The sequence below is a fragment of the Gossypium hirsutum genome, chromosome D08 (assembly GCF_007990345.1).
Source record: "Gossypium hirsutum isolate 1008001.06 chromosome D08, Gossypium_hirsutum_v2.1, whole genome shotgun sequence".
Taxonomy (NCBI): domain Eukaryota; kingdom Viridiplantae; phylum Streptophyta; class Magnoliopsida; order Malvales; family Malvaceae; genus Gossypium; species Gossypium hirsutum.
In genome coordinates, this window is record NC_053444.1 from 60654911 (window position 1) to 60724304 (window position 69394).

General features: G+C 33.3%; 10 protein-coding genes, 1 long non-coding RNA gene and 1 pseudogene across 21 annotated transcripts in view; 7 read left to right on the forward strand and 5 right to left on the reverse strand.

The window, feature by feature from the left end:
- LOC107930013 (uncharacterized) overlaps positions 1 to 135 on the forward strand; it is a 17635-nt gene extending 17500 nt beyond the window's left edge. The window contains exon 6 of the mRNA XM_041100064.1: positions 1 to 135. This exon is cut by the window's left edge and continues 799 nt beyond it. The gene's annotated coding sequence lies outside the window, so the exon portion shown is untranslated.
- Positions 136 to 722: 587 nt separating this feature from the next.
- LOC107930059 (RHOMBOID-like protein 2) lies at positions 723 to 2767 on the reverse strand (annotated as a pseudogene).
- Positions 2768 to 18958: 16191 nt separating this feature from the next.
- LOC121219899 (uncharacterized) lies at positions 18959 to 20623 on the forward strand. Its single transcript, XR_005916958.1, has 3 exons — positions 18959 to 19217; positions 19334 to 19429; positions 20334 to 20623. It is a non-coding gene; the product is annotated as an uncharacterized lncRNA (long non-coding RNA).
- Positions 20624 to 25130: 4507 nt separating this feature from the next.
- Positions 25131 to 27575, forward strand: LOC107930033 (E3 ubiquitin-protein ligase At4g11680). 2 transcript variants are annotated; one of them, XM_041098634.1, is made up of 5 exons: positions 25131 to 25908; positions 26179 to 26301; positions 26407 to 26539; positions 26865 to 27029; positions 27130 to 27575. In XM_041098634.1, the coding sequence occupies exons 1-5, from the start codon at positions 25352 to 25354 to the stop codon at positions 27295 to 27297; spliced, it is 1146 nt and encodes a 381-aa protein (XP_040954568.1). In that variant the 5' UTR covers positions 25131 to 25351; the 3' UTR covers positions 27298 to 27575. The 2 variants fall into 2 exon arrangements, with proteins under 2 accessions (XP_040954568.1, XP_040954569.1); XM_041098635.1 differs by having other exon boundaries at positions 25161 to 25908; positions 26182 to 26301.
- Positions 27576 to 27719: 144 nt separating this feature from the next.
- LOC107930034 (cell division cycle protein 123 homolog) lies at positions 27720 to 29783 on the forward strand. 2 transcript variants are annotated; one of them, XM_016861588.2, is made up of 2 exons: positions 27720 to 28077; positions 28595 to 29783. In XM_016861588.2, exon 2 carries the CDS (start codon positions 28597 to 28599, stop codon positions 29599 to 29601), a length of 1005 nt encoding a protein of 334 aa, XP_016717077.2. In that variant the 5' UTR covers positions 27720 to 28077; positions 28595 to 28596; the 3' UTR covers positions 29602 to 29783. The 2 variants fall into 2 exon arrangements, with proteins under 2 accessions (XP_016717077.2, XP_040954571.1); XM_041098637.1 differs by lacking the exon at positions 27720 to 28077 and adding an exon at positions 28178 to 28258.
- A 162-nt stretch (positions 29784 to 29945) lies between these two features.
- On the reverse strand, positions 29946 to 32270 carry LOC107930035 (heat stress transcription factor B-2b-like). Of its 3 annotated transcripts, none has more exons than XM_041098112.1 (3): positions 31788 to 32270; positions 31054 to 31417; positions 29946 to 30933 (listed from the first exon to the last, which is right to left on the reverse strand). In XM_041098112.1, the coding sequence occupies exons 2-3, from the start codon at positions 31309 to 31311 to the stop codon at positions 30256 to 30258; spliced, it is 936 nt and encodes a 311-aa protein (XP_040954046.1). In that variant the 5' UTR covers positions 31312 to 31417; positions 31788 to 32270; the 3' UTR covers positions 29946 to 30255.
- Positions 32271 to 32623: 353 nt separating this feature from the next.
- LOC107930039 (protein phosphatase inhibitor 2) lies at positions 32624 to 34650 on the reverse strand. Of its 2 annotated transcripts, XM_016861595.2 has the most exons (4): positions 34516 to 34650; positions 33529 to 33641; positions 33302 to 33427; positions 32624 to 33223 (listed from the first exon to the last, which is right to left on the reverse strand). In XM_016861595.2, exons 1-4 carry the CDS (start codon positions 34557 to 34559, stop codon positions 32958 to 32960), a joined length of 549 nt encoding a protein of 182 aa, XP_016717084.1. In that variant the 5' UTR covers positions 34560 to 34650; the 3' UTR covers positions 32624 to 32957. The 2 variants fall into 2 exon arrangements, with proteins under 2 accessions (XP_016717084.1, XP_016717082.1); XM_016861593.2 differs by having other exon boundaries at positions 33529 to 34555.
- LOC107930031 (DEAD-box ATP-dependent RNA helicase 47, mitochondrial) lies at positions 34635 to 37592 on the forward strand. Its single transcript, XM_016861583.2, has 2 exons — positions 34635 to 35093; positions 35550 to 37592. Exon 2 carries the CDS (start codon positions 35665 to 35667, stop codon positions 37309 to 37311), a length of 1647 nt encoding a protein of 548 aa, XP_016717072.2. The 5' UTR covers positions 34635 to 35093; positions 35550 to 35664; the 3' UTR covers positions 37312 to 37592.
- A 128-nt stretch (positions 37593 to 37720) lies between these two features.
- On the reverse strand, positions 37721 to 39354 carry LOC107930038 (CASP-like protein 4A4). 2 transcript variants are annotated; one of them, XM_016861592.2, is made up of 3 exons: positions 38409 to 39354; positions 38121 to 38175; positions 37721 to 38047 (listed from the first exon to the last, which is right to left on the reverse strand). In XM_016861592.2, the coding sequence occupies exons 1-3, from the start codon at positions 38723 to 38725 to the stop codon at positions 37859 to 37861; spliced, it is 561 nt and encodes a 186-aa protein (XP_016717081.1). In that variant the 5' UTR covers positions 38726 to 39354; the 3' UTR covers positions 37721 to 37858. The 2 variants fall into 2 exon arrangements, with proteins under 2 accessions (XP_016717081.1, XP_016717080.1); XM_016861591.2 differs by having other exon boundaries at positions 38121 to 38256; positions 38409 to 39352.
- A 144-nt stretch (positions 39355 to 39498) lies between these two features.
- Positions 39499 to 42730, reverse strand: LOC107930032 (bifunctional UDP-glucose 4-epimerase and UDP-xylose 4-epimerase 1). 4 transcript variants are annotated; one of them, XM_041098638.1, is made up of 10 exons: positions 42428 to 42694; positions 41805 to 41984; positions 41593 to 41642; positions 41283 to 41418; positions 40802 to 40903; positions 40489 to 40716; positions 40286 to 40367; positions 40098 to 40180; positions 39925 to 40016; positions 39499 to 39753 (listed from the first exon to the last, which is right to left on the reverse strand). In XM_041098638.1, exons 1-10 carry the CDS (start codon positions 42428 to 42430, stop codon positions 39666 to 39668), a joined length of 1044 nt encoding a protein of 347 aa, XP_040954572.1. In that variant the 5' UTR covers positions 42431 to 42694; the 3' UTR covers positions 39499 to 39665. The 4 variants fall into 4 exon arrangements, with proteins under 4 accessions (XP_040954572.1, XP_040954573.1, XP_016717075.1 ...); XM_041098639.1 differs by lacking the exon at positions 39925 to 40016; XM_016861586.2 differs by having other exon boundaries at positions 41805 to 42642.
- Positions 42731 to 42779: 49 nt separating this feature from the next.
- On the forward strand, positions 42780 to 45396 carry LOC107930037 (elicitor-responsive protein 3). 2 transcript variants are annotated; one of them, XM_041098640.1, is made up of 8 exons: positions 42780 to 42917; positions 43100 to 43180; positions 43631 to 43696; positions 43785 to 43902; positions 43977 to 44091; positions 44736 to 44810; positions 44965 to 45021; positions 45173 to 45396. In XM_041098640.1, exons 2-8 carry the CDS (start codon positions 43114 to 43116, stop codon positions 45251 to 45253), a joined length of 579 nt encoding a protein of 192 aa, XP_040954574.1. In that variant the 5' UTR covers positions 42780 to 42917; positions 43100 to 43113; the 3' UTR covers positions 45254 to 45396. The 2 variants fall into 2 exon arrangements, with proteins under 2 accessions (XP_040954574.1, XP_016717079.1); XM_016861590.2 differs by lacking the exon at positions 42780 to 42917 and having other exon boundaries at positions 42956 to 43180.
- Positions 45397 to 62489: 17093 nt separating this feature from the next.
- On the forward strand, positions 62490 to 66327 carry LOC107930064 (general transcription factor IIE subunit 2). Its single transcript, XM_016861624.2, has 5 exons — positions 62490 to 62614; positions 63146 to 63473; positions 64306 to 64437; positions 64585 to 64701; positions 65506 to 66327. The coding sequence occupies exons 2-5, from the start codon at positions 63213 to 63215 to the stop codon at positions 65845 to 65847; spliced, it is 852 nt and encodes a 283-aa protein (XP_016717113.1). The 5' UTR covers positions 62490 to 62614; positions 63146 to 63212; the 3' UTR covers positions 65848 to 66327.
- Positions 66328 to 69394: the final 3067 nt, after the last annotated feature.

Here is a 69394-nt window from a genome sequence, read left to right on the forward strand (position 1 = left end):
ACTCTTGACCTAACTCTTTGTGTTATGGTGCATGTGACTTCCAATCAAGTTCCAAAGATCATGTATTCAAAATGTGCTTTACAAGGAGACGAGTAACCTTATGAAAAACAAAGATGAAATAGGGTTTAGTCATAATTGTCTCTTTGTCCCTTTTCTTTAATCCTTCTTTTGTAGATGTGATTAAAGTTATTCATTCCTGCTTGTGACCCTTTATATAAGTTTTGCATGCTGACAGAATTCTAAAGGCATGTGAACTACATTTGGCAATCTTTATTGGCAACCATTAGAAAATAATCCCAACTTTTGGTGGTATTCAGACTAGTAGGTAGGTTTTGGCATGCAGGTTAAAAGAAAAATCTATGGAATTTACGAAGCAGCCAAGAGTTTTTCTGGCTCAGGCTAGAAAAGGTTTATGTACTGAAGAATCAGGGGGCAACGAGGTGATCCGAAGTCTCAGTCAGGACAGTGAGAAGTCAAAAAAAATAGTACAAATTGCATTAAAATGTGTTTACCAAGGAGCAGAGAAGGGGGTCAATGTCCTATCACCTTGATATAAGATTCGTGCCAATGTATTTCTATAGGTGGATCAGAGCAGAGCAGTGTCATTTCTATAGGTGACTTTGGAAGAAAAAGGTCTGAAAATGCGTCGAAGATTTATCTCTCCTTTTTAAGTAAACCTGCACTCAATGACAAGATATATAATGTATAAAATGCCATCCATATAAGAACAACGAATTTACTAATATTCAAATATAATCTTAAAGCATATACATAGGCAAATATCAAGCGGAAGAAATTAATAAACGAATAAAAATTGTGAAAGAATGGAGTGTGACAAGATGAAGACTGGGGTTTATAGTAGTAATGGTAATGGTTTCATTATTATTTTCCACAGTGCCAACTTGATATAGGAACGCAGCTCAGGTAATGGCACCAGCTGCAATGGTCATTTCCATTTTCTCCTCTAAACAGCATCACCAATCCCATTGTGAATCTGCATCCCATCCATAAATTAAACAACATATCAATCTTTCCAGTCAACAGAAGGACGGCTAAATTAAAATGCAGGATTTAGATACTTACCCAATTATGACCAAGACCACTGCAATCACCTAGAAAACATACTGGTATGCCTTGTGCTTAGATTTAACAGGTGCACCAGCAGGAACATGCTGACATTGAACCCACCCGAATTGGGGACGAAGCAGTAAAACAAACCCAAGGAGAAAGCCGGTCAAGAAGCCACCGATATGTGCAAAGTTATCGACGTGAGGAAGAATCCCTACTACTAAGTTAATGGCAATAATGACCCCAAGTGTGATTAGAGCAGCAGCCTACACACATACGTCAACAAACTCAAAATTAACAATTATGCAACAAACATCAAAGCAATTACTATTTTCCAATAGAATGCAACATGTAAACATTTTTGCTTTCAAAGCGTATATATAAAAAGGCCAGATAACATACCTTATTTGTGTAGATAGTCCAGTTAGTCAGAAGCTCCGATAACATTGCTCTCAGAAGGCTGAATAAAGCACCAGAGGCACCAACAAAAATATTATCTTGAATGAAAAGAGATGATAGTATACTCCCTCCAAAGCCGGACAATAGATAGATAAGCCCAATACGCACTGTTAGGGGAAAAACACATATAAAAGCTTTAACAGCAAGATGATCAAATTCTTCATTCAGCAAGTAATGAATCAAATGATCATTAATCAAACACTAAGAAAAGGACAGAGCATAAGGAATCCAAATTGTTTTTCAAGGCGAATTCCAATAAAGACCAAGCTCAACATGTTAGCAAGCAGATGAATAACGCCAGCATGTAGCCAGATGCAAGTGATGAGCTTCCATCCTTGCTTGTCATGCACTACCTTGTCCCAATTTAGTGCTCCTAATTTGTCCAATCTGAATAAGAACAAATATTAGAAAGTTAGAAGAGCTACAATTATTGCAAATGACATGGCCTAATTAAAATCTTGTTATAGACTGAAAAAGAACATGAAAGATACACATCATATAAAAATTCAAGGAGCCTCAAAGTTCAATTCTAACCCAATTCGAAGTGGGTTTAAAACCATCAGATTTAGAGATGGGGGGTAGATGCGGCTTACGTATGAGAAGAAGGACCAAAGAGAGGATTTTCTTTCAAAGGCTGAAAAGAAAGCTTGCCAAGGAACTTAGCCACGCAGCTGCCTTCAAATCCCAGATTATTGTTAGGGCAATCATTGATATACATCACCACAAAAAAAAAAAACAGCAACATTAGCCACCACGAACATTGGAACAAGCCACGAAGTCCATTGCTTTTCAGTGTTTTCAACATAGAAAGGAGATGATGATTAGTGATAGCTATTTGCTCTGTTCTTCCCATTCCTTCCTCCTCGCTCTAGATCCCCACTTGCCATCCTCCTTCAATACAAAAAATCATTTCTTTTTCAAGTTTAATGAATAAATTTTGTACCTTTTTTTCTTCTGTGGGGTTTTCTTTTTCAATGGAAACTGGGATCAAACTCAAATTTATATCTATTTCGATTACTAGAAATGGAGAGAGATTTGGGTTGTGGGTACAGATTTAACCGTTGAGCTACAGCCTACAAGTTTTTATAGCTGTCAGTCAGTCTGTCTCTATCTTTGAGCTTTGTTTCGTGGTGGTTTGTGAGGTTGACTGTTGGGTTTGATAGAGTAAAAGCTTGTTCTTTACCTCTTCTTGTAAATGTAACATTGATGAACCCCAAAATCATTAATAAAGTGATGCATTAGTTTTTTAACCTTTTGATGAAGAATGAACGTTATGGAAAGTGAATCTAACTTTGTAATTATCCCCACCTGGAAATGATCAACATTCTACACTCTTATCACTTTAAATTCAGGATCACCATACCCTTTTTATGCCATAATAATCATGGAAAAATAAGAAAATTCTAATGTCTCATTTCTTTTAAAATATGTTATTAATTTCTATTGTTAAAAATTTGAGATTTAATCATTATACTTAAAAATTAAAGTTTTTATTTTTTTGTCTGATTTAAAAATTTTAGTCGAACTATTATTGTTGATGATAATTTCCATTAAAATTTATTAATTTAATATATTTATTTTTTGTTAATCATATCTCACATGATATGAAAATAATCTAATCAATGTGCAAAGTTAATAAATTTTGACAGAAAATACTAATAATATTACAGATTGGACTAAAATTTCTAAATAGAAGAAAAAAAATTTAATTACTAAATCTCAAGCTTAGACGAAATAGAGCATATTTTAAGCAAATAGTTAATATATCTTCAATTAGTGAATGGTAGACGGCGTCCAGCCATATGTGGCTGTCAATTTTTCATTTCACGGTCAATTAATTTAAAGGAAAGAAGGAATTGAGAGTACATCTTGTAAAAGCAGCATTTGAAACTGAGGTCTTAAAATAGAAAAATTGCTTTAAAAATTATAAATTAATTGTTAAAAATTTGCAATTCTGATTCCTCTAAAATAGTGGGTTAGATAAAGTTTGTAAAATTCTTGTGAAACAGAAGGAGTGTAATAAAATAGGAAAAGGAATTAAGAAATATAGTTTCCTATATGGATATTTAACTTACATATAATTTGTAAATTATTCTTTGGTTTGAAGAAAATTCCATAAACTCTGGCGTTAAGATTTTTGGTGTAAACCTTAATAGATATATAAATATGGATTTTAAAATTTTGCTTTATGAAATTAATGGTAAAAATGGGTATGAAAGGCTGATGCCTTCCATGTTAAGGAGCTGATCACAAACACTCAAAATGAAGAGTAAAGCCGCGTTGCTATGACTTTTATTGTTTAAATGACACGCTGAAATTGCGCGGAGTAGGATAGGAATTGCTCAGCAAATGAAGCGAAATTTTATAGGTGGAGTGAATTGGCAGCAAGCCACTACGGGTTTCAGTTGGTTGGCTGGCTGGACTAGTTCCTTTGGCTTTCAACCTACGCTCTACGCCTCCGCCATCTGCCATTTGCCTTTTCACTTTCTTTCTACTAAAGCTCCTCCATTCATATAAAATAGACACACAAATCGGACGGAGCTTATTTAAATAAATAATAATTGCTGCAACTACATGCATAAAGACGTTAGGTGAATGAAGCTAATGCATCTAATGAGACAAAATAAAAACATTTCACTGAAATCGAGACCACAGCAGCACCTACTAATGTTACGGATTTAGTTCTTTAGTTTGGTAATCCACGTGGCTTTAGGCAATTTTTTGAGTTTAAATCCTGCCTAAGTCAGCCTATTCTCGTAAAATAAGAATTATTGTAGAAATTCTCTAAGGCATTGAAGCAAAGCGAAAGCAAACTTTGAAAAGGAAGAAGCTATGAACAAACAGAGAAAGCCACAGAAAAATAGTGCACACCAAGTGTTTGAGTAAATGCTCTTAAAAGTATTCAATTACTATGAATGATTACAACTGAGTGAGTACAAATAAGGGGAAGACCTCTATTTATAGTTAAGCTCCCCAAAACCAACAGTACAAATTGAATTACATCAATGGTCAAGATTAGAGTCTATCTACAATTAAAAGTATTAAGGATTTACACTATTACACTGGTAACTCTAATTTTATTGGAGTGTTTCACTGGGTCACCAAGGCTTCAAGTAGATAGGCTTCTTCATGGGTTCCACGAGTCGGGCCAATTCATGTGGGTCAAATGAGTCCCATTTAATAAATTGTTCTCTATGGAACATTTTGTGTGCAATGGTCACAGGCTTTGATCCGTGGCCCGTGACATTCCCCCCACCCATTCTCGCGACACCCGCATTGTGTCCTTGAAATGCACTAGTTTAACTTGTCTTGGAATGGTCTCGATGCCTCGGCTAATTCCCTACTTCTCTCTCTACCGGATCATCCTGCCTCTCGAAACATTTGTCTCAGTTTATGTCTCAATCGTCGCCTAACTTGTACTATATCTCTCTTGTACATTTCGATTGTAAGAGGCCACCGCTCTTATTTGCCCCCATTATGACTTACCTTTATCAAGATCTTCTTGATTTGCACAAATAGGCTTAAGCATACCTACATTGAACACCGGGTTTACTTTGAGTCTTGCCGCTAACCCTGGTTTGTAAGCCCCTCGACTTACCCACTTCAAAACTTTGAAAGGGCCCTTCTACCTTTTTCAAACCAACGATAAGTCATAATGTAAAACACTAGTAAAGTGTTTAAAATATATCTTGCCCGTAGCATTTACTCGCTCCAACTGTCTAGTTTGCATCACCACTTTTCTCCCAAAGTTCGATGCACGACCCACCTATCTCTTAAGTAGTAGTCTCTCTAATGGCTCAACAAGCTTCATATTGGTTTTCCCCCCTTTAGCATTTCCAAAAGGGTCTTCATAGCATTCTCATATACTAAGTTAATATTCCTCCCATATAGAATATCTTTAGCTAACTGGATTGTCGACAATGCATTTGTTCCGCCCTTTATGTCTCGACTCACTAACATAACACATTGTGGTTGTTGAGTATCCAAGATGCTCATACAGTCGGAAAAAGGAACCAAAAGAGCATTAATCTTGTAAAGGAAGTTCAAGCCAAGAATAAAACCGTAATTTTCCAAGTGGATTACCTTAAAGTCTTCCTTGCCTTTCCATTGACCAATCTGTAGCTCAACCTCTTGTGCTACTCCCACAATCGGGACCTATTTGGAATTAACAGTCTTAATCTTCTTAGTTGATTTGGTAATTGAGAGACCAAGTTTACCCACGGTATTTTTTGATATAAATGGGCGTAATGCCCTCGTAACAATAAAAGCACTCTTCCTCTTTGGAATTCAAGGCTTGTTGTGCACCAGATGTCATGTTAACCATTACAAAATATAAAAAAGCATCAGATGCTTGATAAAGAAAAAAAGAAAAAAAAAGTGCAACTATAAGTCATAACAATGTCTGTAAACCCAAAATCCAAAGATGTGTCTAATGAAAATTAACAGTAACATAAATATACTAGTTAGGATGAATAATTCAAATTTTAGTAAATAAAACCAAATTTTCAAAAGAAATAAAATACATGATGAATAACATAATTTTTTACCTGTTAACTTTATCCAGGATAACAATCTTGTGCCGTCCAGGCGGTAAAGTTACTTTCTTTAGAGCAAACATCTTAATTTTGTTCTAGACAAAATTTATTCCCTTAATAAGAAAAAGAAAAGTGAAAACCCAAGTTGCCAACTTGTTATTCAAATGCTAAAGAAATTAAAATTCCATGAAACCCAAAAGTTTGCCTACCTGTCATCAGATGCATTAAGCTCCAAAACAACATCCTTATATTTTGGCCCTAAAAACTCATGCAAGAGCAAAATACTAGTTGTTTTACCAGTTCCAAGAGGACCTTGGAAACATCATGTAGAATGTTTATGCAACGAAGAGCAGTTTTTTATTTCTTGGAGTTCCCTAGTTTTCTTTCATTCATCAACTCATTAAATAGATTATGTCATTGAATAAACAACAACCATAGAAAACAAGTTTTTGCTACACCAGATCTCACTATAACCAAGGCAAAATCACCCTATATGTTCTACTGTCCTTACTAACAAAATTTCAGGGTTTTCACATTGGAATTCCCAACCTAATTGTGGAATGTTACCACATAACACTTAACCAAAATTCACAGTTAATATTCTATGAAAAAAATGAAGATTCAACAGTTAATTTTTGTTTGAAAGGGTCTCAAATTTTGAAAACTTCAAAGATTGTCCATGTCGAATACTTGTTTATTATAAAAACCTCGAAAATTTTGGACTAGCCAATCGAGCAGATCAACTTGATTTTGATTCGGGTTAATCTTGATCAAGTTAATTCAAGTTTTATAATTTTAGGTTAGTTTGGTTTGGGTTAGTTTTTGGTTTAACTCATAACGTGATGAACCTTTCAACAAGTCAGTATTGTCCTTGGTCGAGGATTTTTCTCCCGACTCTAGGGGATGGCCGAGTGCTAGATGTGGTCAGATCAACAGAGTAAGAGTGCCTTATCTGTAACACTCCTAACCCGTATCCGTCACCGAATTAAGGTTACAAGGCATTACCGAACAAAACACAACCATCTCAAAATCAGTACATATATATTATATATATTATTTAAATATAATAAACTTAGTCTAATATAAAACAAAATGCAAAATATTAAACTTCTCTTCTAACCATTTTTAATAAACAAAGACATTAAAATCTAACTAATAAAGACATTACGAACTAGCAAATCCATAAGGAAATAAACCATTTTAGTATGGCTATTATAATCATATACAATACAACAATGTACGATCTTCAAAACATTTATCTAGTCTATACATGCCATAGTTAGAATTTAAATATTTTAAATACCGAGATAATAGATAGGGTGATGAACTTGCTGACAACCCCCGAGCTTGAAGCTTGATCTTTAAGTCTATAAAATAGAAAGATATAAGTAAACAAAGTAAGCTTTTATAGCTTAGTAAGTCTATAGAATAACAACAAATATATTTATAAAAATCATAATATTTCCTGGTACACTTAATGAATTCGCAAACACTGTATATATTAACAAATACTTATAGATAAATGCATACATAATTATCAACAATTAAAACCGAATGTATATACACTTTAACGTAAATAGCTGATTGCATATATAGACATATGTTTAACAAATTTTATAACCGAATGTGTATACATCTTTATTACCTGCATACATTCGAATGCACATATGTATTTATCATGTGCATATAATTGATCATACACATATATACCAATCGCATTTTATATTCGTTTGTATATATATACTCATTATGAATTTATACCTGAATACATAGCTAATACATACATTCGAATATATATACATATTCTTCATATACATATAAATGAGTACATTTATATATATATCTCGAATGCATACATAAATAGTTATCAAACACATAGGGTCAACATATATAAATTTAACAACCGCATATCACCATATGCATTTATAAATTCAACAATCGCATATACCTAATATACATATACCTTTATTAATTGTATATACCGAATGCATACAATTATGTTTAACCAATACAAAACCCGAATGTAGGTGTATACTCACCAAGCATGTAAAAATCGAGTGTTTCTGTACTCATCGATTTCATATAATAATAATCATAGTTATATCAATTGCATATTCTCACATAATTTAAACAGATTCACCGGCACTTAGCCTGCTAGGTTTTAAATCCTGATTCGATACACCGACTTTTAGCCTGCTAGACTTATAGTCTGAAATATATCACCGGAATTAAGCCTGCTAGACGTAAAGTCTGAATTATTTTACCGGCATCAAGCCTACTAGACATAAAGTCTGTATTACATTCGATCACTTTATAATGATCCAAACTAATAATTTCATATCTTCACTTCCATTCAAGAACTTTTACATGAATATACATACATAATCGAAACTTTCACATACATATATAAATTTCATACTTAAATTCATTACAATAACATATACACATAATCTTTGCATAATCAAACCTCATATAAACTTATATAAATGTCCTACCTAAATTCAATAAAAGAACATATACATATATGTAAGCATGCTCATTCGAATACAACATATACATATAAATTATAACTCACATATATATATACCTATTCGAAACTATATATATACAATTATAAGTTACATATTTTTAATCCAATCCAAGAGTTTATACTTCTATATACTTATGTATATATATACATATATTCGAACCTAATTTATAAATGTTATACATACCTTTGATTTATACCAGGAATTTATACATATACAACATTTGTACTTTAACTAAACTCAAAAACTTATATATATACATATATATATTCGAGTATTATACATACATATATATATACATATCTTTGTCTAAATTCAAGATTTGTTCATGCATTCACATATATATATTTGATCTATCGTATGTATATATATAACTTTCTTACCTAATTTCAAGAAAATAAATTTACATATATATATTCATGCTTACTCGAACATCACCTATTCTTGATTACATTTCATATCTTCATTTCAAACCATGAATTTATACAATATCATATTTGTATATTCGAACATGTTATATATATTATCCACGCTTCAAAATTTATTCAACTAATATACTTTAAATTATAGCTCAAAATAAAATACAATTAGTATGCATGTATAAATATTAACTTAATAAATTTTAGTTGCTAATAGACTTACCTCGGACGGTAAAAAGTCGAAATCAGACGATTAATCGACAACTTTAGTTTTTCCCCAATTCAACTCTGATTTCTTCGGTTTTTGATCTAATTATATTCAAAATAAGCTAGTTTAAATATAATTACATTCAATTTAATCCAAAAAAACACATAAATGGGTAAATTACCATTTTACCCCTAACATTTACACTTTCTACAATTTAGTCCCTATTGGATAAAACACAAAATACACAAAATTTGTTCACAACATTCAAGGGCCGAATGTACCTATTGTTCATACAAGTCCTCACATTTCATTTATTTCACATTTTATTCCCTCAAAAATTTAATTTCACAATTTAACTTTAATTACTCAATTTCACAAAAATTTCCAATACAAAACATATTAATCTAAAATATATCTTTCATTATTCATCATCAAACATCAAAAAACACAAATGTTCATCAATGGCACAACTCAAAATATTCATCAAAATTAAAAATTCAAACATGGGTCGGATAGTATTCGAAACAACGATCTCAAAAACATAAAAATTATTAAAAACTGATGTAAAACATACCTTGAATTAAGCTTGATAATGACCGAATATCTCAAAGCTTTTAAACCCTATTTGATTTTCTAATTTTCAGCAATGAAGAATGAAATTAATGGCTTCAATTTGATTTATTATATCATATGTTAATTTAATTATTAGTTTACTATATTAACCTTTATTACAAAATATATAAACCTTATAATGTAAGGTCATTTTTTACCATTATCACCCATTCACATAATAATGGGCTTTTTACCTATTAAGAACTCTATATTAACAAGACATTAGCAAATTAACACTTTTCACAATAACTAGCCAATTTTTTTTTGCGCGATTAAGTCATTTTTCTTTAATTGATCACTCAAACGACAAAATTAAAACACGAAAATTTCACAAAATTAAATTCACACATAATAAACACACAAAATAATATTAAAATATTTTTGACTCGAACTTGTGGTCCCGAAACCACTATGTCCGATTAGAGTCAAAATCGAGCTGTTACAACTCTCCCCCCTTTAGGGATTTTCGTCCCCGAAAATCTTACCGGTGAATAGGTATGGGTAGTTCTTTCATTGTATCCTTTGGCTTCCAGGTTGCTTCCTCAACTCCGTGTTTATGCCACATTACTTTAACTAACGAAATTTTCTTATTTCGTAACTCTTTAACCTCACGAGCTAGAATGTAAATCGGTTCTTCTTCATATGACATATCAGATCTAATCTCAATCTCTGACGGACTAATCACATGTGTAGGATCGGATCGGTATCTATGAAGCATCAAAACATAAAATACATTGTGAATCTTTTCTAGCTCAGGTGGCAACAGCAATCTACAAGCAACCGGCCTGACACGCTCTATAATCTCATACGGTCCAATGAATCTTTGACTCAATTTGCCTTTACGACCGAATCTGAGTATTTTCTTCCACGGTGAGACTTTCAGAAAGACTTTATCTCCAATCTGAAACTCTAAATCTTTTCTCTTCAAGTTTGCATATGATTTCTGACGATCCGATGCTATTTTCAGACTATCCCGAATCACTTTTACTTTCTGCTCAGTTTCTTTAATCAAATCGACCTCGTGTATCTTATTTTCACTCAACTCGGTCCAATACAATGGTGTATGACATTTACGATCGTACAAAGCCTCGTAAGGTGCCATTTTGATACTAGATTGAAAGCTGTTATTATATGCAAATTTAATCAAAGGCAAGTATCGTTCCCATGTACCTTCAAACTCAAGAATGCAACATCTCAACATATCCTCAAGTATCTGAATGATTCGTTCGGACTGACCATCTGCTTGCGGATGGAAAGCTGTGCTAAAGTGCAGTTTCGTTCCTAAAGCATCTTACAGTTTCTGCCAAAACCGCGATGTGAACCTCGGGTCTCTGTCCAAAACAATAGAAATAGGTACACCATGCAACCTCACAATCTGAGACACATATAATTTAGCTAACTTATCAAGCGAATAATCTGTGCAAACCAGAATAAAATGTGCTGATTTAGTCAATCTATCCATAACAACCCAAATTGCATATTTCTTGCTCGGTGTCAACGGTAAACCGGATACAAAATCCATCGTAACTCTGTCCCATTTCCATTCAGGTATCATGATCGGCTGAAGCAACCCAGAAGGTACCTGATGCTCAGCTTTTACTTGCTGACAGACTAAACATTTCAAAACAAAGTAAAAAATGTCTCATTTCATACCGTGCCACAAATAGTGTTGTTTCAAGTCGTTATACATTTTCGTGCTACCCGGGTGAATAGATAATCGACTATTATGAGCCTTTCAATATCATCAGAATTAACTCTGAATTTTTTGGAACACATAATCGGTATCTAAATCTCAAACAATCCTCAGCATAAACTAGAAACTCTGTATCAACATTTAAGTCACACTGAGCTCGTTTTGCAATTAAATCATCATCGGCTTTTTGAGCTTCACAAATCTGTTGAACAAATAATGGTTTTGCTTTCAACTCAGCTACTATCACACCATCATCGGACATAGCCATATGCGCGTTCATTGTACGCAAAGTAAATAGTGATTTTCGACTTAGGGCATCAGCAACAACATTAGCCTTTCCCGGATGATAGTCAATCACAAGCTCGTAATCTTTTAGCAATTCTAGCCATCAGCACTGTCTCAAATTCAGATCTTTCTGAGTCATCAAATACTTCAAGCTTTTGTGATCGGAATAAACATGACATTTTTCGCCAAACAGATAGTGGCGCCATATTTTCAACGCAAATACAATAGCGGCCAATTCAGATCGTGCATCGGATAGTTCTTTTCGTGCGGCTTTAACTGTCTCAAGGCATAAGCTACAGCTTTGCCTTCCTGCATCAAAACATAGCCTAAACCATTTAAAGATGCATCACTATAAATAACAAACTCTTTACCCGATTCTGGCTGAACTAAGACTGGAGCTTCGATCAAAAGAACTTTCAACTGATCGAAACTTTTCTGGCACTTTTCTAACCACTCAAACTTAACATCTTTTTGTAGTAACCTTGTCATCGGGGTAGCAATCATAGAGAACCCTTTCACAAACCATCTATAATAACCAGCGAGTCCTAGAAAGCTTCGAACTTCAGAGACATTTTTCGGAGGTTTCCAATAAAGTATAGCGGAAATTTTATTCGGATCAACCCGAATACCCGATGTTGATACAACATGGCCCAGAAAACTGACTTCGCGCAACCAGAACTCACATTTACTGAACTTTGCATACAACTGTTTATCTTGCAAAGTTTGTAACATAAGTCTCAGATGTTCGACATACTTGGTTTCGTCACGAGAGTAGATCCAAATATCATCTATAAATACTACCACAAATCGGTCCAGATACTGTCTAAAGATCCGATTCATCAAATCCATGAAAACAGCAGGTGCATTAGTAAGTCCGAAAGGTATAACCAGGAACTCATAATGTCCGTACCTCATTCGGAAAGCTATCTTTGGCACATCAGAGTCTTTAACTCGCAACTGATAGTAACTCGATCTCAAATCTATCTTCGAAAACACTAAAGCCCCTTTTAATTGATCGAACAAGTTGTTAATACGTGGCAACGGATATTTATTCTTTATAGTCACTTTATTAAGCTGCCGGTAATCAATGATCATTCTCATCGTTCCATCTTTCTTTTTCACAAATAGAACTAGTGCACCCCAGGGAGAAAAACTCAGTCGTGTGAAACCTCTATCTGTCAACTCTTGCAGCTGTGCTTTCAACTCTTTTAATTCAGTCGGTGCCATACGGTACGGAGCTATCGAAATCGGAGTCATTCCCGGTACTAACTCAATACCAAACTCTACCTCTCGAATAGGTGGCAAACCCAACAATTCTTCGAGAAATACATCCGAATACTTACACACCACTGGTACGGATTCAATCTTCTTTTTAGCCACTTTACTATCAAGAACATATGCAAAGTAAGCTTCACAACATTTTCTTACATATTTTTGAGCCAACATCGAGGATATCACTGCCGATAAACCATTCAGATCATTAGATTCAATCCAAATAATCTCGTCATTCTAGCATCTTATATCAATAGTTTTTCTTTTGCAGTTAACCACAGCACCGTGTAAAGTCAACCAGTCCATACCCAAAATTATATCGAACTCGTCAAATGGCAACAACATTAAATCATCCGAAAAACACAAATCTCGAATCATCAATGGATAATTCTTACATACTTTGTCAACCAAAACACACCGGCCCATGGGGTTTGATACTCTAATCACAAACTCAATAGACTCAACAGACAAAGTCTTACTGGATACTAAAGTCTCACACACATATGAATGAGTCGAACTAGGATCAATCAATGCAATAACATTAGTATCATAGAGAGTGAAAGTACCAGTAATAACATCTGGAGAAGAAGCCTTCTCTCAAGCACGGATGGCATATGCTCTGGCAGGTGCACGAGCCTCAAATTGAACTGCTGTGTCCTTTATCCCTCTCTGACTACCACTTACATTACCCTTATACCTGGGTGGTCTACCTCGTACTGACACATTACTCGGTCTGGTACTCTGTATAGTATTTTGCTCAGCCACCATCGGACATTCTCGAATAAAATGATCCTTTGATCCACACTTAAAGCAAGACCGATCATGTAATCTGCAATCTCCTGGTTGCCATTTATCGCAATGCTTGCACTCTGATCTATTTTGTCGAACATTACCCACACTAGCAACCGAAGTAGCTCGTGAACTCATAAGGGGTCGATCTCGATCATGTTTAGGAAACCCTGTAGTAGCTTTAGATCGGCTATGATCCTCTATGAATTTCCTTGAGGCCGATTGGAACGATTTAATAAATGATCTTTTACGAGAATCTCGAGCTTCATAGTCAGCTTTTCTCTTCTCTTTCATGAGCTCCTCAGCTTTACAAGCTCGTTCAACAAGTACTACGAACTCCTTTATCTCAAGTATGCCAACTAACAGTTTAATATCTTCATTTAGCCCATCTTCAAATCTTTTACACATAATAGCTTCAGTCAAAACACACTCTCGAGCATATCTACTAAGTCTCACAAATTTTCACTCATATTCTGTCACTGTCATCCGACCCTGTTTCAATTCAAAAAATTCCTTGCATTTCTGATCAATGAATCTCTAGCTGATGTATTTCTTACGAAACTCAGTCTGAAAGAATTCCCAAGTCACTCGCTCTTTCGGAACCACCGATACTAGTGTATTCCACTAGTGATATGCAGTGTCCCGTAGCAAAGATATGACACATTTCAAGCACTCATCAAGGGTGCAAGATAACTCATCAAACACTCGAATAGTATTATCGAGCCAGAATTCAACTCGCTTAGCATCATCATCATCAGTGGCTCTGAACTCGTCGACCCCGTGTTTTCAAATTTTATCAACAGGAGGCTTAAGTAATCTCATCGGATCACTCATTTGAGGTATAACAGGAACTAAAGATGGATTAATCGGGGGTGGAGGTTGTTGTGTAGCCGGATTAGTCCGGATATATTGAGTAAACCAGTCGTTCATCATCTGGTAAAAGGCTTGTTTAGCCTCTCCCTCCTGGTTACTCGAGGTCGGTCTAGAATCTACCGGCTCTGTCCCTTGCACGGGAGCAGGCGCTATACTCTCAACATCATCAGCTACAGCTCGATTGGGATCCATTACTATACGAAAACACATTTTTAGATGTCAGAAATCATCACACTATCTCAGTATAATTTATGGCATGTATAGCTAGACTCATACGCGCTATGTTAGTCCTAGAATCGACTAAACCGTAGCTCTGATACCAAATAAAATGTAACACTCCTAACCCGTATCTGTCGCTGAATTAAGGTTACAAGGTATTACCGAACAAAACACAACCATCTCAAAATCAATACATATATATTTTATATATTATTTAAATATAATAAACTTAGTCTAATATAAAACAAAATGCAAAATATTAAACTTCTCTTCTAACCATTTTTAATAAACAAAGACATTAAAATCTAACTAATAAAGACATTACGAACTAGCAAATCCATAAGGAAATAAACCATTTTAGTATGGCTATTATAATCATATACAATACAACAAAGTACGATCTTCAAAACATTTATCTAGTCTATACATGCCATAGTTAGAATTTAAATATTTTAAATACCGAGATAATAGATAGGGTGATGAACTTGATGACAATCCCCGAGATTGAAGCTTGATCTTTAAGCCTATAAAATAGAAAGACATAAGTAAACAAAGTAAGCTTTTATATCTTAGTAAGTCTATAGCATAACAACAAATATATTTACAAAAATCATAATATTTCCTGGTACACTTAATGAATTCGCAAACACTGTATATATTAACAAATACTTATAGATAAATGCATACATAATTATCAACAATTAAAACCGAATGTATATACACTTTAACGTAAATAGCTGATTACATATATATACATATGTTTAACAAATTTTATAACCGAATGTGTATACATCTTTATTACCTGTATTCATCCAAATGCACATATGTACTTATCATGTGCATATAATTGATCATACACATATATAAAAATCGCATTTTATATTCGTTTGTATATATATACTCATTATGAATTTATACCTGAATACATAGCTAATACATACATTCGAATATATATACATATTCTTCATATACATATAAATGAGTATATTTATATATATCTCGAATGCATACATAAATAATTATCAAACACATAGGCTCAACATATATATATTTAACAACCGCATATCACCATATGCATTTATAAATTCAACAATCGCATATACCTAATGTACATATGCCTTTATTAATTGTATATACCGAATGCATACAATTATGTTTAACCAATGCAAAACTCGAATGTTTATGTACTCATCGATTTCATATAATAATAATCATAGTTATATCAATTGCATATTCTCACATAATTTAAACAGATTCACCGGCACTTAGCCTGCTAGGTTTTAAATCCTGATTTGGTACACCGGCTTTTAGCCTGCTAGACCTACAGTCTGAAATATATCACTGGCATTAAGCCTGCTAGACGTAAAGTCTGAATTATTTCACCGGCATCAATCCTGCTAGAAATAAAGTCTGTATTACATTCGATCACTTTATAATGATCCAAACTAATAATTTCATATCTTCACTTCCATTCAAGAACTTTTACATGAATATACATACATAATCGAAACTTTCACATACATATATAAATTTCATACTTAAATTCATTACAATAACATATACACATAATCTTGCATAATCAAACCTCATATAAACTTATATAAATGTCCTACCTAAATTCAATAAAAGAACATATACATATATGTAAGCATGCTCATTCGAATACAGCATATACATATAAATTATAACTCACATATATATACCTATTCGAAACTATATATATACAATTATAAGTTACATATTTTTAATCCAATCCAAGAGTTTATACTTCTATATACTTATGTATATATATACATATATTCGAACCTAATTTATAAATGTTATACATACCTTTGATTTATACCAGGAATTTATACATATACAACATTTGTACTTTAACAAAACTCAAAAACTTATATATATACATATATATATTCGAGTATTATACATACATATATATATACATATCTTTGTCTAAATTCAAGACTTGTTCATGTATTCACATATATATATTTGATCTATCGTATGTATATATATAACTTTCTTACCTAATTTCAAGAAAAGAAATTTACATATATATATATATATATTCATGCTTACTCAAACATCACCTATTCTTGATTACATTTCATATCTTCATTTCAAACCATGAATTTATACAATATCATATTTGTATATTCGAACATGTTATATATATTATCCACACTTCAAAATTTATTCAACTAATATACTTTAAATTATAGCTCAACATAAAATAAAATTAGTATGCATGTATAAATATTAACTTAATAAATTTTAGTTGCTAATAGACTTACCTCGGACGGTAAAAAGTCGAAACCAAACGATTAATCGACAACTTTAGTTTTTTTCCCCGATCCAACTCTGATTTCTTCAGTTCTCGATCTAATTATATTCAAAATAAGCTAGTTTAAATATAAATATATTCAATTTAATCCAAAAAAACACATAAATGGGTAAATTACCATTTTACCCCTAATATTTACACTTTTTACAAATTAGTCCCTATTGGATAAAACACAAAATACACAAAATTTGTTCACAACATTCAAGGGCCGAATGTACCTATTGTTCATACAAGTCCTCACATTTCATTTGTTTCACATTTTAGTCCCTCAAAAATTTAATTTCACAATTTAACTCTAATTACTCAATTTCACAAAAATTTCCAATACAAAACATATTAATCTAAAATATATCTTTCATTATTCATCATCAAACATCAAAAAACACAAATGTTCATCAATGGCACAACTCAAAATATTCATCAAAATTAAAAATTCAAACATGGGTCGGATAGTATTCGAAACAACGATCTCAAAAACGTAAAAATTATTAAAAACTGAAGTACATACCTTGAATTAAGCTTGATAATGACCGAATATCTCAAAGCTTTTAAACCCTATTTGATTTTCTAATTTTCAGCAATGAAGAATGAAATTAATGGCTTCAATTTGATTTATTATATCATATGTTAATTTAATTATTAGTTTACTATATTAACCTTTATTACAAAATATATAAAACTTATAATATAAGGTCATTTTTGACCATTATCACCCACTCACATAATAATGGGCTTTTTACCTATTAAGAACTCCATATTAACAAGACATTAGCAAATTAACACTTTTCATAATAACTAGCCAATTTTTCATTTTACGCGATTAAGTCATTTTTCTTTAATTGATCACTCAAACGACAAAATTAAAACACGAAAATTTCACACAATTAAATTCACACATAATAAACACACAAAATAATATTAAAATATTTTTTTGACTCGGACTTGTGGTCCCGAAACCACTATGTCCGATTAGAGTCGAAATCGGGCTATTACATTATCAGTAAGACTATGTGTGGCGCATGGTCACCTACCAAGGAAATGTGATCATTTGAGCTTAGTAGGGTTTAAGCATATGCCCTATAGCATATATGACACTTATGAGCAACTAAGCTACCACTTAAGCTAGCACATTTTTTGTTAAAGGACTTTTGACTCTATTGGGAGATGTAACAACCATATTTTGACCTAGATTTAGGTACGGTGATGGATCGGGTCAGGAAATAGTAGAGAAATTTTGAAATTTACTAAATAGGGATTTTTAGTATTAAATTAAGAAGTATTTAGACCCGATAGGAGATTAGAAAATATTTCTGAGATAGAAAAGATTTAAATAGAAGCTTAGACTAAACTGAAATAGTATAAGAATTGTCGTGGTGGAAGTAGGAATTTAGAAAGTTAGGAGATACATAGTGGTAGTAAAAAGGAAGGAAGGATTAAAAAGAGATTTAACCAAAGTGAAGTATGAATCATCCTAAGAATTATAAAAGATAAGTTGGGATAAAATCGTAAATAGTCAAGTAGATATTTTAAGGTGTAATGATGATGGGTAAAAGTGTAAAGATGGATGGCTTGATGACTTATTAGCAAATTGACCATTTAATAAAAAAAAGTGAGATATTTTTAGTGGAAATGTGTAGAAAAGTGGAGAAAAGATGAAAGATATCATCTTTTCCCAACACACCAACCGTCACTCACCTTCCCCCCAAATCCATCCAACTTTTCTTTTATTTCCTTCCATGTCCTTTCTCCATTGTTGAACCATCCAAGCTCCAAACCTTCATTTTCTTTGAAATTTTTTTAGTAAAAGCTAAAAAGAAGACTAGTGAGCAACTTTATTTCATGAGGAAACTTACATAGATGGGTTAAAAGAGAGAAATATATGAGTTAAGGTTTTGGGTTTTCAAAAATTTAAGGTAAGGATAATGGAAATTCTCATAACATACATGTTTATTTTCATAATCTAGCATAGAAAAGTTATTTGATTTTTAGTTTTAACTTATAAATGTTATATGTTGTTATGAAATTGAAGAAAAAGAGAAGAAGTTTAAGGACAAAAGTGAAGGGAAAGAAAAAGAAGTGGCCAAGGAGTAGAAGAGAAGAAAAACTCATCATCCAAATTTTAGTTGTAAGTACTTCAAGTAGTAATTTTGTTTAAGTTATGTTAATTAAGTATGTTAATTAATTAGTTTAATTACTAAATTAATGATATCATAATAAGTATTTAGTTGGGGTAAATAATGCAAATGTTATGAATTTTGACTTTAGTGTACCATTATATGATGTATTGTGGTGATAATGAAAAAAGACTAAATTGAAAGAAATTAAAATATGTTATGATATTATGAATATATGGAAAAGTGAGTTTAAATGAAGTGATGTAAAAATTATAGTGTTGTATGTGGTAAAAATGAAGAGAATTTACAAGTTTTAGTGTTATTATTGTGATAAGGACTAAATTGTGAAAAATGCAGTTATATTATTTTCTGTCAAGTGAATGAATAAAAAGATTCAATAAAAAAAAATCCCATGTAGACGAGTCCCGAACAATTGAGATATTGATGGCATGCCATTAAGGAAAATTAACGCGCTTATTGTAATTATTTCACACTTCGGTGCTTATCATTGTAAAATATGCACTTTGGTGCTTATTGTAATTATTTTGCACTTCGGTGCTTATCGTTATTTGCATTTTATGCTTAATGATATATGATATGAATTAACAATGCATTATCGATTTATTTCTGTATATTCGAAGTGTTCAACTAGTCTACGTTGGGCTATAATGTCGTACTTTGGCTATTATTAATTAATGGGTTACAGTAAGTAATGGTAAGTGTGATTTTTAAGAAAAATATATTAAACTTTAGGGACTAATTTGATGAGAATTATATGCCCATAAAATGGATAAAATTTTATTTTATATTATTAATAACAGTAGATTTTAAAAATCTTGAAGTACTTACTAAGTCTTCACAGACTTACTTCGACTATTATCAATTAATGGGTTACGTTAATTCTCTAATGCGTAGGTGAAGTAGATCCGTTTAGGCTAACATCGAGGTCGTGTGCATCCCATCTCATCACCATTCCAAGAGGCAAGATTGTATGTATAAATTTTAGGGTTAGTATGGCATGTACATAGGTTCTTGGTATAGGTGAATGTTAAATGGACTAAAATGCAAACTTTGTAAACCTTTTTATTTTGGTGATCTACTGGTATATTTTGTTAGCTTTTGAAAGTAATTTATAATAGCTTAACATATGCATGAATATATGATGTTATTATATAGATTTTGTGGTGAATTTTAATGAGTTTGAGGGTAATTGAATTGGTCTGGAAGTGTTTGAATGCTTTGAAGTAGTGTAGGGGGATTTTTAGCAATTTTTCCAAATTATTTTTTTGTGTCACCATAACCTAAGGTATCGATACCTGAGGAAAAGGTATTAATACATTGATCTAAAAATCAATTTTTTTTGATAAATAGAGAGCAGTTATGGTATTGTTTTTGTTTAGCGGTATAGATATTTTGCCACTATTTTGAGTAAAAACAATTTTTAAATCATTTCCAAACGCAAATAAACATCCATTAATAACCTCAGATATTTATATTAATAATTTTTTTAGTTAAATAAGTTAAAACACAATGTATGAATGATTAATGATAGAATGTCTAGCCAAAATCGCTTTGGCACCAAATGTAATAGTTTTATATCGGGTCCATATAGTCGGACTGGGTATAGGGGTGTTACAGGAGAAGTCTTTGAAATATCGTCCACTCGGAGCCAATAGACCTCTCAACATATATGGTATTGTCCCCATTTGAGGTTTTATCTCCCAACTCTAATGAGAGCTTAAGTACCTAAAGTTGTTTAAAGAGGCGACATGTTCAATAAATTATGAGTGCCTCATCAAGTGCTTGAAAAGGCGAATTATGTGTGTGGATGTGCAAATATGGATTTGACAATTGATGATGTTTTGCTCGGAGGCTGAGATCCACAAGTGGTTTTCCAATCAAAAAGGGAGAGGGCTCTCCCTTTCCATGGTTTTCTCTTATATTAAGAATGATAAGTCTCCCCACTCAAGTCAAGAGGAGAGACTTATATAGCTTTCAAGTCTCGTGGGACAAGTGTGGGATATGTAAATGCCACATGTAGATCACATATAGTTCATGTGCCCATAGCCATGCAACATTTGAAGAGGTGAGATGTCGATAAGGTCATCTTCGAGTTTGATCGATCATGGTTTCCATGCATGGTGTTTGGTCTAGTGAAGTCTTCCAAGTATGGTGGATACGTATACCGATAGCCCTTTGTCGAAGGGAAGATTATAAAATGACCTTGCTCAAGACAAAAAAGTGTCGAGAAAATTTTAATGACGTTGGCAAGATGTCTTTAATAAGGTTTTGCCAATATAAAGAGATTCTATTTACCAAAAAAGTATGCATAGTACCACTTGCAAAGTTAAGAAAAAAAATAATTACAAAATTGGTTTTAATTTGATTACTCTTGAAAAACCTAAAAAGGTAAAGAAAGAAGGTGTTAAGCCAAACAAATTCGAAAGATAAGATAGGCTTGGAGGCAAAATCGCATTGTAGGCAAGCGAACCGGTAAGCTATGATAGCGTTGAAGGAAAGAAAACCCAAAGATATGAAATTATGTATATTTACATATAAAAACATACTTTTCATTTTTTTTATTTTAATATTTTCATGTAAGTGATATACAAGTTAATTTCCATGTATATCATTAAAATAAATTATTATTATTATTATTATTATTATTATATAAAACTAATTTTTCAATAGAATCACGACACATTACAAAATTTCGTATAAAATTAAGGATTTCTTTTTTATAAAAACTTTGGTCTTGAATATTATATATAAAATAATTCATCCATAAAAATGAAGTCAATAAAAGAAATCAAATCATTAGAAAGTCAATGGAGTATAACACCAAATTTCTTTTAAACACTTTCTCTTTGCTATAAAATAAAACTCGGAATTCATTAAATATATTTTGTAATTTGTCTTTCTAATAGAAGTCACAAGCGGGTGTTATTTTCTTCCCATTTTTAAATTTTTTTGAATCATTTATTATAATTTAATTCTGGATTTTTAGATTTATTGAATTCGATAATAAATATTTCTAAAAGAATAATATTTTTCAAGAACTTTTAAATTATTTTTACTATTTTAAATATAAAATAATTATTTTTATACCATAAATGCTTAAAATTAATTATATATTATTTGATTCCGGATAACCTCAATTTTTAAACTTATATTTCATAAATGTATCATTTTTACTCCATACCTACCCTCCATGTAAATATTAATCCAAATGATTGCACCATAAAAGTTGGTGGACAAATATTAATAATGATTTTTTTCCAAGAACCTTAAATTGTTTCTATAAAAGCTATGCCTTTCCTATACGACACGTGCATGTGGGTTTTTTTGTCATTATTTTATAATCGGTCAAATTCTTCATAATTTTATTATAGAATTTACACCAAACACATCCTAAAAATTATCTTTTAAAATATCAAATATATCAAGATTTAGGGCAAATAACCAAAAAAGGCCGGTTTTTTTAAATTTACCGAAATAGGCCGATTTTTTAATTATTTACCGGACTGGGCCATTTCCCCCAAAATCGCGCCACGTCGGAGCGATGTCAGGGGACGGGGCAGAAGGTCGCGTCCACGTCAGCGCGATTTGCTGACGTGGAAGGAAATCGCTCCCTCTAGGACGTGATTTGCTGACGTGGCATGAACAGTGTGTTTTTAGCTTGGAAAACTTTAAAAGGCCATAACTTTTGGCTCGGTTGTCCGATTGAGACGAATTTTTTTTATTTCGAATAACTTTTCGAGATCGACACGCTGGCAAACAGCCGAAGGCAGTTTTTCGAAGTTTTCATCGAAAAAGATCCTTTTTTGCCCCTCAATTTTGATTTTTTCGGTTTAAAATTGAATTTTGAAACATTCAAATCGTTATTTTCCTCATTTATTTGAAGTAAACATCGGATCTTTTTTTACAGAATTGTCTTATATCATCCTGTTATAGGTATAAGTCAGCTCATTCCACTTTTGAGAAGTTACCTAAAATTTTCCATTTTATTCAATTTAGTCCCTAAAACCTAAATAGTCATATTTTCAAATCTAAGCTTCGTTTTTCAATTCAAATTCAAATTCATCCTTCCATAAAATTCAAATATTCTTAATACAAAAATTTCATGCTAATTTTGAAATAATTACACTTTAGTCCCTATACTCGTAACTAACAAATTATACTTTACAAATTAGTCCATATTCATCTCTAAGCAGTTTTCCAACGCGTAGATCTCGAAAATTTATTCGAAATCAAAAAAAAATTTGTCTCAATCGGACAACCGAGCCAAAAGTTATGGCCTTTCAAAGTTTTCCAAGCTAAAAACACACTGTTCATGCCACGTCAGCAAATCGCGTCCTAGAGGGAGCGATTTCCTTCCACGTCAGCAAATCGCGCTGACGTGGACGCGACCTTTTGCCCCGTCCCCTGACATCGCTCCGATGTGGCGCAATTTTGGGGGAAATGGCCCAGTCTGATAAATAATTAAAAAACTGGCCTATTTCGGTAATTTTATAAAAAAAATTTGCTTTTTTTGGTAAATCCCTCAGATTTAAGCATAACAAAATTTATCCGTTTCCTTATCCAACATATACTAAATAATTTTTATTTAAATACAATTATCAGTCATTAAATATGAATTTTTAATCAAACTTTAGTTTATTATCTAATCTTTAAATAATTATATTTAATATTTTAAAGTAATTATCAACTTTGTTATCAAATAATTAAATAATTAAAAATATTCACTATAATATTTTTTTATTTTTTTATATCATCTTACTATTTACATTTGAGATTCATTATTACCTCACAACTTTAATTTTTTTAAAAAAAACTACCATTGAATATATATATAAATAATATAATATGTTTGAAAATTAATAAAATGATTGAAAACAGAGGCAAAAATGTTTCATCAAGGCACCCATAGTGCATTGCACTAGCTTTTTTCATTCTATAGAATCTAATGAAGTTTGGGTCTAAAATTTTGTTATTTTCTCGAGTTCGGTCTAGCTTGTCTGTATTAAAATTTTTATATTAATTTTTATATAGAAATAAATTTAAAGAATATGATACATCAAATACAATAAAAATATTAAAGTTGTAAAAAAAATTAAAATATATATATATTTAAATAACACTAAAATAAGTGCAACTAGTAAGCAAATACTTCTAAAATAGTAGCAAAATTAATAATAAAATAAGAGTTATACAATATCCAAACAATAACAATAAAATAGTAACAATATAATAGTAAAATGATAACAAAACAATGAAAAAACAATGGCAAAACAGTAAAAAAGATAGAAGCATTTTTTTATATTCGGGTCGGATTGTGCTCGTGCTAAAAAAAGCTTACCTTGAAGCTTGGTCTGTTTAGAAAACGGAAATTATTTTTTTTATCCAAGTCTATTTTTCGGGCTTTCATTTTTGCTCAAACCCTTTCACTTTTCGAGTGCGCCTTCAAGTTGAATTGAGTGGCCCGAAATGAACAAGTCTAATAACATATATTTGAGCTATTTCTTTTTTTTTTTGAAAAAAGATAAATATATGTTTTTAAATATGATTAATTTTAGCATGTGATAGTGATATTATGCAAATAATTATAATAAGTTGTAACACTGAAATCTTGTAAACAAATTGGTTGTGTGATGATTGAAGCGAATGAACATTCCAAGTAGGAGAGGTGAATAACCATTTGTTCTTTAATTTACGAAGTTAAAAAAGTCTCTGTTTTGTAATTAAATAATAAAGATGGGGTTTCCAAACCCGGCAGCCTATTGTCCGATGGTGTGATAACGACATTCATCAAACTACCAACATTTCACGATCCATATTCCTAACACATTTCAACAAACAATCCGTATTTTATATTTTTATTGTCCTAAAACCATTTCAAATCCTTCTTTTTTTTTTTTAAGAATTTCCCAACGATGGCTTCGACGATTCCAACGAGCCGATCTTCCTCTGATGACATTACCGACACGACGCCCTTTCTGTCACCAACAAGCAACGCTTCAAACGACGACTCCTCCACGCGTCGGACCGTTCGTCGCCAGAGTCTCCGCGATGCGGCTAGGTTCTTGCGCCGAGCCAGCAGCCGAAGGATGATGCGTGAGCCGTCCATGCTGGTTCGAGAAACCGCCGCCGAGCAGCTCGAGGAGCGTCAGAGCGATTGGGCGTATTCTAAGCCCGTAGTTGTTCTCGATATTATCTGGAATTTAGCTTTCGTGGTGGTGGCAGTTGGTGTTTTGATTTTTAGCAGGAACGAGAGCCCTGATATGCCGTTGAGGCTTTGGATAATTGGGTATGCTTTCCAGTGTTTCTTGCATATTGTTTGCGTTTGTGTGGAGTATAGGCGACGGAGGAGGCGGCAGAGCACGGAGTACAGGCCATTTAATGCAGGGGAGGAAGGGGCTTTGAGCCCTGGATCGAGGGTGGATTCAGAGCAGTACGTGTCATTGGCCCAGTTGGAAGATGATGGTGGAAGGTATGCATTTATTTCGATTGTTAGAGTTATATTAGCATTTGATGATTTCCACTGGTTAATCATAGTTTTAGATCATTCTTTCCATATTGCTTCTTATTGGTTAATTGCTGGAATTGAGATGCAATATATTGGGGGCTAATTATCTGCCCTGTGTATTTGACTTTAGTTGAATTAAGTGACTGATAATTTTATTATCATCTTCGGTATGTATGTCTGTTTTATAGTTGTATGTGATACTGGTGGCTAACCAGTTGAAATTGATGTTTTCAGTAGTGTTGCAAAGCATCTGGAATCTGCAAATACGATGTTTTCATTTATATGGTGGATCATTGGATTCTATTGGGTGTCTATAGGTGGCCAAGCAATGGCACGTAGCTCCCCTCAGCTTTATTGGTTAGCTCTTATATTGTTTTTTCGCTCTTGTTTTTTCATTGTTTTAAGGTTTTTTTTGTGCCTTGTAACCTGATCCTTACACTTTTAATGCTACTTTCTTTGCAGGCTTTGTATAATTTTTCTCGGGTTTGATGTGTTCTTTGTTGTTTTCTGCGTTGCACTGGCATGCATAATCGGCATGGCTGTTTGCTGCTGTCTTCCATGTATTATTGCCATCTTATATGCTGTGGCAGATCAGGTAACTTTCATCCTGCTGCATGTAAGATTATCATGAACATCTTGTTTGCAATGGGATGGTTAATGAATGTAAATGTGATTAGTAAATTTTGAAGTTGACTTATAACTGTCTAGTTAGTATGGGAAAGGCCTTTTTGTGTTCTTGTCTGAATTATGAGCTTTCTACATGAACATAGTTCAAATTGATAGAGGTTTGTTGTCGGAAAGGTGATACGATGTAATAGTGGACTTGTGATGTAATACATACTTTGAATGTTGAATTCTACTTGATGACCATGATTTAAGCACTTCTCATTTTACTTGCTTCATGTGACCACTTGCATCAGGAGGGAGCTTTGAAGGAAGATATTGATCAATTATCGAAATTCAAATTTAAAAAAATTGGCAGTGACAAAAAATTTGCTGTTGATGTCCAAGAACCTGTTGGGGGAATAATGACTGAATGTGGTACAGATTCCCCGTTAGAACGTGTTCTTCCCATGGATGATGCAGTAAGTTCATCTCTTTTGTTTTTGGTTTTTGCGCTATTTCCATCTGCCCCTAGTCTTTCATGCTTAAATACCTAAATTTTGATTCCGGGTTAATTTGTAGGAATGTTGCATTTGCCTTTCTGCCTACGATGAAGGAGTTGAACTAAGGGAACTTCCTTGCGGTCACCATTTTCACTGTGCCTGTGTAGATAAGTGGTTGTACATCAATGCTACCTGCCCTCTCTGCAAGTATAACATCTTAAAGAGTCAAAACCACGAGGAAGTGTAAAAAACGGGACCTCTGCATATGATGTTAGCTCAAGACGCAGTATAATGCAGTTGATACAATTGTTGTTTCTTTTAGTGGTAGTCATAGATGTTGTTGATCATATGCTGGTTTGCAATCTTGTTATGCTTGTTTTAGCTCTGACCCTCGCAGAGTTATCGTGTATATTAATGTTTCCGTGGGGGCATATAGGCACTAACGGAGTTGAAGAACTCGGTTTACATCTGTTCGCTTTTGTTGTATGTCACAGACTATTATTGTTGAAGGCTTTTCTTTCTGTATTTTGAATGTACAAGTGCAAGAGGTGTTATCACATTACTCTTTAAAACCAGTATATATCCAGTTTCAAATTTTGAAGATGAATAAAGTTAAATTGGGTTTTTCATTGTGTGAACGTTTATTAAATTGAGACAATAACAAGTAATATTGAAAGACCAAGTAATTGCGTTTTTGGTATATTTGTTCTTTTTACCCTAATTTGCTCGAGTCATCAACTCAATGGTAAAATTACACCAAATTAGAACTTTACTATCTATCTATAAATTTTTTTTATTCCTGTAAATTCCCGAAGCAGTATAACCAACCCTAGCTTCCCTTTTCTCCACAAACCCACTAAAAAAAACTCTGCGATTCCCCAATTGAGACACAGATAACCTTCCAGAAGTCGCCGCTTTTCAACAGTGTGAATTTGATGAATTTAGTTTAGAAAGTTGTGGAAATCTGCAATCTTTCTTTGATCTTATCCTTTTTTTGGATTAATTTGCAATAAACTAGAAGATTGAGGTACGTTTTCTTTTTTCTTGTTTCTTTTTTTTTTTGATTCGCTATTTTCCTTGTATATATTGTGTTCTCTTTTATGGTTTCCCCTTTTCATTTCTGGGTTTTTATGATTGGTTTCAAAATTGTAGGATTTGGGCTGTTAGTTTTATTGGAATTGATTCGATAGTGCTTTCATAACTCACAGGTAGTTGTTATATAGTGTATGATATAGATTAACTGATAGAACCCTTTGGTTAATTCTTTAAGTACGGAGTTTTCCCCAAAGCTAATTAGGAAGAAAAAAGTTCGAGAAGCTTGCCTTGTTCTTATATTAAATCAATTAATTAGCGCCTCTCGCTAATTAAAATATTTGCATCCTAAAATTTGATATGAAAAGAAATGATATATACTGGGATTGGATTTTTTTTCTTAACATGAAATCTGTTGTGCCATATTTATTAACCTTGTGGTGTACATGTGGTTTCATATCATATCCGAAATTACCATGTCTGAAATATCTTCAACTATTTCATTATTGCAGCTATGAAGGAAGAAGATGTGAACCGTTGCCAGATTCAAGAATGGTACCCAAAATTTAAATCAGTGTCGATTAGGACATTCATTCATGAGCTTCCTGAATCTTTTGTCCAGTACCTACTCGATGATTCAGGACCTTTCCTCCTTCCTGCTTCAATCTCAAACGAGGATGCCTTTCCGAATAGAATTCATAATCCAGAAGAGGAGGAAGATTATCAAGTATCAGAAGGATCCGGAGATGAAGCAGAAGCTTTATCGGCCCCTTGTTTCCCAGAACTTGAGTTGAAGATTAAGGAGTCAATTGAAACCCTTGGGGGTGCAATCTTTCCTAAGTTGAATTGGAGTGCACCCAAGGACTCTGCATGGATAAGCACCTCTGGGACACTCCGATGCACTACATTCAGCGAGATTGCTCTCTTGCTTCGTTCATCTGACTCTTTGATCCATGATCTATGTCATGCATATGATTCATGCAGTGACAAAACCATGTCAAGACCCCCTAAATTCTTCCTTGCCCTTCGGAAATGGTACCCACGTTTCCAACCCGAAATGGAATTCCGTTGTTTTGTAAAAGGGCAGAAGCTTGTCGGAATTTCACAACGGGAGGTGACTACATTTTATCCAGTTCTTTGCGAGAAGAAAAACAAGGTTGAAGTGTTGATTGAAGAATTCTTCAATGACAATGTGAGGGTGAAATTTGAATCAGATGATTACACATTTGATGTTTATGTTACAGAGGATGAACGTGTAAAGGTGTTGGATTTCAATCCTTGGGGTGCTTTTACATTGCCTTTGCTGTTCACCTGGGAGGAATTGGAGCAGAAAGCCAGGGAAGGAGATGATTTGGAGTTGAGAATTGTAGAGAGCCGATGCTGTGTTCGGCCAGGTTTAAAGACAGCAGTACCATATGATTACTTGGATGTTAGTGCAGGGAGTGGCTGGGACCAATTCCTGAGAAATGCTAGTGAAGAGTTGCAACAGCAGACCAAGTCACCTGAAGCTGGAGCTTAAGAACTTTAGGTCCAAATTTGATGCTGTAACTGTTACTCCTCCCAATTCATGTTACCGAGTCAAATGCATTGCTATCATAGGCAGAATTCGCCATTTTAAGCTTGTTACTGATTTTGAGTTGTTGGGAATATTCATTCTAAAACCTTTTAGCAAAGGGACAATGATAGTTTTGTTTTGGATAAGTTTCTCTTTAAAGCTCAACACGTGTTAAGGGCCAACTTTGTCTTAACATGGTCTCACAAACCCCACATCTCTTCTACAAATCTCCTCCTGCGTTTAATCTCTTAACACCTCCATCACATATTCTAATATAATGCAATAAACCCACCAAAGCAACTCTATCATAAATGAACTTTAGATTTATTCAGATTTTTTTGATTAAATATATATTTTTTGTTACAAAGGTGTGGATACATAATTGACCATCGCTCAAAGGCTGGCCGGATGGACCCCTTCATGTCGTTTGGCATCCGAAGCGCTGTCGTTTAGGTCTCTGTAAGGAGTTTCGGATTCCAGAAGCAACCAGAACAAATGCTTCCCACACGCGACGTGTCGTGTTCCCAAACGCGTCTTTCTTCGAAATACGCTCACCTGGGACCACTTAATCGTTATCATCCACTGATAAAGGATCAGATTGTGAATCACTGGATTTGATCATTTCCCGAGCTCCAGCCACGAAGAATCCTGATCATCACTCTTCCCATCCAACGGCTCTGCTTTAACCCCGGGCTCACACTCTATGTCCTGCTGTTGTTCTTGATTATTATTCTGCTCCTCCACCGAATCCTCTCTCCTCACGCGCTTCATCCCAATCGAAACTCCGAACAATTTCGGCGTCACATCCTCCTCCATATCCACCGCCTCCTTCGGACCCACGCCTCCCGCTTTCGTACCCGAATTCTTCCCCGGCAAAAGATCCAACGCCTTACCTTCGGCTGAATTTGAATTATTTTCCGACTGACCGGAAGCATAGTTCGTCATCAAAGTTAGTATATTGTTGCACAATCCCTTCAACTGAGTCAACTCGTGGTTCAGCTGCATGTTCTCTTTTCTGAGCCTCTCGTTCTCCTCTAAAAGCTCTGGCGTCGTGCTGCTGGTGGTTCGGTGCAAAACGGTGGCAACAGGTGGCGAGTTGGACGAAATGACCTGCTCATCGCCTGAATTGGATGGGGAAACCTTGCAAGGAATCGCCGCCACGGTCACCGTCGCGGCAGGAGCAGTAGTGGTAGGAGTCATTTTCCGACGTTGTATGTCTCGGAGAAGACCTTTCTCACCTCTTCGGAAACAATCGTTAGCGAACTCCCATCGATCCGGCACTACCTTCCTGAATCCCTAAAAAAGATAAAAAGCAAAATAACCTGTCTAAATCAACTAATTATAATCGAAAACTTATCTCTCTCTATACGACTGATAGTAATTATAGTATTCAAATCTACACTTTTTCCCACTTACATATGTGTTGAGCTGGCGCACGAAGCTAGAGAAGTTGTTATGTTTGAAGTATTTAGGGAGCAAATCACGGGCGAATTCAGCGGGGCGCCAAACAATGAAGGTTGATCCATCTTCGTTCCATGAAATCATGTCATTAACGGAGGGATCGTCGACGAGTTGATAGGTTTTGGTAAGGAACGGAGTAGGTAAAGATCGTTGGGAGTCAGCGGCACCACTGGCGGTGGATTCGCTCGGTTGGTCCGCCGGCAATGATGCCATGCGGTTCGATTCTAAATCCGAACCGTACAGAACGGGAACTTTCCAGACAAAGAGAGAGAGATTCCTTGGGCGTACCTTTAGCTCTTTAAAAGGTGATTAACTCTAACTAGATCGAACAAAAGTAAAAAGTTACAAATATATATATATATATATCAGCATATAATAATGCTCCTATTTGGTAGCCGAGAATATGTTGTAAAACAAATTAAACAAATGAACAAAGAAATCTCTTGGATGTTTCTAGCTGAAAATATGTAAGATTAGTCGGCCAAATTCAACTGCTAGTGTCTTATATATATATATGATAACTCATGTTAATACTAACAGTTTCTTGTTGTTGTGATCTATTTGACCTAATCAAGGACTTGACTCGTGTCTTTTATCAATCAAAGACAAATACGTTTTACAAAATCAAAATATTCAAATCTAACAAGAAGAAGAAGAAGAAGTGGAAAAAGGAGTATCAAAATAAATACCCGCAACTGGAAGAAAACGATAATTATTTTCCCACCAACCGAACAAGAAGCAAGAAACCAGACTCATGCGATCAGACACCGTTGAAAGGCGGCGCGTAAGGAGTGGGAGATGGAGGTAGGTTTTGTTATTTTCTGGAAGGTTCTGGGTAGAGAATAAGTGATAAAAGGGAGAATAAAGGGAAATAGCGGATTCGAGAAGAAGGAAATAAAAAAGAAATAAAAAGAAAATAGAAAAAGGGAAAAGTACGTGGAGCACACGCGCCAAAAAGGAATTCGCCAGAAGGTATCATTTGTTTACTGTCTCTTCCAGAAACTTCTCTGTATTCTTGGGTAAAAGATTAAAGTAAGCGGTAACTGTTCAAATATTTAGGGAGTTATTACAGCGCAACCGTAAAGTTGTGCTTAAACGTGGTTTTGGGTGAAGATAATGAGAGGTTGAGATATGATTGGATGGTTTGTGCCGCGTGGAGGATGGGACGATGGACTTTATTTCCAATGAAATAAATTAACTAGTTCCACTTTACCTTATAAATTAAACTTGGGACTTTCTTTGGTCAAATTCTTACAAACCTCCTATACTAGATTACATTTTAGTTTTTGAGAAAATTGCAAAACGATCTTTCCTTTAAAATTTTAAGATATAATAAAAAATTCAATCCTTAATCTTTACATATTTATTCAATTTAACCCCTTTTATTTTATAGGAAGTAAAATAGATTTTTTTTTAAATTAATAAAATTAAAAGACAAATTTAAAAAGAAAATTCAATTAAGTCCTTTTAAAATTTAAAAATAAAGTCATCCGTACTTCATGGCTACCACATTAACTCACATAAGTACATTTAAAATTTTAATGTTTTAGTATACTTTTCTACTTAAAGAAACGCAATCCACTTAGATACGTACAATAACCTTGTTTTGGATTTGGTGGTCAACTACACGCTTACTTGGAGCTAAAGCTTTGCAAATGTGTCAAGAAAGCCCTCAAAAATCAACCTTTAGTATGCTCAGATTTATACAACGGTTCAAACACTTTATAAAATCGATTAACATAACATAAACATGCCCTATTCATGTTTAAATGTACGTTGTTACATGAAAATCCCTAAACAAACTGGCTTCTTCTTCTTCTTTTTTTTAATCAATGATTGCCTAAACAAGACTTTTCTACTTAACCAAAATGTGAGTATTGAGGGAAACTCAGATCATCAGTTTCCTCTATGTCAATTATTTCCAGAATTTCATCATCATCCTCGATATCAATTTCTATTGAATCGATGTCGAGGGTTGAACCCGAACCGGAAACATATATACTGTTATCAAGCTCATCGTCGAGAGAGCAGCCCTTTTCTTGTACTTCTTTCACTTTGTTGAACTCGTCGTAATGTGCTCTCCTCCTCCCCTCAAAGCTCACAGTATCCTTTTGTTTTGCTAAGCCTGCAAACAATGCCACAATTAACTTAGGATTAGATGATTAATGTTCCAATTTGTAGGCCTCATTGATAATTCAAACACCTTGATCTTCGTCTTGGCAGGTTTCCCCAAACGGGCTATTGTGCTCTTCAGTGAAAGCTAGTTTGTTCAAGGCATTTTTTAAGGCTTCAGCATGTGCAGCAAAGTCAATGCTTTTAACAGAAGAACCTATAAAAGAAACCCAGTAGCATGAAATAACCAAAGATATCATCATAGCAAATTCCACCAAGAAAACAAGCTGCAAATTGTGAACAAAAGGGTCACATTACCATCTTCTTCAATCGTTGAAGGGTAAGGTGTTTTAGGTTCATCAATTTTTTTCGTTTCTTGTTTGTTTGCCTCGATTTCCCTGAGATTAGCCTCGTTCCAACTTACACGTTTCCTAATCCGAAACAGACGGGTACTAGTAAATGCAACTTTATTTGTCGACATAAACTAGCACTAACATAGGACTACAATGATCAATCACATTTCTATCTACAAATATGCAATATTCACAATCAAAACTGAAGCTTCCTTTAGCACTTGATAACACATTAACTAACACTATAAATCGAAAGATTCAAACAAACCCGGAATTTGAATTCTCCCAGTTAACCCACCATCTCATCTTCTCCTTAATGGAGGACTCATTTTGGTCCTTTCTGAGGCAAAACTACTCACACCAGGTACTAGACAAGGCAATATAAAACTTTAGCTTATAACATCAGTTAATAAATTTTAAAGAAGCAATCAAGTTAATTAAGTTATAACAACCTTTGTTAAGTGCCTACATAATGAAGACTAAATCATTAAACATGTAGGCTTCATTATCAAGTTTAGCAACCAACAATAATGTCTCTATAGCCCCCCAAACATAAGAAATTGCTAAGTAATGTGTAAATGTTCTAGAAGTTCTTAATTATAAGCATACTGCATAATTGAATTGAGTATGATTGGCCCAAAGACTTGCAATTCTTTTCCAATATCAGAAACTATGAAACCACAATATATTTGGGTAAAAACATGTTAAACTTTTTATAGTTAGATGTTAGTTTAAACTTCAAATCAACATGAATTTGAAAATTCTCGTCTCTCTATGATAAGAGCCCAGTTTCAGTCACAATCTAGAGAGCTTTTATAGTATAGATGAGGTAAACGAACTCAAAAATAGAAGTTGTATTTAAATGGATTAAGCCAACAAAAGCAGAGAAAAATGATATTTTATATATAAAGAATGAAAGTCTAAAGTGGAAGAATCATTAAAATAAAAATACTTCATCTTTTTCAGGCTGTTGTTAATGGCGGGTTTTGATACCATTAAGCACGCGGATATCTTCACAAGGTTCAATTGAAAAAACAAAACAAAAGAAAGGAACGGCAACTACATCTAGACATGGATTGAACATGACGTAAGGACGAAAAGTGAGTCAAAGGGAGAAGAAAAGAAAATGCGAAATGGGAACAAAAAAGAAAAGATAGGGATCGAAGGTAAATTGGCAATTGGTGAAAAGAACCTGCTACTCGAAGTTTAGCTTTGAACAACTTTTTGGGGTTTTAACGAAAGATCTTGAAACAAGGGACCATAGAATAGTTTTGTTAGATTCTTCAGCCATACCTTTCAATATTCGTTTTTGTAGTTGAGTCGATAAGCCCTAATTTTGGTCCAACCCCTCAAAAATTTGTCTTTGCCTAGCCCTAAAGCTTTAAATTTGGGTTTGAAACTAGATGGGCCACAGGTATTATCCGAAACTTTTTAAGTTCGTCCCTTGCAAAGAACCCAATCCGAAACACTCCGAGTTTACTACTCCCACGAAGAGTTAGAGAGGCTATATGCTGCAGTTTTAGCTCTAAGGTGAGTTTTTCTCTTGAAAATGGAAACTCTGTATAGTCTATTTTCCATTCTTTTTCTTGGTAACCAATACTCAAAAACGATTGTTTATCATTAGTGTGGCTCTAGTTTAAACATTTCTGTTAGATTCTGGGTGCACTAGTTGGCGCTGACATTGCTCTCATACTGTTCGACCAAATGTTTCAGTCAGCACTGTCAATTTATCACACCTTATATTTATCATTCAATTTGACTTCCCTTCCATTCCTTGTAAACAAGAATTCAGATTCCATAAATTTGAAAATTTATCTGACATGTTTCGGTTGCGTTTTAAGTAATGCATACACCTTAGAGCTTCTTTTTTGTTCATTTCTATTGATATATTGGATTCAAGTGTTTGATTGTTTTGGAAGTCGCATGTCCAGAATATATTTCTATTCATATAGCTCTGACCTTAATGCATTTTCATTCAATCTGCAGCTTGAGTTTCTGTTTCTGAAAAGCTTTTTCGCAATCCTCTGTTGTCAATGGTACTGGGTTGAGTCATTATAAAGGAGGAAAATTTCAGTTGCTGGTCAATAACAATCTGGCAAGGATGCTAGCATTACCCTCAACAAGGTTGCTTCTATTGTTTGGAGAATCATTACCCTCATCTAGGCTACCTAATGTGTCTAGGAAAGTTTGGGGCCAGACCAGTGTACGGTTTGTGAGTCAGGTTAATCCTGATAATGGACCTCTCACTCTTTCCAGCCTTGGTTTCAAAAGTGGCTTTGAGAAAACAAACAAGATCAAAGCGGATAAAATTGAAAGGCTTGATGTTCCTAGTGAAGCACCTAAAAGTAAGGTAAGGGGTGTTGGAAGCAATGGTATAAAAACAGTCAAGACGTTCACGGTGAAAAAGTCACTAGAAATTGAATCAGCGCCTTTTTCTGCGAAGTCATTTTCTGAGCTTGGCCTTCCACCTTTGTTGCTAGAGAGGTTAGACACAGCAGGATTCACGGTTCCAACTGATGTTCAGTCTGCAGCAGTTCCAACAATTCTCAAAGGTCATGATGTTGTGATTCAATCTTACACGGGCTCAGGAAAAACATTAGCGTATCTCCTTCCCATACTTTCTGAAGTAGGCCCACTTAAAAAGAAATCTGCTAATGGTGAGAGTGAATTTGAGAAAAAAAAAGAGATTGATGCGGTTATTGTAGCTCCCTCTAGGGAACTGGGGATGCAAATTGTTAGGGAGGTTGAAAAGCTTCTAGGTCCTACAGACAAGAAAGTTGTTCAGCAACTTGTAGGAGGTGCAAATCGATCAAGACAGGAAGAAGCTTTAAAGAAGAACAAGCCAGCCATTGTTGTTGGCACCCCTGGTCGAATTGCAGAGATCAGTGCAGCTGGGAAGCTTCACACTCATAGCTGTCGTTTCTTGGTTTTAGATGAAGTTGATGAGCTCCTGTCATTTAACTTTCGGGAGGACATGCACCGGATATTGGAACATGTGGGCAGGAGATCAGGTGCTGACCCCCGTGGCTCAATTGCTGCACGTCGGACCATTATGGTGTCTGCTACAGTTCCATTTTCAGTTATAAGGGCGGCTAGGAGTTGGGGGTCTGACCCACTTCTTGTCCAAGCTAAAAAGGTCATGCCACTTGAAGCTGTTTCGCCCTCTGGACCTGTTAATATCTTAAAACCTACATCTGGTTCAGACTCAAGCATGCGGACTCAGGCTGCATTGCAAAGCCTACCACCTGCTTTGAAACACTACCATTGTGTCGCAAAATTACAACACAAGGTTGATACATTGAGAAGATGCGTACATGCACTTGATGCCAAGTGTGTGATAGCTTTCATGAACCATACAAAGCAGCTAAAGGATGCTGTCTTCAAGCTAGAGGCCCGTGGGATGGTAGCTGCAGAGCTGCATGGTGACCTTGGCAAGCTTGCCAGGTCAACGACTTTGAAAAAGTTCAAGAATGGAGAAGTGAGAGTTTTGGTGACAAATGAACTTTCAGCAAGGGGTTTGGATGTGGCAGAATGTGATCTTGTGGTTAATCTGGACTTGCCGACTGACTCTATCCACTATGCACACAGAGCTGGTCGAACAGGTCGGCTTGGCAGGAAAGGTACTGTGGTAACCATCTGTGAGGAGCCGGAAGTGTTTGTTGTGAAGAAGTTACAGAAGCAGCTTGGAATCCCCATTCCTGCTTGTGAGTTTACAGAAGGCAAACTTAATGTCATTGAAGAAGACTAAACTTTGGGGGCTGCAGGTGATACAGGCTCTTCTTTTTCAGTATCATATTTAGAACTTGACCAGAACCTTTCCCCTGCTTCTATTTGCCTTGCTTGTAGTATATCAAAGGATTATTTTGGGCCTAGTGAATATTCTTATATATAGAGAATGTAACATTATGCTTTTCTCTTTTTTTATAACTTTTGGTGGTTGGGGAAAGCTAGGAATATATTCTCCCTTTCCAATTCATGATGAAATTAAAGTATATTTGAAATATGGAGTACCAGTTAATTCACGTTAAACTTCATTCTTTTCTTTTTATTCATGATAAATTCATTAGTTTTTCTAGTTGTTGTAGAGCCTCTAATCTTGAACATAGAATCAAAGTCTCAACAAGTTAAAGAGTACCGACTTGACCAAACTCCATGTGTATGGTTACAGAATAATTTATGGCCCATGGATGGGCTTTTAAGTAAGAAGCAGGATGTTTTTACAGGAGTATACAGTTTTAAGCTATTAATTACAAGAGCAGAATGAAGCCCCTGTATAACACCAACAGTAAGTGACATCACCAGACGATTCTCTTGCAAAGCTTGTAGCCAGACAAGAGAGCAGAGATTGCTATAACCAGAAAAGTTGCAAAGGACATGCTAGTTGATACAATGGTTCCCTTCCAAAGTGGTGTGCTTTGCCCAACCTGTTGTCGAATGATCGGTATTGCTACTGAAGCAGATGAGACGACAAGGTAGCCCGTCAACTGTACAGGCAACCCAGGTAGGAATTAGTTATCATACAAATTAACAAGTGTCTAAAATGGGGAGTGCGCTTGCCTGGTCGAAGACAAAGCTAAGGTAGTCTGAGGTCTTGTCTGATATTAGAATGCCTCTGTGAGCAATGTCAGAAATACCTTTAAACAGTTGGAAAGCTGCGTAAAGGAAAGCTAAAATAGCTACAATGAAGCCATATCTACACAAAGACAAAGATAATCCTTGTTTAATGCAGAGTGAACTTCGATGATTGAAGTATTCTGATGAGAATAAGAAAGATGGATTTCTTACTTGCTTACATTAGTTAGTAATCTTGTCAAATAATTAAAGCAAAAACATAGCTATGCTTACGTTAGTTCAGGGTACTCGGTGAAGCTAGGTGATCGTTGGCCACCGTTGTTATTTGCGGGTGGAGTAGCCAGTGTGAGGGCTGAAATAAAGGAGAAGAGAAGCTGCAAGAATCGAAGGAAGAGATTTAAATGATGTATGGAAGGTGTACAAGTTCGCCGTGTAGTAGCCCCTGAGAAAGAAAATGGTGAAGGGGTTGGAAATGGGTGTTGAGTGTGAGAATTAGCCACTGACACAGGGGAAACACCAGCCATGATTGTACAAGCAATCGCCATAACATGCTCACTTTCTTCTTTCAGTGCTTCCTTATGCGGCTCCATCTTTGAGTTGAACCTTCCTCAAAGCTGCTTTTGACAAATATTGAGGGACCCTTCCCTTCAAAGTGATCTTTTGGACATGGAAATCCTTGAAAATGTAGTTGGTAATTGCATGCAGTTTCAAGGGAAGTTTCCTGTTAGTCATGCTTGACCAAATTACAGGGTTGACTTTTGTTTCCCCCATCAGCCACGCTAGTATGAAAGACTATCAGTGAGCTTGACCATGCAGGTTTATTTATATAATTGAGATATGAATTTCTTTGCTTTGGTAAATACCACCATCTATAAATTATATGCTTGATCTCAACATGCTGATATTATTAGATTAGAATATTAGAATGGTTAGTGGTGTAATTAAGATTTCAGAAGCTTGTAGCCTGATGATGGAATTGTCAGAAATAATATATTAAAAACTAAGAACCCATGGCCTAATAGTTAGTGTGTTCACCGTCTCAAGTGTAGTCCGAGTTCGAGCACTAGTCGTGCTTGTTGTTCAGACTTTGCCTTTTTCTTATAGTTCACCAAAAAACTATAAGTGTATGCATAATACAAAACTAATAATTGAATTAAACCAAACAAATTTAACTATTACTATTTAAGTCAGGACTAAAATTTTAAAAATAAAAACATATAAATATTAAAATTAATCAAATTATAATATAATAATTAAATCCATAACTTTGAAAAAGTAGAATTTAAACATATATAAAAGCTAACATCAACATGAATCAAATAAATAATCATATAAAAATGTGTATAAATAAGAATTATCAACGTGTTAAAATTTATATAAATATATGTAATTACTTTAAATAAAAACATCAACTCGAATTGACAATTAACACATAAGAAATCTATAAGTTGTTTGAACATTAAGGGGATAACTTTTGCTTAAACATGTTGTTGATGTTGATGTAACATGAGAAAATCTTAAGCAAAGCTTTTAAGGCTTTTTTGACTGGTATCCCCATGGATTGCTGCTCGCCCACTTCCATTGATCCCTACACATCTCAGCTACACCATATTTTGCCCTGCAAATTACCCATATCTTCAACCCCAACATTCATGAAAATTACACATAATATGAGCAGATATCAATCAACTATCAAAGGTAAGGATATATAATAGGAATATGTAACAGAGGATCCATGTAATTCCAATAAAACAATGCATTAGGAAAGAGATGCGAATCATAGGCATACTTCCAACCAAGTTCCCTTTGAGCTTTCTCGGTAGAAGCATAAACGGCAGTAGCATCTCCAGGTCTTCTTGGGCATAGTTTAATGGGGATTTTCTGCAGTAGTTTCAGCCCCAGCAATTTAATTACAAGAGAAAGAGAACGAGAAGGGGAAAGGAGAAATGAGACAACATTTACCTTTCCGGAAGCTTTTTCGAAAGCTGCAACCATTTCGAGGACAGATGTACCACATCCAGTTCCCAAGTTGTAGGCAACACAACCTGAAAGGACAAATACATTTAAAACGACCCGTAAAAATTTCCAAAAGGAACTGCTATCAACCTTCATCTCTAAAACAAGGCAACTGAATGATATAAATTGATCACCTATACTCTCTGTGGTAAAAAGTTTCCTAAGTGCAGCAGTATGGCCATCAGCTAAGTCCATAACATGGATGTAGTCTCGGATCTGTCAACAAAGGACCAATATCGAGCAGGCACAGACGATGAATTACAAGGTTGACTGTAATCTAAACGATGAGGACTATTACGGATATTCTTTCAGGAAATTTAGCTTTTAAAACACATACCGCGCTGCCATCCTTGGTTGGATAATCATGACCATATACATTAAGTTCAGGTAATCTGCCTACAGCCACTTGTTGTATGTAAGGCATGAGGTTATTCGGGATGCCTTTTGGATCTTCTCCAATTTTACCACTCTCATGAGCACCAACAGGATTGAAGTAACGCAGTAAAATGATACGCCAATCTGGTTCAGCCTTCTGAATATCTCGTGCAATTTCCTCAAGGAAAAGCTGGTAAATATAACGAAAAGTTTATCGATTAAATACAACAAATGTACAATTCTTGTGAACCAATAAAAGAAACACTAGTACTTACCTTGGTCCGTCCATAAGGATTCATGGCCTTCAACTCAAAATCCTCAACACATGGTATTTTCTCGGGTTGGCCATACACAGTTGCGGAAGATGAGAATACCATCTACTTGGTAAAAACGTGCGAATAAGTATAACACCAAAGTAAAAGAAGAATAAGGAGGCAATCATTTGTGTTTACTAACACCTGAAAACTTCGGTGGAATTGAAGCAGTACAAGCAAAAACTATTGTTTTTTGGCATAAAAGCATTGACATGTAATAAACTCCTTGACTGAATTCTTGGCACTCAAACAATCCGCACATTTAGTCATGTCGTAGAGATAAAAACGGCTTTCTTCGAAGACTCGAACAAATAGGAACAGCTCAACAAGGAATTCTAGCAATTATACTAATTTAACATCTTCCTTAGATCAGTTGAAATGCAACCATGAAACCAAAAAGATACCATGAGGAAAACAAAGAGTTTTAAAGACATTCTCATACCTTTTTGCAATTATATTTGGCCATGATCTCATACAGATTGATAGTGCCAATCAAATTATTGTCAAAATACCGACGAGGGTTACCGACACTCTCCCCAACAGCCTTAAGGCCAGCAAAATGGATGACAGCATCAAACCTAAGCCAATTGTTACAGGTAATCCAATTCAACACTAGTCAAATTACATTCATTTTAAGTCATTTGCAAGCATAATCCCAAATGAAACTGTAAAATGACAATAAATTAATGGACCATTGTGATGCAAACAATCAAAACCAAAAAAGATTACAGTATATATTCAGTTGGCAGTACTTTGTCTTAGAGAAAAGCTTATCCAAGTCATCCCTGTTCCTCAAATCACCCTGCAACCAAAAAAAAGAAACCAAAAATCTGTATGAAAAAGCTTTGATCCCATCATAGATCTTAAAACAAATAAAAACCCAACCGTATGATCATCATAATACAACGATACATACAGCAAAGGTTTCATCTTTAGAGTAAAAGATGGAAAATTTTTTGCTTACCAAGTTGAACTGGAGTTTCTTAGAGAGCTCAGGACCCACTAATTCCTTAACCCTATCAACAGCCTCAATAACAGAGTTATCAAGATTGTCAATAATTGACACTTTAAAACCTTCATTGAGTAGCTGTACCACTGTATGAGTGCCAATGAACCCAGCACCACCAGTAACAAGAATAGTTTTCTGTGAAGCATCCATATTTGTAAAAAAAGAAAAAAACAAAGAAAGATTATAAAGTATTCTTTTTATTATTATTATTATTAATTTATAATTCAGAGAAGATGGGGATCTTGGGTTTTTAAAGAATAAAGTATTTAACTTTGGGTTTTGGAAGAAGCCGTGTTTGAGAAAATCAAGAAACTATCTTTTCGGAAAACCAAAAAAACACACACAAAAGGATAAGCATCAAGAATGCATACGAAAAAGGTAAATTTTGGGAACCAAAACAAAGAAAATATTTGTGTGTGTGAGAGAGAGGAATAGCTACTAGTACTAGTGTACAATGAAGAGGCAAGAAAATGGAACTGTGAGTGAATGACAGCTCATAATGTGTTTCAGTAGTTGCTGCCTGTCTGTCTGTCAAAGGATTCTTTTTGGGGGCGCTTTACATAGTTTCGGAAACTCACCATCCACTAAGTTCGCCATCATTCCGGTAATTTGGGATCCTTTTGGATTAAGGATTCTAGGAATTGTATCTAAGATAATGATGAATGAAATGATAAGTTTTAGGATAAGTATAATACATCACAGACAGATAATGTTGGAGAGAATTTGATAAATCCACGTGGTAAGCATGAACTGTTGTTGGTAAACCACTAAGCAAAAGATATTTCTTACGTAATTTAAGATGATGCTAGTCGACGACTAGTTTGTTATTTGCGGGTCCAAAACAAAGGAGAAGCGGTTCAGCCTGTACAAACGCATGATATATGCCAGCTACTTCTGCAAGTGGTTTCACAACATTAATTTTGCAACTTGTCTGGATTCTGATCATGTTTGATGTAAAAGATTGTCCGACCTTAATGGTGTAAGAGAATTTGAAGTGCCCCAAGGCTTTTATTTTTATTAATTACTAGTTAAACCAATCCTTAACCTCATTGCATTTTCCTGGCTAAGGTAATTAAGGGTCTAAGTGGGTTCCAAATTTAGTTTTCGAGGACCGAGTCAGCATATGTGTTATTTTTAGTTTCCTGGAAAAAAGTAGATCCTAGAAACAGGGGAAAGAATGGAATTCCCCTGTATATATACCTTTCTGGGGTCTGTTTTTTTTTTCTTACATTCATTGTTACTGTCTTCAGTTTCGCCTCCAAACATGCCTCAGGGATCGCTTGAAGTTTTTCTTGCAAGTGCCAAGGGTCTTGAGGACACTGATTTTCTGTGTGAGTTCTGTTTCTGTTCTTTTAATATCAGTTGTTTAAACTAATAGGGTGGGTTTAGTTTGAATGTTTCGTTTGTGGTTGCTAATGGTTGATGTATTAGGGATCAGATTATATTTTGCTCTCATTACTTAAAAGCGAGTAAATTAATCTTTGTATGTTAAATTAAGGAGTAAACTAATTTTTTCAGTTAAGATTTTCATCTATTTTTATTATTAAAAATTGACTTTTCTGATGGAGCAATCTTATTGTTACACATGACGTGTAATGTGTACCTCATGTCAATGTACATGAATTAATTTTTAACCGTAGAAATGAATGAATTTTCGAATTAAATAATTAATTAAATTTTTAATTTAACGTATAAAGATTAATTTATTTATTTTTTAAATAAAAAACTAAAATATTCTATTGTAATTTTGCCAATGGTTTAAATATTGGAAATTTGAGCAGTCAAAATGGATCCATATGTGATCCTCACTTGTCGAACTCAGGAGCAGAAAAGTAGTGTTGCTTCAGGTAAATGGGTTTCTAAATTTCTGTTGTTGAATAAAAATAATCAAGACATGGAATAACTTACCATAGAAATGTTGATGTTGACGGCAAGGGTCTGAACCGGTATGGAACGAGAATTTCATATTCAATGTGTCGGAAGGAGCTGAGGAACTAAAACTGAAAATAATGGACAGTGATATTGGTAATGATGATTTCGTTGGAGAAGCTGAGTGAGTCATTTCTTTAAATTTATGGATCAAACTTATTTTTATTTTTTATATCATATAATTAAAAGTATTTACAGAATTTGTTTAAAGTCGGTATTGCGAGAAGGACGCATTCCTCCAACTGCATATAATATTGTAAAAAATAAGGAGTTTTGTGGGGAGATTAAAGTTGGTCTCACTTTCAACCCCGAGGTATTTTTTTGGGTTAAATATATCATATATTTTTATATTCTTTTAGTTTATAATATTTTTACTTTTTTAGATTTTAAAATTTAAGTCATTGTTAAAGATTTTTTCCGGTTAAATTTAGATTCATTATAATATTATTTTTTAATTATATTGCTACTTAATAATTTTTTCTTGATTTCAAAATGTTAACTTGATTTAAATTTGAAAAATAAAATGATTGAATCCTGCAAATAAAATACAACTATTACATTCTAAATTTATAAAAATAAAAAAACAAAAATTTGTGACATATTTTAACTTCTTATTTTTAATTTCATGAATTTAACGTAAAAGTCTTACCAAACCACCAATGTCAATCAAATGTTTACCATTGCCCAGGTTTGTCTTCCTTTCCGAATTAGTATAGTTTTTGAAAATTTGTGTGTTTTTTTTTAAATAATTAAAAAACTAGAAGTTAAATAATGTGAGTAAATAAATAATTTATATTTTCAAAAGGAAGAGCTAGAAATTTTAGTTTTTTCTTGTTTGGATTGGTTTAAAAATTCAATTTGAAAAGTCATCAACTTAGCATTACTTATGACTTAAAAAATGTTTTTGAAAGTGTTTATATATATATATATGGTCGTATTTATATTGCTTCATAATAGGAGCGGAGTTCCAGAGACTATGATGATAGGGATGAATATTCTAGAGGATGGAAGGAGTCTTCACACTCAGACAGAGTTAGTTTAAGTTTTTTTTTTCTTTTTCATTTATTTAGATAATCATATTCATATTCATATTTAATGTGTTTAACATAAGTGTTGGACACATGTTTTTTTAAAAATATATAAAATCTGAATAAGATTGACTAATATTTTCATTACTTCATGATAGGATCGAACTTCCAGAAGGGATGATTCCCCTAGAGGAAGAAGGCACTCTCCAGAAAGAGTTAGTTTTAAGCTTTTCTTGTTATATATACATATAGATCCATAAGTGAACAGGCGTAAGGAATAAGTGGGAGGTCCAAGTATTTAAGAAAACAAAACAAAAAAAAAAGAGTTTAAGAGCATGAACTAACCTATTCATTAATTCATAATAGGAAAGGGATTATAGAGGTAGGGATTCAGACGAAGATCGTAGAAGGGGTGGAAGGAGGAGGCATTCTTCAGACGAAGACTAGACACCATGCGGTTTCCATCTTAATTTTTCCCTATCAATAAAGTTTTGATTCAACATGTTTTTGTCGCTATTAATTGTGACAATGGACAATAAAAAATTTCGTTTGCTTTTTCGATTTGAATAAAAGAGAATGGTTTGAAGTTATTGGCAGTGGCATACCAAATTACAAAAGCTAGGACTGGACTTGTAAAACCCAAATAAACAAACGACGGATTCAAAAATAATATAAATATGCGGAAACCATAAAACCCTAACAACCTAACCTCTAGAAATAATACTTGATTAATGTAGAATTCGGTGAACTACTGCAGAAGATTTTTGAAAAGCTCTCTAAAGAGAGAATGAAAGAGATGATAAAAAAAAAGAGAGGTTACTATCAAAACCCTCTCTCACCCTATTTACTATCCCACTAAAATATGGTAATTACCTAAGTCGAGTTTTTTACTTAATTACCATGTGTTATTTTTACTCTTTTAAAAAAGGGACTGTTTTTAAAAGGGACTGTTATGAAAGTATTTGTACAAAGACTTTTCACAACGATGTTGCTCGACCACAAACTCACAAACTATCTAGAACTTGCAAACAAAATTAAAAACCCAAACATTGAGCTTTTCATATCCTGTGGTGATTTCCAAATTCTAACTTTACCATATATTAAAGTTAATTTTAAAGAAATTTAAATCGCATTAGAACAATTCAAGCATAGAAAATACAATTCCATAAAACAGTTACATATTAGATATTAATATCAAAATAAATTCACATTTTAAATTTTGCCCAAGTAACACATGCAAGAAGTATATTCGAACACACAAGTATCCAACCATACATCAAACGATCAATGAAGAGAGCACAAAACACTTCTTTAATAGTAGCAATACTTCAATATGTGAATGTTCATGACTTAGTCAACTATCACACTAAATGCGCAAAGTGCAACAATAAAAATACTCCCAAATGCTCCAGGTAATCTGAATGATACAGTAAACAAACAATATGGGGACCCCCATACTCTATATTATGTTGATTATATCTGATGTACCGACCTAGTTTCCAGTGGTGTCAGAAATTACGATTTCGGGACCTTGTTTCCGTAAATCGAGTCCATAAATATTAAATAAAGATATTTATGGAGTTAATAAATAGATGAATTGAAATTTGATTAGTCAATTTACCCAAAATTGTGATTAAATAAGGCTCAAGGACTAAATTGTAAAGTTTAATCGCTATAGCTTTTTAATTAGGAAATAACTTAGGGACTAAAATTACAATTATTCAAAGGTTCGAAATGGTAAATAAACCATTTTTAAACTATTGGTAGTGAATGATGAATGTAGCTTCACTAAATGTGATTAAAAGTTAAATTATATTAATTAAAACATGGTTAATTAATTAATTAATTAAACTAAGTTAATTAACTATTAATTGAAGTATAAAGGGAAATGATAGTGGGAATTCATCATCTTTTCCTCTTATCCCATCGTCCTCCATAATCGAAGCTTAGATGAAAGCTTCAAAACTTTTCCAACAATCGGCCATTGAATTAGATACGAAATCCAAGTCTTTTTCTTGTAATTTTTTTTATAGATTTGAGGTCATGAGAGCTTGATTTAGTCGTCCCATGAACCAAATTGTAAAGTTTTTAAAGTTTTAGAAAGTTTCTATTGTTGATTTCTTGAACAATTAGGTGTGAAATTGATGGAAATTAAGCTTAGTTTATGAAAATGACTAAATTATAAAGCTTAATTGTAAGTTTCGTACATTAGGGACCAAATTGAATAGAATGAAATTTTTTTATAAAATTTCAGTAGGAATAGAAAGTAGGAGGTCCCTAATGAATAAATGTGAAATCGGATTTAAATCCAAAGTTAAGAATTAACAATTATGCTTGTCTAGGGTTTAGGGACTAAATTTAATAAATTGAAAAATATGCATGAATTAGTAATTGATTGTGAATTGGTCGATGCTGGGTCATCGAGAGGGAAAGCAAGGGCGAGAGTTATTGACGAGTGACGCAAAACCCCGATTTGTATTTCTATGATTCATGAAAAATTTTAATTATTTCATATTCACGATATTTTGCATTATATGGTATTAAGGTGAGTTGGAAATGGTTATTTGAGCATAATTGTTATGCTTATGATTGAATATTGAGATATGTATCAAATTGAATAAATTGAGAAATGATATGAATTATCTTGAAATGTGAAATGTGTTATGGAAGTTGAGTATAATATGTGTATGACATGAACATATGTGTTTGGAAAAAAATGAATTGAATTGTGGTTTTGAATGTGATTGAAAGCACGTATTGAATTGAATTGTGTGACAATATTAAATGTCGAAACTGGGTAATGGTTGAATATGGGAAAATTGAGTATGATATGGAATGTTGAATGGTATGCAATGTATGAAATGAATTGATGATGAGATTGAAATGTGATACATGGTTACAATGTATATCGATTCGGTGTTACCCTAATAACGGTCTCGAGTACCGTCAAATTATTTGACATGCCTTAGGTTGAAAACTGTCGTTGTCAGCTATCCGAGATGGTAGAATGTTCAAATATTGAATGTTATCGTTGCCAAATTATTCAGGATGGTAGGATAAGTAAATTGTGAAAACCATCATTGTCAAGCCACCCGGATAATAAAATGTAAGAATATAGAAAGTCATCATTGTTGGGCCATCCAAGATGATAGAATATTGAAATAGAGTAAACCATCGTTGTCGGGCCAACCAGGATTGTAATATACTTGTAAAGCCCAAATTTTGCTCGGGCCCAACACACTCAAATCAGACAAAAAAATAAAACCAAAAACAAGGCCCAAACCCAAACACAAAACCTAAACCCTAGCCCAAAGCCCAACAAAATAAAAAATAAACAGAAAAGAAAAACCTAGCTGCCACCCCTTAGGTCTACTGCCGTCCCTACTCTTGCCACCGCCGCTACTTCACTGCCTTTGTCACCACTACCGAACGCCTCTCCTCCACACGCGTCTGACACCTGCAGAGAGAAATCAATGCAAAACAACAAAAGAAACAACTAGAAAAAAAATAAAAATTAAAAGATTGTAACTTGGATATAAAAGCCGAAATATTCTTTTTGTAATTTTTTTACGCACATTAGTAAATCAAAAAACAGAACAGAAGTTTAAAAGGTGGTGGTCTTGATCTTTCCTGGTTTCTTTTCATTTTCACGTTTTTTTATTTACAAATCTTTTAATAAAAAAGGCATAAAATAAAAAGAAAAAGTCTAAAAGAGGCGTACTTGAGGGTTGCGCTCCGCCGTCGTGGGTTTCTGAGGTAGCCACCTCCAATGAAAGGTGGTTGGAAGTCGAGAAATCCTTCGCTTGTCTGGGCATTCTCGTTTGGTTATTGAAAGTTTCAGCTTCAAAACGGGCTTAAGGAGGTTGACACGGTCGAAATGGCCTTTTTCTAACTCCAGCCACCGTACACGGCGGTCACCACTGTCATCGGCTAGCTGCCACGATAGACAGACGATGGCCCTATTGGCCGAAAAAAAGGGGGAATTGAGAGACTTTTGATGGGGTTTTTTTTAAGAAGAAGAAAAATGAAGTTTTTTAGAAAAAATTTAATTTAAATAACGAAGTAAAACGGTGCTGTTTTGGGTTAATGACCCAGGCGCCAAAACGACGCCGTTTAGTGCCTATCCGCGTGCGACCCGACCCACTCCAGGGGGATCCGCGTGTAACAGCCCAATTTTAAGTCTAGTTGGAATAGTGATTTCTGGACCACAAATCTGACGAGGGAAAATATAATAATTATTATATTTTTATGGTTTAAAATTTCACAAAAAAATTTCGTGGAAATTTCGTTCGAAAATTTCGACGTTTGGGCACTCAATTTAGCCAAAACGACTAAATTGTAAAAAGTGCAAAAGTTGAGTTGTACATGTTAGAAGTGTCCAATTGTTATGAAATTTTAAATTGGGGGTCCTTAAATGGTAATTAGACCATTGGTTAAATTGTGGACAAAAATGGACATGAGATAAGTGAAATAGGAAAATTTTAAGTTAGAGGCATTTTGGTAATTTGGTAATTAAAAAGTATTAAAAAGACAAAATAGGCCAAAAATCATCATCTTCAACCTCATGGCCGAAATTAGCAAGGGGGTAGCCATGGTTAGGGTTTTCAAGCTTCAAAGCTCGATTGTAAGTCCATTCTAACCCCGTTTTTAATGTTCTTTACATTTTTAGAGTCCTAGTAACTTGATTTAGCTTATTCTAGCAATAATTTAACCTAGGGTTTATATTTGGAAAAATACTCGTAGGTGAAATGTGTTTATTTTGATGTTTTATTGTATAATATGAAGCTAGAAATTATGTTAAACAACTTTTACTAAGCGATTTTAAGTGAAAACGAGTAAAACGACATAATCGGTAAAAATACCTAATGTTCATAAGTAAGTGTTAGAGTGGGAATTTGATGTTTCCATAGAAGGGAAAATGTTTAGCATGTCATAAAACATAAGAATAAGAGATGAAGTTTAATTTCCGACCTTTGGGGAAAAAGTGTAAATATGCAAAAGTTTAGGGGCAAAATCATAATTTTGCTAAAGTTCTAGTCAAGGACTGTTTTGATAAATGTGAGTGTTAAATAAGTTAAATGTGTCATTATAGATCAAGAAAGACGAGAAGTCAACCTTAATTGGGGAAAAGAGAAGATTGGGGATTAAATTCCAAAATTTTCACATTTTGTATCGAGGTAAGTTGTATGTAATTAATACATTGTTATAATTATTTTTGTTATATTTCGTGACAATATATGCGAAAGGGTTGGATATGAAATAGTTATATTAAAGTTAGAAATTTGAAATTGATAGTTGATTTGTTTAAAATCAGCTTGGTTTATGGATATACCAACTGCAAGTAATGGTTGAAGTGATTTAAATCGAATTATTAAATTGGTTCTGGAGTTGAGTGGAAAGATTGATATTATAATGTGCTATGGAGAAATTGTAAATTATTGGAAAGTAAGAATCTTTATGGAACTGTTGGAATGGTAAAGATTTGAATAAGGTATATATGAACACATGTGTAGTACTGTGTGAAGGCTACTACGTGAATCGATAAATGATGGTCACATGTGTAGTACTAAGTGAAGGCTACAATATGTACTGAGAAGCTTTGGTCACGTGTGTAGTACTGTGTGAAGGCTACTACGTGAATCAATAAATGATAGTCATATGTGTAGTACTAAGTGAAGGCTACTATGTGTACCGAAAAGCTTTGGTCATGTGTGTAGTACTATGTGAAGGCTACTACGTGAACCGTAAAACTTGATCACATGTGTAGTACTATGTGAAGGCTACTACGTGAACCGTAAAACTTGATCACGTGTGTAGTACTATGTGAAGGCCACTATGTGTATCGAATGATAAAAGTAATACTGTGTGAAAAACCCCAAATATTTGTTGTTATACCGACATGTTCAATGAGATATGAGTATGTGATTGGAATGTGATAAGTTGCGAAAGAGTGACTGAAGTGATGAAGTCATGTATTGTGTTATAAAATAAATGGTTATAGTGCTATGTGAATGAGGGATGTGTGGAATTGAATTGAATATTGACTTGAAAATGGCAAAGTGAATTTTGAATTGAATAGTGATTGAAAGTGAAAAAGTGAAATTATGAAAAAGTTGAATTAGCAACAAAACAATTTTGGACAGCAACAATCATGTGACTTTGAAAAATCACCAAAAATGGTGGAAATAGAATTAGAGAGTGAATAAGAAATGAAATGAAAGCTTAGTGAGTCTATTTTTACATAAAAGAAACAAAAAGCAAAAGAGTTATATATTTTGAGATATTTGAATTTTAGTGAGACAGGGACGGATTGATTTTGGAATCCCCTGTTCTGATTTTGAAAAATCATTAAAAATTGTAAAAAAATAATTATGAGTTATAATTTATATTATTATAATCCTTAATGAGTCTATTTTCAAGAGAAGCAAACAAGAACACCATTTTAATTCTGTACAATTAGATAATTCATTTTTAGTGAAGAGTGGTCAGAACTGTCAGACTGCGTAACAGGGTAAACTTTAAACAATAAACTGTACTATTTGGCTAAACCAAAAATTCTGAAAATTTTATGGTAAGAAGATATGTGAGTCTAGTTTCAGGGAAAATTAACGGTTCTTAATTTGAAGTTCTGTATCTCCAGATAAAAATAATTTAGTGATACTGACTCGGATAGACAGCTTTGAATATACATAAGGGTGAATAAGAAAACTATAGAAAATTTTATTTCTAAGAATGTTAAGTACACTAAGGATGTGGAATGGAGAGGAGGAGGAGGAAAATTTTATATATATATGAATGATTTATGTATAATTTGTTATATGATCGCTTATAATCGATAAACGTGGAAATAGAAATGATGCTTACATTTGTATGTTATTGATCATGGTTTAAGCTCATATTGGAAAATAAAGTTTCATAGTATGTATGTATGGTATATTTGGTATATGATTTGGTATGAAGTAAGGCCATGAATGGTATATGGATTAAGTGCACTAGCTTGCGACTATGGTTGAATGATATGTTATTGTTTTGTGTAATATTCGTAGGAAATGGGTGTGGAAAGGAAATGAAATACTAAGTTCATACTTGAAGAATAAAATGACGAAAAAGAGGATGATGAGTTGATTCGATGTTGTTATTTAAGCTTAAGTGATGTTTGCATTGCAATACTAAGAATTTATAAATGTGTTAATGAAGGGTAAAATCGATAAATGTTGAGTTAAATGGTGAATACGTATTAGTATTGAACTTAATGATATTGAATTGTACGTGAATTAAATAGAAGTTTCTAGTGATATGTTTTGAATTAAAAGAATTATGGTGGTACTGAAATGTATATTGGATTGAGAAATTGATTTGAATTGTGAACATGAGAAATTGTGAATTGAATGAAATAAAAATGAAGCATTGAATTACATGAGTAAGTATCGGGTCTCGTAGGCCCTATTTGTTATAATGATAGTATTTTGAAGTTATAATGTAAAGATTTATAAAAGCATGTTAATAATTTGGAAAACCTTAATTTGAATGAAATTTTGTAACTCGGTTTAATACGTATGCAAATGCATGTGTTCTAGTAATCCCTCGTACCCTATTCCGGCATCGAATACGGGTAAGGGATGTTACACTGCGTGTTTTCACCTTCTAGGTTAGTTACACCCTTGGCCCTTCCGCATTTCTGTTCTTTTTAATTTAGTCCCTTTTGTTAATTTTCATTTTTATTTTAATTTGACCACAGAATTTTGTTTGGTTTTCAATCGAGTCCCTGGCCCACTGACGCGCTAGAAAATGGACACGTGTCCAGGGATGGTCTATTTACCCATTTGGCCCTTCGCCCTTTCGCGCCCTTTCATTTTGGTCCTTCTTTGTTTATTTTATTATAGTTTTTACCTTTAATTTCATTTTTGTCCTGATTCAGTCCCAAATCTGTTTGATTTCAATTTATTTTCACAAATTTGTTATTCATTTATTTATTTTAAACCCTGTTCTCATATATTATTTATTTTAAAATGTTTTATTATTATTTATTTCAAGTTTTCCACCTATCATGTATTTTAAACTGTTTCAATCTATTATCCATTTTTTATATATATTATTTATTTTGAATTGTTTTTATACATATCATTTATTTTTTAATCTGTTTTGTATATTATTTATTTGAAATTTCTTTTTACATATTATTTATTTTAAACTTTTTATATATTATTTTAAATTGTCTTCTATGTTATTTATTTTAAATTGCATTTGTATATTATTTATTTTAATTTGTTTTGCATATTATTACTTTGAATTGTTTTATACTATTTACTTCAAATTGTTCTATATATTGTTTTGTTTTGTTTTGTTTTCTTTGATTGTTAATAACGACGTCAAAGTGGCATGCATTGTGTGATTATTGCCATCGCGTATACTATAATTCGTATTCGTGTTTTCATATTATTGTCACTCATTAATGTAATATTTTATTTAAATCGTTATTCCATGTTCTATATTATCATTCCGTTTCATTTCAACACTTCAAAAGTCGCGTTTAAATTTTTTATATACCAATAATAAACCATTCTATTTTATCCCTAATAAAATAAATGCACCTCGGTCAAGTATTGTACTCGCTATTATTCAAAAAGAAAAAATTTTAAAATAAGGCAATATTTTGCGTTTTGGAGATTCGAGAAATCGTACCCTAACTTACGGGGTTTCAATCTTCTCGTTAAACCTAAATAGCAAAATATCCTTTTAAATTTCAAAATACATGAAATTTCAATAAAAATTAAAGGCAAGCTTATTCTCGAGGGTTCCAAGTGTCGTGTCCTAACTCACGGGATGTGACATTTCGTTACCTTGAGACGAGAGGGTCTTTAACTTTCTTTTCGATTTATTCAAGTTTTTTAAATGAAAATTAATAAAAAAGGGATCGTACTTTAAAATCTCTTCAAACTTTTAATTTTCGACATTAAGACATTAAGTAATCAATTAGGTACCAATTTTGGGCGTATCGAGGGTGCTAATCCTTCCTCGTGTGTAACAGACCCTCGAACCCTTTTCTTGGATTTTTGAGACCAAAAATTATTGTTTTAGTAAATTTAAACTTTTATTAAAATGATTAAATTACGAGGTGACCCGATCACACCTCATCAAAAAGGATTGGTGGCGACTCCCATATTTGTTTTCATTTTCCAAAATCCAAGACGACCCCTTTTACAAAAAAAAAAAGGTTTCGACAGTTTTAATAAATTGTGCGAACAATCGTAGTTGGGCCACCCAGGATGGTATAATGAGTATAGATAGCAAAAGTCATCATTTTCAGGCAACCCGTGATAACAAGTGTAGTATAAGAAGTTATAGAATACTGATGTTGAATGAAAATGGAATCGAATGGTATAATGTCAAGGTTATATATATATGTATGTATCATTTATGAATGGAATTGAATTAGGGAATGATTTAAAGACACGTATTTGATTAGTGACTTGAATTGATTTTACTATATATTGTATGCTTAGATGTGAATATGTTAAAAGAATTGTTTGGCGTCATAGAACATGGTTTGAATAGTCATTGATATTATATACCTTGCGACAAATTACTAATGCATATGTTATTTTATCTTAAATAATGGAATTAGCACTGAGCATTTTCGCTCAGCGTACGATTTATTTTCTCTGTCCGCAAGTATAGTAGATTCTCGAAAGTGCAAACAATAGATTCAGTATCCTTGATGCAATCCCCGACTCAAAAAATTTTGTATAATTCTGTCTTTGTTTTAAGTGTTGCATGTACTTAGGTTGGGTCAGTCTTGGTTTAATATGTGTTAATGTGAACAAGTGATATTTTGCAAATAGTCAAATGTTAAAATTGTGAAATGAATTTGTTATAAAGTTAGAAATTTAATAAATGTTAGTTGATGGTCACTAAACTAACTATAATTACGACAAAGACAAGCGCACCTATCGAACAATAGTATAGCTATAGTGAGTAAGGATTATCGTATCCACGAGGACTAAAAGTACTAGTAATTACTATTTTTCTATTATTTAGCCGATAAATTGTGATGATTGTTTTAATATAAATTTACTAATCTAAATTAACTAAGAACGCGACAGAGAATGAATTAGGAAAATATTTGAAGATAACCAAAGAGAAAGACAATACCCAAGAAAGAATCCACCTAGACTTCACTTATTATTCTGAATCTAAATTAAATAATTTATTTACTTGTGTCTTGATCCATAGAAATCCCTAAATTATGTTAATATCTCTTTCGAGAGTAAGAACAACTGACTCTAGGTTGATTAATCGAAATCTCTTTCTAATTAAAGCCCCCTATTTTCGCATTAACTCGATCTATGGATTCCCCTATTAGATTTGACTCTAATCCGATAGATTTATGTCGTCCTATTTCTAGAATTGCATGCAACTCCACTCAATTATGCTAGATCTACTCTTAAACAGGGACTTTTGCTCTACTGAAATAAGAACATTAAACATGAACTAATATCCCTAAAATATTAAAACACAAAATAAGCATACCTAATTGAGAACAAGAATTAAGTATTTATCATGTAATTCAGAAATCAAATAATAAGAGTCATCATAGGTTTCATCTTTCCTAGGTATCTAGGGAATTTAGTTCATAATCTGAAAAGAAAACATCTCGAAGTCAGAAAAACTACAAGACATAAAGAAATTCAAATAAACTTCGAAAGAAGTTAAAATGAGATCTTCAATCTTAAAGGAGATCCGCTTCTGAGTTGGCTTCGATGGTGTTCTTCGAGTAATTTCTTCAATCTTCTTTGCGTGCTCCCTTAGGTCTTTTTCTAATTGTTATTTATAGTCTTTAGAATGCTCAGAAAGCCTAAAAATTGAGTTTTTCTGTGTGTTAGGGAAGCAGGTTGCGAAATCAACACGGGCTGGGACATAGGAGTCTGGCTAGCCCGTGTGAAAATGCTGAAAACAACTCTTTTTGCTCGATTTTGACTTGTTTTTCGTTCCTTTCGCTCCCTTATGCTCACCTAAGTATAGAAACATGAATTTAAAGGATTAGGAGCATTAAATTCACTAACTTACATAATAAATCATCCAAAAACACATCAAGAATAGATTAAAAACATGTTACTTTTATGACTTATCATTAGTATATTATGGTTAAAAGAAGTGTGAAGCTATGTCACTTGTTCGAATAGTTAGAACCATGAATTTAGCCTATATGTTGTGGTTAAAATGGTTAAATTGCAAATGTGATAGTATATGTATGGTATAATTGTTTAGAATTAAACTTATTGAGGAAGAGTATTTGGCTGAAATATGTGGTTTGAAAAGATGAAATAGTTGTTTTGGTCATTTGAAGGTTGGTATTACTTTAACCATTTAGAAATTGTATGTCACGCCGCGATGTTGAGCATGTGTTGTCGTGACGAGATCAAATCACCATGTCACGTTGCGACGCGGAGCTTTAGTCGTTGCGACGAAGCCAAGTCAGTATGTTACGTCGGGACGAGGAACCCCCGAAGTTGTGACGTCTTGAAAACTTTACAGTTTAGTCCTAATTCAACCTTAGGTTAGCATTAGAGCTTTCTTAAGCTTGTATATGACTCAAAAATGATTACGTATTGTTTTTATATACTTGTTTTATTATTATTATTTTTTTGAATGTTTAATGTTGTAAACTGGATTGTGATATGTTCGTAGTTACTCAGACAACAAATGTGACACCTTATAGCTCGAACCCAATAATCAGGTTGAGTATGGAGTGTTACATTTGAAAACTTTTTCACACATATAAAGTCTTTTCATCAATTTCACAAAGTAATTTTAACACATCAAACAATTAAATTAACCACAATGTAAGGCAATCAAAATTCAAAAATCACAAACTGAAATTTTGAGCATTCGTTGCTTAAAATCAATCAATCTTCAATGACCTTCGTTTTCAGTGATTCACCTAACTTTTTTACTTCAACATAGAAAACATACCAATTTACTAAAACTAAATCTAAATTATCAATCCATTACAATTAGTTTAAATTTAATCTTAAACAAATTTTAATTATTCTAAGTTCAAATAATTTTTAATACAAAAATAAATTATAACACCTTTTATCCTAATTAATCTCATCTACGACCAAATTAATCAAAATTCCTTCTAATTAGATTCAACCTTACTCAATTAAATAGTTGACTTACATTTTCCCAAGAGTATGTTCATTTCATTATCATATATATTAAAAATTACTAAAATTATTTTTCAATTCATTATTTCTTTTAAAATTATATTTTAATATTTTAAACATATTATCATTTCTTAAATTTTTTTTATTTCTTCTTACAATATAAGTTAATATTTTTATTTAATAATTTTTTTTAAATATCTTAGATTAATCATGTGCATAGTGTTACAAGACTAAAACTTTTGCCTCACAATCCGTGTGGTCTTTGACAATTTCTTCACTTCAAATACGTTTAAGTCAACCTAGCTCTCAAAAAATGAGAATTCCCCTGGAAATCTCTAAAGCACTAAAGAATAAAGTAAAAACAACTCGAAACGAAAAGAGCAACAAGAGAGTTGAAAAGTTACAAAAAAAACAATGCACACCAAGTGTTTAAGTAAATTCTTTCAATATATTTTTAACTCAAGAATAACTTCATACAATAAGATGATCACAAATGAAAGGGAGGCCTCTATTTATAGTTTATCTCCTCAAAACTAACGGTATAGATTGAGTTACATCGACGGTCAAGATTAGAGTCTATATACAATTGAGAGTCCTAAGTAATTTAAACTCTAGTTTGACAGAAGGGTATTATTGAGCTACCAAGGCTTAAAGTAGATGAATTTCTCCATTGATTCCACGAGTCGAGCAAGATTAAGTGGGTCAAATGAACCTCATTTATTAAGTTGACCTTTATGAGACATTCTGCGTGCAATGATCACAAGCTTTCATCCGTGGCCCGTGAGTGCTTAGCACATGGTAAGAACACTAGTTAAAATTAGACCTGTTCATGGGTCGGGCTACTCGTCCAGGCTCGAAGGCTTGCCCGAAATTTGGAAGGGTTTGGGCAAAAATATTAGCCCGAAATGGGCTTGGGAAAAAAAATTAGGTCTGTTTAAAATATGGGGCCGGGCTTGAGCTTGAACATTCAAGGCCCAAGCCGAACCTAGCCCGGTCTGACCCGTTTTATGTTTATAATATTTTATATTATGTTATTTTTATATATTATGCAATTTAGAACACATTAAAAAAAATCCTAATAACACACTTTATTAATCTTAAACTAGATAATTTCAATCATCTTTAACTTCATCAAATAAACCCTAATATAACACAACCCATAAACAATTTTGAAGAAGGTCCCCAGTAGAGTCGCCAAGCTGTTTAAACATATTATCATTTTTGACAAAAAAACAAAAAATAATTAACTCGTGACTTGACTCTCTTATTAAGGTCCCCAGTGGAGTCGTCAAGCTGTTGACACCATTTTTTTTAAAACGGGGTCGACTTGGATTTTGAAAATGAAAATGAACACGAGAGTCGCCACCGATCTTTTTTTATAAGGTATGATCGGGTCACCTCGTAAAATTGTTGTTTTTAATAAACAATTTAGGTTTATCAAAACAATGCTTTTGGTTTGCAAGATTCAAAAAAATAGGTTCGGGAGTCGGTTACGTACGAGGAAGGGTTAGCACCCTCGTAACACCCAAAATTGGTACCTAGTTGATTAATTAGTGTCTTAGTGTCGAGAATTGGAAACTTTGAAGAGATTCGAAATACGATCCTTGTATTAAAACTTGAATAACATTGATTGAAATTTAAGATTCTTTTGTTTTGAAGGAATATCACATCCAGCACGTTAGGACACGATACTTTAAACCATCGAAACTAAGATCACCTTATGGTTTCAAAAACCCATATTTTGAAGTTTTAAGAGGATATTTGGCTATTTGGTCAAATTAGAAATTGAAACCCAGCATGTTAGGGGACGCTTTCTCGAATTTTCAAATACAAAATATTACCTTATTTCGAGATTTTTTTTATGAATTTGGGTAAAAGAATAGTGAAATGTTTTTAAAAATGCATTTAATTTATTAGGTTTTTTAGAGAAATCATTTTATATATAAAAGGAGCTACACATGGCTAAATACGATAGTATGACATGTATTCAAGGCAACAAAGGCATGATATTGCATAATATGAAAACATACGGCATTGATAGCAACGAATCACAATATTAACATACACAAACGAAGATAATAATAAGAGTACAAATAATAATATGGGGAACAATAATAAAAAGAATAATAACAATATAAGTAATAATATGGAGAATGATAAGAGTGATAAGTAATAAAACAAATAATCAATAATAAATAATAAACAAAACGTGAAAGCAAAATAAAGGAAATATTAAATACATAAAGTAAATTAATAAGGCTTTTGATTTTTATTTTCATTTTTTTAAAGAATTAAAAAATAGAAATAAAAATAAAACACATTTCTTAAAAAGGATGATAAAAAAATGAGTTTAATGGTTCCAAGACCGAATTGGAATTTAAACAAAAATTAAGGGGGAAATTTTTAAAAGGAAAAGAGCAATTTGGGGCCCAAATGGGAAATTAATCCCTTGCCCTTGAACTGCACCATTTCATCGTGGGTTAAAATGAAACGGACATAAAATTATAGGCAAAATTAAAAAAATATAATAAAAAAGGGCCGAATCGAACTTTAAGCAAAATACGGAGGGGTTAACCACGCAAATGTCCACTTTTATTTGGCTTATCACGACGCCATTTTTGTTACAAAGTCAGTCCATGGTCAAAGGACCAAATTGAAACAGAAGTAAAATTCTATGGCTAAAATCAGAAAAGGGAAAGAACCCCACTGAACATGCCACAAAGGGGGAGGGATCTATTGCGAAAATATCCCCTTAAGGGAAAACACGCGGATCCCCTCCCAGGCGGGTCGGGTTGCGGGTTATACGTCAAAAAGGCGTCGTTTAGAGGCCAAATGAAACAGGCCAAAACGGCGCCGTTTCATTTGGGTATTTAAACCAATTTTTTTAAAAAAATTCATTTCAGCACCCATTCCTTAAAAAAAAATTCAAAACTCTCCCCCCTCTTTCTCTTCCCCAAATCTGGCCAAGGCTTCCAGCTGTTGCCGCCGTCGTAGCTCCACCGTGTACGGTGGCCGTCGTAGCACAAAAGAGGCGTTTCAGCCTCGCTTCGAAGCGCCTACGAAGGCCAAGCCCTCTCTGCCTGAAAAAACCCAAAAGGAGAGACCTTTCTCCTCCCTTTTCAACCCAATTCCAGCGACGAAAGGGGAGATTCCAGTGCCGGGGCCTGTGGCGGTTCCAGGTATTTCCCTTCTCCTTTTATTCTTTTCTCCTTTCTTTATATTAATATTTAAAAAAGATTTGTAAAAGAAAAATGAAAAATAAAAAAATAAAAAAAATAGATAGATTGGAAAAACGAAAGCAACCTGTTCTTTTTTATTTCAAATGTTCGTGAAAAAAAAACCAGAAGAAGAAATTACAGTGCTCATATTCAGCTTTTATAGCCGATTTTAAAACCCCTAAATCTCTATCTTTGTCGTTTTGCGATTTGGATTGTCTGTTTGTTGTTTTTTGCTTTGTTGGTTTCTCTTTGCAAGTGTCAGAGGCGTGCAGCGCAAGTGGTGGTGACAGGCGGCGGCAGAGGCTAAGAGACCTAGGTGCGGCGCACCTAGGGTTAGGGGGCTATGGTTTTTTGAAAAATGTTTAAACATTTTGGGCCATTGGGCCGGCTAGGGTTTTTTAAAATTTTGGGTTTGGGCTATTTGGGCCCATTGTAAATGGACTGGCATTCTAAATGGGTTTAAATTTCTGCTTGATTTTGGTTTAGGTCATATTGGGCCCCGGGCAAAAATGGGCCATTACATTAACATTTTTAAGTGATTTAGTCTTCTTTTATGTATTTCTTTCTTTCTTTTATTTTTCTGGAATAAAGAATATATAATATATAATATTAGGTGATATGTTATTAATATAATATATCTAAATAAATATAAATATATGAGAAAGGAATAAATATAGAAATATACATATGTGCGACGAACCAAAATTAAGAAGGATTGGAATAGGAATTTTTCCATAAGAGTGGACTTTGGGTTTGGCTATTGGGCCTTTAAGCAAGCGACAATATTAATACTTAATAATTACTAAAACTCCAAAAATAATTATTAGCTCCAAAATTAAAATTTTTCAATATGAAATTCGCTTTCCTGTAAAATTTTAGTATTTTCTCTAGGTATTGTTCTTCCTTTTGTATTAAAATAATTTATTAAATCGTGAGGGATACATCGAATAATGGAACAATGTCTAACACATTTCATGTTTAGCCTTTACATTTTTCACTTTTCCATAAAATTTCCTAAAGAGCATTTATTGTGACTTACTTCTTTTTTCTTTTAGAAAGTGATGTATAAATTCTCCAATAATCTTAAGGATATTTTAGGATATTGTTCCTACTATTGATTTTGTAAATACCCGTATTCTTGCTGCTACTGTAGATGCTTCCCATGTTGTCAACGTTACTACAATGATAATGCTCCTTACTGTATTCATATTTTAACTTGGTGGAACACAACACAAAAGCATGTATGCAAAAACATGGTTCCAAGTCCAAAACTAATACCCCTAACTTTGAGAAAAATGAAACCGCTTTGCCTATGCCAAATTGAGCCATCATGCATATCAATTTAAAAATCAAAAGAGAAAAAATGACAATCTTGCTAAGCAAAATATCAATTTGGTTGAAATAGATATCATAATTATTGTGGTAATTTCTCAAATTAATATTATGATTAATGCGGAAAAGTAAGCGACAGGCTGTAGTGCCATTAGACACAATTGTGGCAATCAAAATGCATTTACTATTACTCAAGCTTACATGTGAAAGAATCTTAGCCTTAAATGAGGTACTTCATGTTCTTAATATTAGAACCAATTTAGTTTCTGTTAAATTATTGAAAAAAGTGAAAGTATAAGATGGTAATGATAAAAAAATTGTGGAAAAGGATGATCGTAACTATGAACTATTGTAGCATTCAAAATAGTATATCTAAGATAAATACGAGAGCTTCAAGTCATTCAATTCAATCTTTACAAAATAGAGAATACAATTTGTATAAAGTTGATTGAATCCTTAATGATTTGTTTCTCCATTAGAACGATGTTCATAAATGAGCCGACATCCCAATTGTTTTGATTCATCAACAATAAATATATCAAGTTATAATTATAGAGGTACAATGATAATTAGTTGTAACTATGATCAGAGGGAAAATAAGTAATAACAAGAGTGCTATTCAAAATTTAAACAAAATAATAAAATAAAAAGGGATTATTTCTCAACAAGGCCGTAGCTTTAAATTTAATTATTTTACAAAAATATCATATTTAAGATTACATTTATTGATACATGATTAGGGTTTGAATCAATGAAGTAATTTCCTTCCCTCAATTTGAAAAAAAAATATTTACAAATTCACAATAAAATATACATTAATTTACAATTAAATAAAGAGTAAATAATTAATACATAATTTGTGGTGTTTTTTAAATTTGTGAGTGTAATATCTAATTGATTAATAATTTCTTTAAATAAAAGGGTATTTTGGAGAAAGCGGTTAAAAGGGTTTGGGGGCAGTTTTGTCTCTGCGTTTTCGCTTATTATTTAAGAGGACCTCTTTCTCTCCTCAACCTTTTATCAAAGGACAGTAATCTAAACGGAAATTGAAGCCGAAAGCTCGTTGAAAGCCCATACCAACTACCAAGGTTATTTCTTCCTTTTTGCTGTCTTCGATTCCTTTTTGCTCTCATTCTCTCCTCAACCTTTTTGCTTTTTAATGAACCAAATTCCATTGAAAACTGTCAATCTCGAGTTTGATTGTCAAAGTCAGGTTTCTTTATGGATGCACCTGTTACTTATATTATGGAATCAAAGATTGGGTTGCTAGATTTTGATCCGAATTCGATATAGGTTTGGAAAGATTCAGCGATTTGAAGTGTTTTAACTCGAAATTAGAGTTAGATAGAAAACCTCAAAAGCTGGGAAAAGTAAAGCAACATTCTTAAGATAAACTGTAACCATATACTAAATTAAAGTTTGGATTTTGGAATCTAATCTCTGTTTTTTTATTGTGAAATGAATCTTTCTTATTGGGTTATGATATCTTAAATCATTGTTAACTCTGGAACACACAAGATTGGAATTTTGTTGAATTTCTGATCATGGAGCTGTTAGGTTTCTTAATTTAAGAGTAGGCATTTTGGGTAGTTATATTGACAAGCTTTTCTGGTTTTCAGCTTTGATTTTTCTTTCTTTTTTGTCTCTGGGATTTGAGAGTTGTGAAGGTTAAGAAGGTCTTGAGTGATGGCATTACAAGAGAAGTTAGATAGATTTAAACAGCAGCAGGAGAAGTGTCAGTCGATGCTCTCCAACATTGCAGCAAAATCAGCATCTTCTAGGTCCACACCAAAACCTGCACCTGCGGCCGCCTCCCCCTTTCCCAGTGCAAGACCGTCTGCTCCTGTCAAATTCTCAAATGATACCGAGAGGCTTCAGCACATTAACAGCATTCGAAAAGCTCCTGTTGGAGCTCAAATGAAGCGTGTTATTGACATTCTGTTTCAGGTACTTTTAGCCCATTTTAATCTTTATAGTTCATGCACTCAATGCAAATAATTCAAGAACCATACCTTGTTAACATTTGTAAATGATTTTTAGTGTTGCAAGTTTCATTGCTAAAGTGATGGTTTGCTAGCTCAGAGGATGAATCTATTATGAAGCAAAATTGCTTTTATTGAGAAATTGATGGCAATGTGCATACAAATACAGGATAAAGGAGAAATCTTCTTGTTGCTTATGTGCCTACTTTAGTCTTCAAACTTTTCTAGCCCCGGAGCCTGACTAGCATGTGCTATCTGCTCCTATTTGCTATTGTTATTCTCATTCCATTGAGTTTGTATTGGGATAGTTTTACCGTGCATTTCTGATATGGTAATGCAAGTAAAGTTAAATAATGTTTTAGCAATTTTTTAGGGTAGCGGATACAAGTGATTTTGGGGTTAGAACTTGGGATAGCATCTAGTAGGTCCTGCAGTAGAGCACTGTTGTATTCTTTTGTAACCTTTTTGAGTTGGAAATGGTAGGTTTGCTTTGCTATATTTGGAAATATCATTTCAAATGTCTAGTAAGGGAGCTCAGGTGTGGATTTTTACTTTATTATTAATTTCATCAAGTAGTTATATTGGGTTTTACTTCAGAGAATGATGGGAGACTAGAGATATAAATCATTTGCACTTCGTGGGTTATTGAATAACTTCTAGTTGTTGTTACCATGGACTTTTTACATCTTTGTTTCTGCTGGCACCACTATCAGATTATTGAACAGACAATAATGCTTTGTAAGGGGCTGAAATTATTAACGATCTAAAAGCTGTAAAATATGTATTCATGGTTGCAGACAAGGCAAGCTTTCACACCAGAGCAGATCAATGAAGCATGTTATGTTGATGTGAATGGGAACAAAGATGTCTTTGAGGGCTTGAGGAAAAACCCAAAAGTGAACTATGATGGAAAGCGCTTCTCTTACAAGGTTACATTTACTTTGTTGCTGTTGTGACCTTCGATAGATTTATTCTTTTTTATTTCAGCATTTATTTCACAATATGCAATTACGCATTGTCCCTATTGTCTAGTCTCCTTCATAAATATTGCAATTTTGTATAATTTATCCTTACAGGCTAAGCATGACGTTAAAAACAAGAATGAACTTCTTGTCTTGATTCGGAAATATATTGAAGGCATTGCTGTTATTGATCTCAGGGATGCATACCCGAATGTGATGGAGGACTTGCAGGTATACTTGTGTTGCAGATTTTCCTTCACTCTACTTACTCCTATGTCCCCATATAATTTCTGTAATAGGTCTTGACTTAGCTTTCAGTTTACATATTTCTATTGAAGCCTTTAGTACCTAAATTCTTTACTAAATTTCTTTTGGTTCTTTATTTCTTTTTCTAACAATTAAATGTCATAAAAGCAAAGAGTGCAACACCTTAGTTTTGCTCACAGATGATTAATATTTGTGCATAAAGTGGGAGATCTTGGGAGCTGTTCTGCACATAACATTGAATTGGAAGATTTAAGTTTTGAAATCCCAGCTTGTGCGTTTGGGTGGAAAAGCACTTTTGACTCCAAAAGCCAATTGTTTTCCATTGCTTTTGCGGTTGAAAAGTGCTTTTCGAACCCCAAACGCAATGGAGAACGGGGGCTTAGTAAGCATTATTGATAAAATTCTCAATGAAACTATGCTTGGATAAGTTGGTGTGGACTATCAGTTGCTAATTTCCTTGTAAAAGGGAAACTGACTTCAGAGTCGGTTTTTAGGAGATTTTCGTGACAGTTTCATTTATTATCATTGTAAATTATTCTAATGGCTTCTATTCTATTGCTTTCATTTTGCCTGTGTTGTTTTGGCCTTTAAGGGAGGGAGGGAGGGAGGGAGGGAGGGGAACTTTTTTCTCACAAATCTACTTGTTCAGTTCTTAATCTTTTATATATTAAATTAGAAGTTACACATAGGCACAAAATTCATTTAAATAGTGCTGGTAAGTTAATATGTCTGTTGCAATGGCTGTTGATATAGTTGTTCTCTTTGTAGGGTCTGAAAGCTGCAGGTCAGATTTGGCTGCTATCAAATTTTGATTCTCAGGAGGACATTGCCTTCCCAAATGATCCCAGGGTGCCTATTAAGGTTGATGATGACCTTAAAGAGCTATTTCGGTCTATTGAATTGCCACGAGACATGCTCGACATCGAAAAAGATCTCCAAAAGAATGGCATGAAACCTGCTACTAACACAGCAAAAAGGAGGGCTGCTGCACAAGTCCAAGGAATTACCTCCAAACCCAAACCCAGACAGAAAAACAAAGAGTTCTCCAAGAAGGCCAAGCTAACCAATGCACATCTTCCAGAACTTTTCCAGAGTCTTAAAAATTCTTGAAGTTAGTTGCAGATCTCATACGACCTCGATGGGCTGCTGGCCACCACCATATTTATTAAGGTTATCACTGACGATGAATAAGATAATTTCTCATTATATAGAACAAGGTATTATAAGGGTTCTGGCCATGACTTACGGTTAAACCCATATAATCCTACAAACTCATTCGGTGCTATATATAACTCGGTACTCCAACAATCACCATGCTTCCATCAATGCTATATGCTATTGGGTAGACTTACAATGCCCTACTAAATTGAATGTTGGATATATATGTAGACCAAGCAATGAAAATCCTTTTTTCTTTCCCTTGTATGTATGTAGCAACAATATTGGTCGAATTGTTAAATTGTAACAATAGCAACAGTTGCTACATTTTCTTGTTGTTTGATTTGTATGCTTTGAAACTTTGAACCCAAAATTTCTAGAATGGAAAGCCTACTGGTAGCACGTTATTGCAGTAGGACATGCACTTTATTATACCTGGAAGCAGTTCTGTATCCACTGAAAATCTGGTAGTAATTTAAGTTCGGATCAGATACAAGTGGGCGAGTTGTATGCCTCAGCATGTTGGTACATCTATTTCAAAGTGCGAGTTGTATGCCTCGGCATGTTGATACATCTATTTCAAAGTAGTGATGATAGTTTAGGGTAATATCCGGGGGTTCGTTTCTACTCATATTTAAAGTTGTCTGCTTAATCTTATGACTCATCCCTTGCCCATTGGTCAATGAGTGACCATTCAACTTCGCTTCTCTGTATAATTTTAAAACCCCAGGAAAGTTGTGCTTCAAGACAAGCTTTAAATGCTTTCATTTCGGAGATTAATCTTCTTGTTCCAGTCAAAATAGTTCGTGACAGGACATCATGGGAGCAGGTACTTTATGCGTCTCTTTCTTCAACAATTATCTTATTTATGAAAACACTTCAGTTAGACAATTCAATCTGATTACTCTTATTTATGGATATAAAATTTTCATAAAATGTTACATAAACTATACTCATTTTTTTTAAAATTGGTACTTAAATATTTCTTTTGTCACAAGTGGTACTTATAGTATATTCCGTTATTCAAAGTGGTACTTAAACAATACCTTTTTTCTCAAGTAGTACCTAAATTATATTTTGTTATCTAAATTACTTTAGTTGTTAAAAGAATCTCTTAGCTAATTATTTTGTGATAACTAAAAAAAACCAAAAAAAAAGTCGAATATTAGTTTCCTTTTTTTTTAAATTTAGAAAATGTTCATCTATTTGTTCGTCACCCAAGAACTTTGATAACAGAAAATTTGAGAATCTGTTGAAAACCTCGTCTAAATCCTGTTTTTGATGACAAAACTCAGATTCCAATTACTTTCTTTTTCATTTTTAAACCTAGATTTCGATTCTTTTCTCATGCCAATTCAAAATCTAAGTATTATTTTTTAAAAAATAAATTTCATCCTTTTTTATTAATAAAAAATCATATAAAGCATGAAAATCAATAACGTTTTCGAACTTTTTTTTTGTCACCTAACCATTAAGTGGCCAACAATGGCATTTTTTTAGTTGGTATAATGACAATTTTAGTCATCAAATTTTATATTTTAAGTCTATTTGACTCTAATTCTATATAAATGATAAAAATAAAAATTCTTTTTAAAAAAATAAAAAAGTATACAAAATATAAAAATACATAGAAAATTTTAAAAAATAAAATGAAAAAAGATTAAATTTTCAAGAATAGTTAAAGTGAAAAATTAAGGAAAATGATGTAAAAAAAATATTCAAAATCGATTTGGGTTTTGAAAATTAATTTAAATGATTTTAAATTTTGAAATGAGTTTGAAAAAGAAAATGTTGTGTTTATTTTGTATTTTTATTTGTCTAAAAAATGGTATCAGAGTTAGTTTCACAAGCCTTTGTAATATTAGTTTTGGAAGTTCTTTAATAACATGAAACTCGACTTGAAGATATTACTAGTTTGGTTTTGTTCTATTTTTAATTTGTTATCAGATTTTATTTAATGACCATTTTCATTCTTATGTCTCCATATTGAACAATCTTGAGCTTTGCTATAATAGAATCTTGAGTTTTCTTGAATGATCTTTAGTTTTATTATTATTGTTATTATATTTAACCTTTATACCATATGAATATTATGTTAAGAGATTAAAATTAATTTATTCTTTTTTTATTATCTATTTTCATGATTTATTGGTAATCTTGAAGAATTGTTTGCAATAATCAGAAAATAACATGAATTTTTATATGAACTTTTCTAATTTTTTTAAAAAAATACTTCTGAGTTTTTTTAAATAACTTTTATGTAGAATTAGGGTTAAATAAATAAAATGTATAAAAGTTGAGTGCTAAATTATTACTATATCCTCTAAAAAGGTGCCATTGTTAGCCACATAACAATTTGGTGACAAAAGATAATAATTTCAAATACAATAGTGATTAAATTGTAACTTTTTTTAATTAACTGATCAAAACAAAAATTTACCTATAATTGAGCGATTACTAATGTACTGTTACAAAAATTGCCACCTTAATTATCGCTAAAAAACTAATGTTTTAGCCTTCATTTCCTTTAAAAAAAGAGATTTAAATTTTTTTAAGATTAATAATAGTATAAATAAAAAATAAAAATAAAAATCAAACTACTAAAAACTGAATAGCTATTTGTCATTGTTTTGAAAGAACCCTATTTGTCCAACCATTCATAATGCAGACAATAAAAGAAAAGTCCAGTTATTTTCGAGAGTAGTAGCATTCACATCTACAAGTGCCTTAATTAAGCAGTCGACGAAACATTTTTGCTTTCCTTTCAGGTCAAGCACTCAGGTTTTTGACAAAATTAAAAGAAAAAAAACTCTCATTATGAACAAAACCAGATATTGCATAGTGCATACAGAGTAAAAATTCCAAAAATAATGCGCTTAGCAAAAAGGATGCACAATCAACTCCATATTTTCAGTAGTTCATCTGTCGATCTCAATTTTAATCCAGACTGCAAAAAACACATCCTTGCCTAATTATTAATTGCGGAACAACATCATTCTACAAAAATAATATACATTCATCCATTTAACTACCTTGTATCAGTGCATCTTCCTGAAAAAACAAAGATACACCTATTTACATTCCATGACTTAAACTTCTTAGAGAATCAAAGTTTCTGAAAAATAGAACAATTGCATGCTTACTCTCAAACTGTATCTACTATATACATAACTATCACGAAGAGAGAGAGAGAGGGGGGTGCAGAAAAAAAAGCCTGCACTACAATCAAGCAGCCAAAAATCTGCAACAACAACTAAAAAAAGACTAATCAATTGTGAAGTGGGTTTGGTCCTCCTGGAACTGTTCGATAGGAAACTTCATGAATTGGTCGACTCTTTTCTGCTTTAGATTCCTCAGAAGACTTTGTAGGGAAGTGCCATGCGAAGAAATCTGTCTTGCTTGGTTGTTCATCTTCATTACTTAGGCTCCTATGGATGTATCGGCAACTTGAGAAGGCGATGGTGGAAGAGAGTATAATGATAATAATAAACAACAAAAA

Coding starts and splice junctions, on each gene's coding strand:
- LOC107930032 (XM_016861586.2), bottom strand. CDS start 41,999: ATGGATGCTTCACAGAAAACTATTCTTGTTACTGGTGGTGCTGGGTTC. Junction 40,904..41,282: donor CCAAATATAATTGCAAAAAG/GTATGAGAATGT, acceptor TTTACCAAGTAG/ATGGTATTCTCATCTTCCGC. Junction 40,368..40,488: donor CAACCAAGGATGGCAGCGCG/GTATGTGTTTTA, acceptor CTTTGTTGACAG/ATCCGAGACTACATCCATGT.
- LOC107930037 (XM_016861590.2), top strand. CDS start 43,027: ATGGAATTCCCCTGTATATATACCTTTCTGGGGTCTGTTTTTTTTTTC. Junction 43,181..43,630: donor TGAGGACACTGATTTTCTGT/GTGAGTTCTGTT, acceptor AAATTTGAGCAG/TCAAAATGGATCCATATGTG. Junction 44,092..44,735: donor GTCTCACTTTCAACCCCGAG/GTATTTTTTTGG, acceptor GCTTCATAATAG/GAGCGGAGTTCCAGAGACTA.
- LOC107930064 (XM_016861624.2), top strand. CDS start 63,213: ATGGCATTACAAGAGAAGTTAGATAGATTTAAACAGCAGCAGGAGAAG. Junction 64,438..64,584: donor GAAAGCGCTTCTCTTACAAG/GTTACATTTACT, acceptor TTATCCTTACAG/GCTAAGCATGACGTTAAAAA. Junction 64,702..65,505: donor ATGTGATGGAGGACTTGCAG/GTATACTTGTGT, acceptor TTCTCTTTGTAG/GGTCTGAAAGCTGCAGGTCA.
- LOC107930039 (XM_016861593.2), bottom strand. CDS start 33,691: ATGTCGACAAATAAAGTTGCATTTACTAGTACCCGTCTGTTTCGGATT. Junction 33,428..33,528: donor TTCAACGATTGAAGAAGATG/GTAATGTGACCC, acceptor TTTCTTTTATAG/GTTCTTCTGTTAAAAGCATT. Junction 33,224..33,301: donor CTGCCAAGACGAAGATCAAG/GTGTTTGAATTA, acceptor CATTGTTTGCAG/GCTTAGCAAAACAAAAGGAT.
- LOC107930033 (XM_041098634.1), top strand. CDS start 25,352: ATGGCTTCGACGATTCCAACGAGCCGATCTTCCTCTGATGACATTACC. Junction 25,909..26,178: donor TTGGAAGATGATGGTGGAAG/GTATGCATTTAT, acceptor TGATGTTTTCAG/TAGTGTTGCAAAGCATCTGG. Junction 27,030..27,129: donor TTCTTCCCATGGATGATGCA/GTAAGTTCATCT, acceptor GTTAATTTGTAG/GAATGTTGCATTTGCCTTTC.
- LOC107930035 (XM_041098112.1), bottom strand. CDS start 31,311: ATGGCATCATTGCCGGCGGACCAACCGAGCGAATCCACCGCCAGTGGT. Junction 30,934..31,053: donor TGCGCCAGCTCAACACATAT/GTAAGTGGGAAA, acceptor TATCTTTTTTAG/GGATTCAGGAAGGTAGTGCC.
- LOC107930034 (XM_016861588.2), top strand. CDS start 28,597: ATGAAGGAAGAAGATGTGAACCGTTGCCAGATTCAAGAATGGTACCCA.
- LOC107930038 (XM_016861591.2), bottom strand. CDS start 38,725: ATGGAGCCGCATAAGGAAGCACTGAAAGAAGAAAGTGAGCATGTTATG. Junction 38,257..38,408: donor ACCGAGTACCCTGAACTAAC/GTAAGCATAGCT, acceptor GTCTTTGTGTAG/ATATGGCTTCATTGTAGCTA. Junction 38,048..38,120: donor TTAGCTTTGTCTTCGACCAG/GCAAGCGCACTC, acceptor TTGCCTGTACAG/TTGACGGGCTACCTTGTCGT.
- LOC107930031 (XM_016861583.2), top strand. CDS start 35,665: ATGCTAGCATTACCCTCAACAAGGTTGCTTCTATTGTTTGGAGAATCA.